At 34.5% G+C, this 72,089-nt stretch overlaps 1 protein-coding gene and 1 pseudogene across 2 annotated transcripts; both read left to right on the top strand.

The window, feature by feature from the left end:
• Positions 1-47,346: 47,346 nt before the first annotated feature.
• Positions 47,347-53,629, top strand: LOC127073472 (probable anion transporter 6, chloroplastic). 2 transcript variants are annotated; one of them, XM_051014626.1, is made up of 15 exons: positions 47,347-48,125; positions 48,252-48,397; positions 49,584-49,683; positions 50,103-50,155; positions 50,806-50,880; positions 50,974-51,054; positions 51,145-51,206; positions 51,560-51,621; positions 51,729-51,844; positions 52,013-52,049; positions 52,191-52,286; positions 52,677-52,818; positions 52,925-52,977; positions 53,100-53,186; positions 53,275-53,629. In XM_051014626.1, the coding sequence occupies exons 1-15, from the start codon at positions 47,754-47,756 to the stop codon at positions 53,374-53,376; spliced, it is 1,584 nt and encodes a 527-aa protein (XP_050870583.1). In that variant the 5' UTR covers positions 47,347-47,753; the 3' UTR covers positions 53,377-53,629. The 2 variants fall into 2 exon arrangements, with proteins under 2 accessions (XP_050870583.1, XP_050870582.1); XM_051014625.1 differs by having other exon boundaries at positions 51,557-51,621.
• An 8,339-nt stretch (positions 53,630-61,968) lies between these two features.
• LOC127073471 (ESCRT-related protein CHMP1B-like) lies at positions 61,969-63,183 on the top strand (annotated as a pseudogene).
• The last annotated feature ends 8,906 nt before the right edge of the window (positions 63,184-72,089 follow it).

Genomic DNA, 72,089 nt, shown 5'->3' with positions numbered 1-72,089 from the left:
GAGGAGAAAAGTGACGCAACATCTCTTCCGGAGCACGTATTGTGGAAGACTGCTCGGGTTGGGAAGGATGGGGTTGTCGTTGAAGCGGTTCAAAATGTTTATGACGAATGTGTAAGCATATAATTCATTTTTAATCTCCTCTAATAATATTTCAGGAGACTTTATCCCAAACCTTACCTTCAACCGAGGTCCAGGATTGCAGGAGCCTACTTAGTCGAGTACTAAATGTTCCTGAGTATTCCGGTCGTGTGAGGGGTAAGGGTTTTGGTGTGACTCCGTCGTCATTTTATAAAAAACCAAAAACAAAAAATCCTACCAACAAAGAGGTGATGGAGACCTTGGCGGAGTTAAGGGCACAAGTACTCGAACTACAAAAGGAGAATGCAAGGTATAGAGAGGAAAGGCGCGGTTCCGAGGCAAAAGATACTAGTGACCGAGCTAGTATCAATTGTCAACCGAAATTTCCCGAGGTAATTATATATGTTATTATGAAATTAAAATAGCACTTTTTTACTTGACACATATACACGTTAACAATAACATATTTATTATTGGTTTAGGGCATTACACCTTGTCAGCTGTATCTATCGTCACCAACTTATCACATAGTTGGCAAGGGAAAAGTGCACAACACTTCGGGTGAATTACTTCACCATAATCCCCTCCCGGTGGGATATATGAAAGTTTCGGTTGACCTTGTATTAGATACGGACGCGCTTCTACCATTACCTGACGTTGTTTCAGAGACAACGTTGATGCGAGATGCAGTCGGATCCTTTGTTGGATGGCCGTCAGATCTAATTTTCTCAGATGCCGAGGTATATATGTTCTAAATGATTATGAATATTTAGTATTCACATTTCAATTCAGCTACAATTATGATATTTAATCAATCCTTATTACATGGTAATGTTAGACTCCTACAAGACCCACACATAAAGCTGGTAAAGGGATTTCAAGACGCATCGAGTCGGTTGCATCTCAAAAAGAGGTACAAATATATATACCCATTGAATTATATACGCAACGATTCTGTTGCATCACAAAAAGTCATGATTTAATTTATATGAATTTTTAGGTTCCCGGTTGAATGTTGAAAAAAGCTGGTAAGGATATTCCAACGAAGTCCGGGACAAAAACAAATCCTAAATCTCAAAAAGAGGTACAAATATATATACCCATTGAATTATATACACAACGATTCTGTTGCATCACAAAAAGTCATGATTTAATTTATATGAATTTTTAGGTTCCCGGTCGAATGTTGAAAAAAGCTGGTAAGGATATTCCAACGAAGTCCGGGACAAAAACAAATCCTAAATCTCAAAAAGAGGTACAAATATATATACCCATTGAATTATATACACAATGATTCTGTTGCATCACAAAAAGTCATGATTTAATTTATATTTTTAGGTTCCCGGTCAAATGTTGGACAAAGCTAGTAAGGAAATTCCAACGACGTCCGGGACAAAATCTCAAATTATGATGCGTCTTGAGAAAATGGTGGAAGAGTCAGATATTATACACGGCGCCATCCGTAGTGTAGATATGGATGAAGGTGTTTTCAGAATTGCTCATTCCGAATTAATTGCAAAGGAGGACATGCAACAACTTTTTGAACACGAAGAATTGGGCATCGCTGTCATTCATACATACATATGGTACTCCGATCAATCTATTATTTACTTAGTTGAACAATTTATTTACACATTTCAATGAGTAGTCTAATGTTTATTATGTTTCTATTTAAGGTATATGTATGACACATTGATGCGGGGAACTGAATTGTGTAACCGATTCAATTTTATTGCTGCTTCCCGTATCAACACAACGTTTATAACGAAAAATCCAACATCCGTAATGAATGAACTAGTCGATAGATTCATGGTGGCCGGCGATAATACTACACCCAGTTTGTATTTTTTACCGTTTAATTCTGGCAACGGGTTAGATTTTCTTTCTAATAATTTCATTCTAATCTATGTATATCTTTTACGTAGAAAATTTTCATGCATCTAAATTTTTGTTTTATTTTACAGTGGTCACTGGGTGTTGGTTGCTATGGATCTTTCGAGACTAATGGTGTATTATCTCGATTCGTTACCGGGTAATTGGAGTAAATATCTGAGTATGAAGAAGACGGTTGACGCGTAAGTGAAATTCCCCTAAATATTCGTGTGTATTTGTATATTTAATTATGTCTGTCAGATTGATCTCAATATACGTTTTTATTTTGTTAGGGCAATACTAAAATTTAGATCGAAAAAGAATTATCGTAATAGGAAGGACATTACCTGGGTCAGAGTTCAGGTATATATTAAGTTTCTTATTTTTGCTTATAATAGTATTTGTTTTTTGCTTATAATAGTGTTTGTAAGAAATTAACTATATATATATATATATATATATATATATATATATATATATATATATATATATATATATATATATATATATATATATATATTGTTTGTTTGTTTTTCTGTGTAGTGTCCTCAGCAAAACAATTCGATCGATTGCGGATTTTTTGTATTGAGATTTATGAGAGATATCATTGCGTTGAATCTTATAGACATCCCAAAAATGGTATGGAATAATAACTTAGGGTTTATTTTAATATTATCGGATATTTCATCTAATTTGTTACTAAATCATGAATATGTTTTATTCTCTTAATTGTAGTACTTTGACGAATACAAATCTTACTCAAGAGCTCATTTGGATGAAATGAATGATGAATTGTGTCAATTCATTATTGATCATAGAATCATATAGGTTGTAGTTGTTGTACATATATGTATGGAATGTTGTTGTACATGCATGAATATCAATATATTAATGTTGTATATATGGAGGATTAATGTTGTATATAAATGGATTCATGTTGTATATATCAATGGATTAATGGTGTATAACATTGGATTAAAGGATGAAATCAATATGAATTTTACACTTTTGCAGCATGCGAACAGGTTCCCAATTAAATACCCACTGTTTTTCAAACAATTTTTTTTAAAATAACTAACACTTTAGAGGGCGCTTTCTGCAGGAAGCGCCCTCTAAACACTTTACATTGACAACTTTAGAGGGTGCTTTGTCCAGAAAGCGCCCTCTAAGGTGGCCCTTTATGGACCACTCCAGAGGGCGCTTTTTTCTGAAAGCGCACTATAATGTGGCCCTTAAAGGGCCACTTTAGAGAGCGCTTTCTCCAGGAAAACAAAGCGATGTCTTTACCTATGCCAGCGCCACTTTAGAGGGCGCTTAAAAGCGCTGTTATAGGCCAAAATAAGCGCCCTCTTTTCCCTTATTTGGCGTAGTGTTTTTAAATATTTAAGAGAGAAAAAAGATTTAATTAATTAGGCCCATAAGCTTAATCGATTGGGTGGCATAAAGTTTTAATTTCAGTTGCGCCTAGTTGATTAGATATTTATGGATAATTGATTATATAGCCCTTTTAAATTATGTTCCTCAGGGGATAGATGTCCAATGCGATCTCCAAGACAAGTGGTTCAACAAGACAACCCAGAATCACTATAATTAACACAGATTCAATTATACAAGATGATGGAGTAGAAAAGCAATAAAAAACAAAACAATTGATAACCTAGTTCGATGCAACAACACCTACGCCTGTAGGATTGGCTTCCAACCCAAGAAAGTAAATTCGGTATTAGTAGTTTAGTACAATTAGTCTTATATGAACCAGCAAACCCTATGTTGTTCAATGTCTCTTCCTAACACTACCCGATTACTTTCAATTTAGGACCCCTCCCCCCTCCAAAATATGACACCCCCTCTCACTTTCTCTCAATCACTAAACTCTAGTGATCAACTTTAATTCATAATGTTGAATGTTGATTTACAACTCATCTAAACAAACATAAGACTAACCCAAGTTACTGAAGCATAATATGGTGTACATATAACAATAACAAGGACTCAAATAAACCCTAACACTCTAAAATCTCCAATGTATTGATTGCTTTCCAATTTAGGTTTTGAGATCCTTATATAGCAAAAGTATTATAGGTTATTCTCCTTGGATCTTTGATTTAATTTCGTCTAAAAGCTTTGCACAATTTGTTGGATAAGATTTGTTCCATAAATATCTCTAACGGAAATATATGACTTGGTTTGTTTTAAATTCAAATGTAAATCACATTTAAATCCGATTTGATCTTCACAGTTGTTAAGCAAATCATATAATCATATTGCTAAATAAAAGCAATAAAATCTAGCTGAATCTTCAATAGAAAATTCATCCCAAAACACAACAACCTGACTTGTTAAGCAAGACCCATATATCGTACCCACGTGTTGTGATATTGTGTCCAATATATGGCCTATCTGCACCAGAAAATCATCTTGAAGTAGCTGAGAAAACTTGAACACTTCTCCATGTTGTTGTTTTGCAATATGCAGCCAATCTAAAAGGAACAAAACCCTTTTTGAGCTTCCTTGGTCTTTTGAGCCTTGGATGACATTGGGCTTTATTTCTTATTTTTTGTGCACCCCTTTCTCACAAATATTTCACCCATTTTCTAAATTTCTCATTTTGACTTAGCAACCTTGCTAAATATATTAAATTTATCTCAAACAAAAAATGTTAGTGATAATAAAATAAAGGCTTAAATAGTCTTTTGGTCCTGTAAGTTGGCGTATTTTAATTTTTGTCCCTGTATTTTTTTTAAATAATATTTGGATGTTAAAATCATTTTGGTTTTAGTTCCTAAAGTTAAAATCCGCAGAAAAATTTAAGGAAAATCCGGGAAGCCTGCGGATTTTCCTGCAAATTTTAAGTTTAAGGACTAAAACAAAATGAAATTTAACATGTAAGGACTTTATCCCAAAATAAAGATACGGGGATGAAAAACAAAAGCATGTCAACTTACAATGACCAAAAGGATATTTAAGCCTAAAATAAATTCACTAAGTATATAAAAGACCACCTGCTAAAGGATTTAATCAAAGTTTTCTGATATAATATCTACCTAGTGTTTTACCTCAAATTTTCTCAAGATATTTTGAAAAACTCCTCCCATTCAAGGGAACTATATCACACGATCGGATTGTGAGAGTTGGTTTGAACTTATCAAAGGTGATAAGACAATCAAACAATCTTTCACCTCAAACTTCCAAGAAGTTCAAGACTCTCAAGCTCATCAGAGCCATTAAAATGTTTATATTGATCAAAGACCATCACGACTAGAACATATCCTCTTGATCAACCATCATCAAGTTCGTCTTTCTTTGGTATACTCAAGGTATACTCATGCTTTGCACAACTTCTCTAAATTTGCAATCATCCATTCAAAGTTGTAAAGCATTCCGGGAAAACAAATTAATTTTTCACGTTTGGTACCCAAATATTTTTGAGTCCTGGTGTGTTAGTGACTTTAAGAGGTCAAGAATTATTTTATTTAGACCATCTTAATTCATTTAATTTTGCATAATAGTAAGGTTACAAATGACCGATCTTATTACATAAATCAAATTTAAAAGCAAGACAATTAGATTTCTTCCTAGCATGATATATTTTACTAAATGATTTATTAGGTTTATAACATAAGCCCTTTTTATTGTACGAAACTTTTTTATTAGATAGTGTTTTATGCAAACTGGTTACTTTATTTTTCAACAATCCACATGTTTCACGATTATCTAATTTTAAAGATTGATTTCTAATATTAGCTATTTTTTCACCAAAACTTTTATTGCTATTTTCAAGAAATTCAATATACCCTTCTAAGTACTTAATGCTCTTTTCTATCTTGTTATTCTATTTACTAAGATTAATACTTAATTTAAATATTTGATCATACGTTAGAGATATTACCTCAATGTCATCTTCTTTATTGATAGATTTAAAGCAACCATATTCTTCTTTTGTTGTTTTTCTGCAAGATGCTTTATGCAAATCTTCACATGAACTGTCAAATATATTGTTGAAGAAATTTTTGCACGAGTCTCTTGAGATTATATCAAAGATTATTCTTGATGAATCTTCTTCATCATTTTCTCTCTCACAGATTTTACTGGATGAAACTTCTTCAAATATTCTACTGGATGAGGCTTCTTCATTTATTCTCACAGATTTTACTAGACGAGACTTCTTCATTTCTTCATCATTTCTAGTATATGATGACTCTTCAGATGATCATTCATTTATTGTGATTATTCTTTAAAAATAGACCTCTAGTGTTGATCCTTCAATGACTTCTTTTAATGATGAATATGATGACTCTTCTAATGTTCTTCAATATATTCCTTCAGGGATTTTTCCTGAAACCCAACAAACACACTTCTATCTTTTAAATCAAGGATTGGATAAAATATCTATCCCAATTATTGAATCTTTTAGGTATAAAGTTTTTAACACAACCCCCAAGGATTCGAATGTTTGAGCATTATCTACGAAGATAACTAGGCCTTTATATTCATTTGGTGTTTCATCTTCATGGATATGTTTTTTTATTCCCTCTTGTTCTATCTTATAAAAATATACATGGATCATTTCAAGAGTTTATCATACGTCTTTTTCCGAAATGCAATTAAAAACAAAAAGGTATCGTCTGATGCTTAGAGAACTTATCATCAAGTACTTATCTTTAAAACTGAGTGGATTTTTCTTTTATCTTCTTCGATCTATAGAAAATCAGGTTTATTTACTAATTTATTATCAATAAAATAAGTAGTAGTAAATGGACCATTGATAATAAAATCCCACATTTCAAAATCATTTGCTTCAACAAAAAGTTTTATTCTTGATTTTCATAATTCAAACCTCTACCCATCAAACGGTGGAGGTGTAGTCATGAAAAGACATTTATTAAAAATAGATGTGTTTGTAGTCATCATTCTTCCTTCTAATAAGATTAGTCTTACAACATGAGTTAGGGTCTGATGCCACTTATTAGACAAGTGACTCCAAACACAAGAAAAAGGGAGTGAATTGTGTGGGTTTAAAAAATGATGTCCAATAAAAATTTCTTTGATAAATAAAATTGTTTAAACAATTTTGTAAAATATACAAAATATGTGGAGGAATAGATAAATAATTAGAAATTAGAGTAAATAGAGGAAATATAAAGAGACGGGTATTGAGAGGATTGCACCAAAATTTATATAGGTTTGGCAAAACCACTTGGTCTATTCATGTCCCCAAGAAATTATTCTTAAGAGTTTCAAATATATTACAATCTCACTTACTAGAATTCTATGCCTTGAGGGTCAAATTTAGCTTTATGTTAAGCAATCGTAATTGGACTTATGTAGAAGTCACAACTATCTGAGGTCGGGCAATAAAAATATAGGTGTTAATAAAAATATAGGTATATTTTAACGGACAATCTCACAAACAAAACAAGAGATTTTACCCCAGGCTAAGTTCATGAAACAAACGTAGATTTTGACAGGATAATCTCATAAAATAAACATGAGCTTTTATTGGATTAGCTCACGAACTAAACATCAACTTCTCATAAGATATTTTACAAAAGGTACAAAGTTCTATTGAGTAAATTAGAACAATAACCCCAACATCAAACAAGCAAAAACCCCACTTGATATTTTTCACTCTCAGAGTGCTAAGACAATTTAGTGAAAAAGAAAGAAATGAAATGGCGAGAGAATAGAAACTGATAAAGTATGTAGAAATATATTTTATGGTGTTTTGAAAGTGAGGAGATGCCCTCTATTTATAGGAGAAAATTTTGGCTTAAAAAGGAAAAATATCCATGGGCCTTTAACTCCTATAATCGATTATACCATATGATTAGTTGATTATGAGATTCAAAATATGGAAACCCTACTTTCTAAAAAGAAACTCATACAACAACTAGCATATGAGTATATTAGGAGTGTTCTCAACATGTAAGAAGCTTTATGCTATTCTCTAATCGGTTGGTTAAGGTCCATAATTGATTAGGCAGTGCATACAGGCTTCCTAACTGATTATGACCACTCTTGATGAATCCCACAAGCACCTTGGTGGGTCCTCTATAGGATTTCAGGTGTTTCAGAAAAATTTAAAGAGGTTTAAGACATTTTCAATTGAGTGTGTGTATTGCCTTAGTAATTTAACAATAACTATAATATCTTTTACAATACTATGATCACTTAGACATGGACTAAGCAAGCTTTCACAATTAATTTTTTTCATAATATTTGAAGCTTCAAGATACCTTTCTAGATTCATCCTTGACTCAACACTTCATCTGGGACTAGAATTCTCACAATTGACGAGACTTGATAGAGTTTCTTGATAGATATAATCATCCGAGATTGGTTGATAAAGATCATCAGGGTTCCACTGAATACCGCTTGACATTAGGTGTTAACCCTTGGATATTGGATTTGATATCTTGTTCTCATAAGTAGAAAATCCTTATCATCATCATTAGTACTTCATATGAAGACTTCACACCATAGTGATGTCATCATCAAAACCTTTGATACCATCTAACTGTTGTAGATATTGTACCTACAAGCAAATTGATCCACATTAATCCATGAAGTTCTCTTACTGTGCTATGAAAATAAATAGGGGGTTTTAGATACAATTGCAAGAATAAATTATGAAATAAAATTTGTAGGAAAATATGATATTGAGAAAGTGACCAAGTTTCATTTTGAGTCTAGTGATTATCACTGCTGGTAACTGTATTTTTTTCTCAAAGTGATTTTCTAGAATTACTATAAATTAACATAATCGTTATACCCAATTCTTTGGTGAAAAAACACTCTTTTTATAAATAAAAAATCCCTAATCCCTTAGGTGAATTCGAAGTAAAAATAGGCAAAAACACTCGTTAATTTCTCAATCACAAACTTATAATTATTAATCCTAAATCAATTACTAAGTTGAACAATAGTGTTATTTCAAGTTCAAACCGTTATGGTCACTAATCGCTATGAACCTAAGTTCAATTCACATGCTCATCAATATACAAAAATAATGAAGATCATGAATAGTTTAATTATAACTAGAATATCAAATCAAGAAAAATAGTAGAAAGCCAGTCACATAGTTCAACAAATTAAACCAGCTTCGTCGAACAAAACCTAATCAAGAGTAAATTATCTACTCATAGTAATAGAAGTCAATACCATGAGTTTATAAGAAAAGTACATGAAACTCAAAGAAGAATAAGGTCTCCAATGATTGAAAACTCCAATTCCTACGCTCCATAATTGTCTTGCCATCACTTTCTCTCTCCAAAATTCGTAACTCTAAAAAATATCACTTTTTTCCTTTTAAACAACTCCAAAACGTGTCAGAAAAGCTTCTAATCATGGTCACGATCCAACCAATTATACCCATGATGTGCTAGAAAAGCAATATCACAGCCACAATGCTTTCTATCACGCCATGATGAGACCATTTCTTAGCCACGGTGGCGCTACTAAAATTCCATAGATGATTTGTTTGTTTTCCTTGTTTTTTTCTAAGTCCCGTAATTCTCCTTTTTCTTTCTCTTTTTCTCTTCTTCATATTTCTTCTTCAATTTAACTCATATTGACTCGAAAACAAGTCGAATTAATAAAAATTGCTCATAAAAATTATGCAATGACAGAGTGTCATCACAACCCCGAATTTACTTTATTGCTTGTCCTCAAGGAACTCTTTCATGCCTGCGATCTTCCTCGGAACTTTGTACTTACCAAACCATTGACAAACACCGATGATAGTAGAGTTAATCACTTATACTCCTCGTATCAATTCAACATACTTCAAAAAGTTTTTCTTCGACTTTCGTTGTACTCAATCTTCTCTTTATCTCACTGTTCATCCGTATTGAAATATCATGATAAACTCTCATTCACGTACAATTAATATCAAACATACAAACTTATAAAGCTTCTAAAAATTTGTTACATTCTATTTGAAAACAGGCTTTTGAGGTCTTTTGTCAGTTGTAACTTGGCTTATGTCAGAGTGGGATATGTATTTGGCCAGTAGATTTAAGTCCTTGGAGTGAAGTACCTACTACCCTCTTATTTGTGACCCATCTACTAAAGTTCTTCATTTGTTTTCACTTATGGATACTAGAAGTTTCACATTATAATTTTTTCAATATTTCTCTAGAAGCTCTAAAGTTTTAACATCATAATGATTTACTAGTTTCTATTTATCATTTTCATTCATTTTTTCTGATTCTGCTAGTACCCCAACTCCAAACTTAAATCGTTGCTAGTTCCAGAAGCAACCATAAACTAAGAGTTTTGTGTATCTAAAAATAATGCATAGAGAATTACCATTTACCTAACTCCAAGGGGAGGTTGGAAAGATTTCTCTTTCAAGTCAATCATATAAATTTGTAGATAAGTCACCGAAATAAATGACTCAGGCTCAAAGGGTTTAACAATAGATAAATAATTTCTTTACAGGTTTTGCCTATGAAAGGGTCCAACTTTAAACAATTGTTTACCTCGACGTGTAATCAAATATATAGACAATTATTCAGTAGTAATGCAAGTCCTAGCAGATAAAAAATTGTACAAACACTCATACAAGAAGATGGTAAATAGTTGAAGCATAACTCAAAAAAATATCACTTTCTGCCTTTTAAATAGTTCAAAAACGTGTCATAGAAGCTTCTAATTATGGCCATAATCTAATCAATCGTGCCCATGATGCACTGCCAAAAGCAATATCGTGGCCATAATTCTTTCCATCGGGCCACGATAAGACCATTTTGTGGCCACGATGGTGCCACGAAAATTCTAGGGATGATTTGCTTGTTTTCCTTGTTTTTTTCTTATAAGTCCCACAATTCTCATTTTTTTCTCTTATTCTATTGTCCATATTTCTTCTTCAATTTAACCCAGATTGACTTGAAAACAACTCGAATCAATCGAAAATACTCATAAAAATTATGCAATGATTGAGGGTCATCAGTAACCTGTGCCTTAGGCGTGTTAGGTTGAATCGGGTGGCCCATGACCCGCCAACTCACGCCCGCCTGAATTATTCTGTGATCCTTTATTATGCATTTTGGGCTAATTAAATTATGAGTTTTCTTATTTTATGGCCCAATTAAAGTTATCCCAGTCCAACTCCATAGAACTTCAACTTTGTTGTTGATTATTCCAACTAATCTCTTATGCAATACCTTCCATCACATCATCCTTAACTTTGCACATTTATATCAAACACATAAATTCTAACAATTAGGAGAAATTAATGTTCTTGATCTGAACTAACACTAAATTTATAATCATTTAACCAAAATCAAACTAGTTACGTAATTACTAGATAAAAACTCAAGTAAAAGAGATTATATAAATCTATTTTCTAAGATTTATCGATATGTGAGGGTCTTACTTGAATTTTCACATTATGCTTCACTCACACGTGTGAGCTATCCCCTTTGCATATGTGAGGAACACTCAAATTAGTTTATTGATGTAGGTTAGACATAACATAGTATAATCAATGATCATTGCACCACCAATCATTTTGGATTAAATTTCCTAAAACACAATCAAACTCATATACATCTGATCATATATGTGTTAAATAAGAACTTCAGTGTTACATCCCAAATATTAAACTTCCTTCCCAAATTACTAGTATCTATTTCTAACAAATAAAAACTATATCTCACTTTGACAACATATGCTTTATTTAAATATATTCTCATTTTCTCTTATTTGTTGAGCAATGAGTGACTCGATCAACGAACTGAGATATTTTCACATCAAAGTAATCTTCAAACCACCTTTTGTTCTTTGGGCGAGCTTTGGTTTGCCAAAATTGTTTTCCCTGTTTTGCAAGGAGTGATTTCTACATGGATTTGGCTTATCAGTCCAAATTTGTCCATTGAGTTAAGTCTGGCTCTTAGTCTCATACGCTCTTCAAGCTTTGGCTCCCTTGATCCATATTCATGAAATTTTATCCTTTTCCCTTTTCTTTCTACTTATCATATCTATTATGTTCAAATAATGATAAATTAGGATTAAGTCACAAATAAAAAAAACAGTTTTAACATCTAGTTGATCTATAGCCAAATCATGAATATTAGCAAGCAAAATTAGTACCCTAATAAATGATATTCTTGTGTTTATACAAAATATGTAAAAAGAAAAACATATATATTCACTTTTGGCCTAAAACCTTTGCCTGCACGGTGAGGTTTGTATTTATCAATAGTTCCATTGAATTTAATTTCTGTTTTTAAATTTATTTACAACCTATCATTTTGGAACCAGGGTAAAGACTACTAAACATCATGTGTTGTTAGGCTCCAGATAATCTATCTTATCATTTATAGACTATTAACACAAATCTACATCCATGGAAGACAAGGATTCTTAGAGGTTTTCAAGATCTTTCTAAAATGTTTATATTATTTAACTAGGTCCATAATCTCTAATAATTGCTATTTTACCTTTTTTAGGTTGTGTTTCATTTTGTTTGATGGTTTTACTGCTCCAGATTGTAACACCCTAAATTCGATTAAATTATTTAATTGAATTATTTAGAATTTTTATTTATTTAATTGGTGTTTAGTGTGCCTTTAAATAAAATTATATGTTATTGGGGTGTAGTGGCAATGGTAGAGTGCTGTGAGAATCTAATAGCTTAGAAGAATAATTAGAAAAATAATTAGAATAATTAACATTTTAATTATTACTAGAAATAAAATGAGAAAACTAGTAAAAATAACGAATTTGGCCAATTGGGTGAATTGAGGAAAAATGAGGTGAAAGGAGTGAAATTGAAAAATGATGGGCATAAATAATGATTAGGCAAAAGTAGTGAGATTACTATGTATTCTAAAACTTGGGAGAAACTACGTTTTGAGGAAACTTTTACGGTACGTGAAAACAATATGCTAGTGAAACAAGAGAAATTGGAAGGAAAGTTAGAGTTTTGAAGAGGGAATCCATAAAAGTTGTTTGATTCACTATCGTTGCTAGAAATATAAGGTAAGGGGGAGAAAGGGCTATCAATATGTGTGTATTGCATGATGGGGTAGAGAAGAGAGGTCCTTACTCTCACTATAGTTCCATGATTTGCTTTGATGAATTGTTGTGTGATAGAAATTTGGAATTTGTTGGTTGATTATGTGTCTACATGTGTTTCTATAATTGAATTTATGTTTGATTATCATGAATATGCATGTATAAAATTATGCCATTGATGAATATTTGAATGCTTGAGTTGCGTTCATGATTGTTGATAAAATTATTGTTGAATTGCTATGGATCATGATGTAAATAGGTGTTGTAACATGTTCATAGTCGTGATAATTTGACTCAATGTTAAATTCGTGTTTTAGGTCCTTTGATTTTGGAGAAATTGATTGGGGTCATGCATGGAGGATTAGAGGGGAAGGAGATGATGAACATATGAAGAAAATTAGTTTTCTTGAAAATTTAGTAATGATAATCGATTGTCATTATACTGCAATCAATTGCACTAGTTGAAATTATGAAAAAAATTAACATTACAATCGATTGCAGGGTGGGTATAATTGATTAATTTCTTGTTTTTGGAAGTCAGTAGCGAAATTCTTTTGGTGGCAATTGATTGTCGCCCTATGACAATCGATTACCATAGGCCAATTTATGAAAAAAATTGTTTTACCCATTGTTGCATTGTCCGACGATATTGGTCGTAACGTTCATTCTGTAAGTCCAAATGAGACATTGTTCGAAGCATTGGAAAGCTAGCGCGCAGAGCTACCTCTTGGTTGTGCTTGGTGAAATAATTGAGTTGTGGTAATTTTTATACTATAGGGATGTATGTGATGACATGTATGATCGATTAGCGAATCATTGTGTTTGCATAATGAATTCGTTGATGTTATAATGAATTAACATGATTGAATACTTCTGAATATGCATTTAATGAGTTTCTACTATTTGGTTTTGTTTGTTAAATTTCATAACATTGATTAATTGTTGCGTATGGTGAATGATGTTGTGCATAAATGATGAAATATGCATGTTGGTTATTTTTGTGAACCTTTAATGCATGTTGTTGAGAGTCATGCATCATGGTGTATGGACTTCGGTCCCGTTTTGGTGTGATCTGATTCTATGGTGGGGATTCAGGAGCGAGTAGCTGGTTCTAGATGGGAATCGGTGTAGAGTTACATATGGTGATGGTAGCAATTTGGTGTGCTCTAGTTCTATGGTGGGGATTCAGGAGCGAGATGAACCTGAGTATTCATAAATGGTATTGCATGCATAATGAGTCAGTTGTGGAGTATATTGCATACATGTTTGTATATGTAGTTGATTGTTCATGATGTTTGTACATCCTAGAAAATTAGTTGACCAATTGAGGTATGAGATCGACGAAGCCTATTTTGGACACATAAGTTCTTTGAGGCCGAGTTGGCATGATAGTCGAGTATGGTAGGGTTAGTAGATTGGATAGTCGGGATGCAATCTACTAATCAGAATATAGTTAGGCTATTCGAGTAAGCAGGGTAAAACCGACTTCCCATAAGTTGATGATAATTCAACTAGTACAAATCGGATCTGATGTCAGGACTAGGATGCCATCTGAAGGGTCATAAGATAAAGGTTACAAGATAATGCATCATGGCAACAGAGTTATATTTAGTGAAAGGGAGGATATTACATGGCAATTATAAGGAAGTGGACGTTACTGCCAAAAATATTTATGAAGAACATGTAGAGTCAAGTGAGGGAAAAAAAGGAAGGAGATGGAGACTGTAAGACCCCAATTTTGACCCTAAGATCCCTCATGGCATCATGACATTGCATTTGCATTGCCTCAAGGATCATAAGCATCTTGGTTCCCCTTACCTTGGGTGGGACCTCTTGTGAGTGGTTTGAGATCACCAAGCATGTTTGAATTGTATATTATTGCTTTTCTTATTTTGTTTACTAACCAAAAGCACAAAAATATATCACTAACATTTCTTGTTTGTAGCTTGAGCAATCACAAGGTCAAAAGCTTCAAGGAGATCATAAGTACAAAGATATGGCCAAGAGGAGAGGAAAGCAAGCATGGTAATGGTTCCTAAAGCTCTCATCCATCAAATATGCCTCCCTAGCATCTCAATTCATCATTTTTTATCAAAGCAAGTCAAAGGGTTTGAGGTTTGTTCCCCAAGGAAACCCTAATTCATCTGTGTACCACAATGCCTTTCTCTTAAAGAAACCCCAGCCCATGATCAAATACAATCAAGTTAAGTTATCTCATTCATCATTTCATGCATATTTGAACTTATTTGAGTGTCCTCAATCATCAATTCATCAAGATATGAGTCATGGACTTGAGAAGTTGATCAGTCAATTCATCTGACTATTTTGAAATGCACTGAGACCTAACTTGTTATGTGTTGGTCAAATGGAGATGATCCCAAAAGAAAAAATGTTATTAAGGACAATATGAACAACTTTAATGTTCATCAAAAATTGATTTGAAGCTTGGAAGGTCATCTCCCATTCCAAGACCTTATAGGTCATTTTGACTGAAACCCTAATTTTGGGTCAACTTCCCAAGAACATAACTCATTCATTTTTTATGATTTTGAGGTGGGATCAAATGCATTGGAAATATTAAGATGTCTAATTCAAATGTTATGTTGAACAAAATTTCAAAATCTCAAAATAAATACATGTGATAATGCAAAACATTATAGGTCACTTTGAACCAAATGCATTGAAAGGCAAAAAAGTCCAACTTCAAGTGCCCATAACTCTTTCATCAAAAATACAAATGATTCAAAATGTAAGTCCATTTTGATTGTCTTAGAAAGATATACAACTTTGATGTTGGAGGGTTTTTCATTTGGGGTTGGCATCATCGAAACAGAGGGGCTTGAACATTGTCCAAATTTGGAAACCTCGCCTTTACATGTTTTGCACCTTACACTTTAAACTCAAAATACACTAATTTCCACACTTCAAATGGATTTTTGCCCAACATAACTTTTGTTCCTTACATCAAGACCTTTCCAACCATTACTCACATGCTCATGTTTGGATTTGGAAAATGGTATTTTCGAAGAGGAGAAGTTTTAGGCATGATTATGCATAACATGTTGAAATTCATCACACAAGCCAATTCACTCCAAACTACACGTCCAAACCATCTCACATTCATTTCAGCTTGCATTTGCACCAAGTTTTGGGCCTCACATGCATCTGTACAGGCCCATGCATGGAGGACCCAATTCACATGCACACAAGTTTGATCATGCATTGCATCAGCTCTTGCTATAAATACACTTGCTTGCTTCACTTGAAATCCAACCTAATGGCGCCTGAGATGCTGCACAACTGAATCCATAACCATTACCAAAGGAACTATTTCACTTTTCTTCAATTTTTTCAGATCTGAAATTCAACTAAATCTGGTTGAATCTTTGGATCTAAAGTTCCTAGACCTCTCTCTCATAGTCCATTGTACTTATGTTTTGCAAAAGGAAGCAAAGAAATCAGCTCAAATCCTCTCAATTCAAAGGTATGGTCCAACTAATTTTTGCTTCGAATCTCCTTGTTCCATGATCTATTTTCCTGGCTATTGTGTTGTCTGAAGTCCTCTCCCTAGAGGCATCATTACTGTGTATTCAATTTTCAAAATCTAACAAGTTCATGATGAACACCATCAAGTTTTAACCTCTGATTTCTCTCACTATGGAGATCTAGAGTAGAAATGGATGGTACAGGGGTGATGTACATCGCCCCAGCTTTAATTTGGTACCTAGATCGTGGATTTTGGTTGAGTTTGGAGGACCTGCAACTCTGGCCAGAGCTTGAGTGCTCGCTGGAGAAGACGGTGGCGCTGGCCACCGTCCACCATGCCAGATTCAATCTGGATCATTGGATGTACATCCCACGTTTTAATCTCAACCACGCGTTTGGATTACTTGATTTAATGTCATGTGTTTCGCTGCTGACTTTGGCCTACCATAGAAGCGCGCATGTGGAGCGTCTGATCAACCACGTCAATTAATGAGGCTTGATCAGACGCTCCTGTTTTTTTTATTTTTCTATTTTTTGATTTAATTTCTTTTATTTCTTTTATTTTCAAAAATTCATATCTTCTTCATTTTAAATCCAAAAAATATGGGACCAATTGCATTCTTCTCCAAATAAATTCTAGTTTCTAATTTTGATTTTTAATATTTTTTATTTTGTCATTTGATATTTTTTGTGAATTTTCTCTTTTCTGGTTATTTTTAATTCATTTTAAATAGTTTTTGATATTCAAAAAATGCAAAAATATTTTCCTAACCTATTTGAATGATGATGGATCTATGAAAAATATTCTCATCAATTTTTTAATTGATTTGAGATTTATTTGAGATTTTAGTTCAATTAGGTTATTTTTACTCATTTTTAATTGATTAAAAATAGTTTCTGACTTTTAAAAATGCTGAAATTTTTTGTCAAACCTTGTTTCACCTTGTTGATCTTGGGATAAATCACTTAGACCTTTCAAGGTTGATTTGAAGTGATTTTGAAGTTTGACCTTTCTTTTATTTTAATTCAAGTTTATTTTAATATTAAAAATGCCAAAAATATTTTGCTTATTATTTGACCTCCAATCTTCATCCCATTTCTGGTTTCTCATTGTTTGACTTTGACTTTCAATGTCATTTGGTCAACACACGTGGATTGGTACATTTTATTTCACCTTATACACTTTATTCTTTCCATTTCCTTTTCCATTATTCATCTCTTTCTTCTTCTTCTTCTTTTTCTTTTTGATCAATGAGTTGAAGGTTGATAAGTTAGCATTGATTAGGGAGACTTAATCTTCCTTGATTCAAATCTAATTCATCTTGGTCAATTGATCAAGTGAATGGCTTTGCATTAAGGATAGGTTGTTTCCTAAACATGCAAAAGGCTTAAACCAATACAAGATCAATTCTCTTTTTCTTTTTTGGCATGACAAGTTGTTGGAACTTGGTTCTCTAATCAAGACTTCTAACTTGTGTTGTTGCCTACATTATTATTGACCGGCCTCAGATAGTTGTGACTTCTACATAAGTCCAATTACGATTGCTTAACATAGCGCTAAATTTGCCTTATGGCACACTAATTACTAACACTAACTATTAACCATTAACATTTACTTTTGCTCTTTACTTTTATGCAATTTACTATTCTTGCACATATTATCCATTTGCTTTTTCCTTTGCTCACTTGAGCACATGTTTATGTTAATGCAATTCGCCTTTTGCTCACTTGAGCACATACTTGTGTATATACTATTGTGTTTGTGTTTTGTTTGATTGTTGTGAACCAAATGCAAAAAATGGACAAAAGGACTTAGACTTTAGGATCTTCCCTATGCAAAATGGAGTCAAAGAGCAACTAGGCCTCATGCCTTTAGAGTGCTATAAATGTCAAAAAGCAACTAGGCCTCATGCCTTTAGAATGCTTAAAGCTTGAAGATGAACATTGAAAGGACCATATTCTAAACTCCCTCTTCTCCATTCTTTGATTTGTAAATAGAACCTTTTGATGTGTGTGTTTCTTTGTGCTAGGGATTCCATCTTGATCCAAATTGAGGAACCATTACCATGAGCTCCTAAGAGAGAGATTCAAGATACATTGAGGAACCTTCCAAGAGTTCATTTGATTGTTGGTTGCTTGAGTTTTGCTTTGTGTGATTGCTTATTCCAAAGGATGGGAGCTACTTGGATCATTCATATGATCTCAAGAGAGGAACTCCTTTTTGTGGTTTTGTTTCTTATCCCTCACCTTTTGCATTGCTTAGGATCTTAGCCATTCTTTTTCTTCCCTCCATTCTAACCCAAGCCAAAACCTTTTTGTGCAAACATTTAACAATTGTTTTCAACATTAGAAACCTAAGCCTTATGCTTTTGATTTTCAAACTTTCCTTTTCTTAATACTTATTTTGAATTGAACTTCTAAGTCAACTTTGACCATTTTGTAAATACTTTTCATTGGTAAATATAACCCATTCAAATGTCTTTTGTGGTTTCAATGGCCACTCTCTTAGTCAAAACTTTTTCATAACCTTTAGCTATTAGGTTCGAGTTATCCTTGTGGTAGATGTAATACTCACCTATATCCTTAGTGATGGACAATGAGTCTTCCTTGCTTATTATAGGGTTAACCCCTCACTAGCATGTTGAAGTTATCCTCACATGGTGTATTTGTGGTTTTAGGTTGAGTTTTCTCCCTTGGATAACAAAAGACCTTAAGGTTTTTGGACCAATAAATTCACCAACTCATTTTGAAATTTTTACCCCGAACTACGAGGTTTTGATCCTACTTTTTTAAGATGGTACGTAGGCAATGGGTTTATCCATACAAACACAAATGTAAATAAACTTGTATATTCTCTTCTCATCTCTTCAATCATGTTTGCACAAACAAATTTTTTTTCACAAAAAAAACAACAACCTTACAACAAGCATGAAAAGGGCTCCCTAGGAGTACCTAGGATGTTTTGGGTGCCTAACACCTTCCCATTGCATAACCAACCCCCTTACCCAGATCTCTGACTCTCTTTTACTAGTTTTTGATTCGATAAAACTTTTAGGTTTTTGTTCGCTTTTTAACCATTCCTTTGGATAAATAGAAGTGCGGTGGCGACTCGACTTGTATGATTTACCTTGGATTTAGTCAATATCTCTAATGGTAACGAATACCCCGCTACAGAGACCTATAAATAAGAGGATGTTATGAGGGTAAAGGACAATAAAAAATGAGACTAGCCTACATAACAAACACCTCAACCATTCGTTTTAGGCTTTCCTTAACTTAGAACAAGGAAGTCAACCTTTTAGTGTTTTTTAGCAAGAACACTTGGCATCCACCGTGGGCCTCGGTAAAACTTGCCTAGGCCATACAAAACTATCATAAAAAATGTTAACATTTCAGATGACCTATGTCGGGATCGTCTTCCAATCGAAGCGGTTTGTCCCTGCCACCAAGATAGTGTCCAAGTCTTGCAAACATAAAGTCTTCAGGAAGGGGATACAAAGGAGGAGCCTCTGGACTCTCAACTTTTATCTAAATCCATATGGGATGATCAATCCCCAAATAAATTCAAGTCGTATAGTACTTCAACTGACAAAGGGAAGCAGAGAGCTTCAGATGAGTAAAAGCCAAGTAGGGGAGAGACTCCCGCTTTTGTCAAGTGATTCAAGTGTGGAGAGTTGGGTAAACATGCTAACGAGTGCAAGAATAATGTTTTAAGGTGCTTCAAATGTGGAAAGACTGGTCACCATATTGCAGATTGCAAGAGTGTTGGGCAGACTTGTCATAACTGTGGTGAACAGGGACACATAAGTTCCAATTATAAAAAAGTGAAGAAAGCATAGTCTGGAGAAAAGGTTTTTGTTTTGACTGGGATAGAGACTACTAGTGCTAACTGATTGATTCGAGATACATGTTTTAGAAATAGTATTCCATTGATTGCTATTATTGACACGGGTGCAACATATTCATTTATTTCGCTTGATTCTGCTGAGAGGTTGGGTTTGAAATTGTCTTATATGGATGGGAGTATGATTGTTGATACCCCAACTTTAGGACCGATAACCACTTTGTGGGTTTGTTTGAATTGTCCACTTACTATTTATGGTAATAATTTTTTGATGGATTTAGTATGTCTACCTTTGAGAAATCTTGATGTTATCCTTGAAACAAACTGGTTGGAGTTTAGCCATGTTCATATCAACTATTTTGACAAGACATTGTCATTTCCAGAATTTAATGCAAGTGATGAGTTGCTCGTGTCTGCTAAGCAAATAGATTATTAATGAAGTATGATACTACAATGTTTATTATATTAACTTCTCTGAAGGATGAAATCAAAGATGTGATTGGTGAGTTTCCAGTGGTATGTGATTTTCTAGAAGTGTTTCCAAATGATATCAGTGATTTGCCGCCATAGCGTGAAGTAGATTTTGTTATAGACTTAGTACACGGTACTAGTCTGGTGTCGATGTCTCCTTATGGAATGTATGCTTCAGAGTTGAGTGAATTGAAGAAGCAGTTGGAAGATCTGCTTGAGAAGAAGTTTGTACGACTGAGTGTTTTGCCGTAGAGTGCTCCGGTGTTGCTAGTCAAGAAGAAAGATAGTAGTATGAGACCATGTGTTGACTATCGATGGCTGAATAAGGTGACTATCAAGAACAAACATCCACTTTAGAGGATTGATGATTTGATGGATCAGTTGGTAGGCGCTTATGTGTTTAGCAAGATCAATTTGATTTCGGGTTATCATCAGATTCGTGTGAAGCCATAAGATATTTTGAAGATTGCTTTTAGAACAAGGTATGGTCACTATGAGTACTCAGTAATGTTGCTTGGAGTGTCTAATGTGCATGTAGTGTTCATGGAGTACATGAATTCAATATTCTATCTGTACTTAGATTAGTTTGTGGTTGTGTTCGTCGATGACATCTTGATATATTTGAAGTTCGATGAGGAGTATGTGGAGCATCTGAGAGTTATGTTGTAGACTTTGAAAGAGAAGAAGTTGTATGCGAAGTTGTCTAAGTGTGAAGTTGAAGTAAGTGAGTTTTCTTGGTCATGTAATTTTGAGTCATGGTATTGTTGTTGATATGTCAAAGATAGATGTGGTGTTGCAATGGGAGACTCCGAAATCTGTTACTGAAATTAGAAGTTTTCTTGGATTGGCTAGTTACTACAAGAAGTTTATCGAAGGATTTTAGAAGTTGGAATTGCCTTTTAAATCAGTTGAATTGAAAGGGTCAACCCTATGTTTGGGATGGGCACTTCGAAGAGAGTTTTCAAGAACTCAAGAAGAAGTTGGCGTCTTCTCCAATTTTGATTTTGCCATATCCAAGTGAGCCATTTGTTGTGTATTGTGATGCTTAGAATATGGGTCTAGGTAGTGTGTTTATGTAGAATGGTCGGGTTGTGGCTTACGATTCTAGAAATTTGAGGGTTCATAAGAGGAATCATCCTACGCATGATCTTGTGTTAGCAGATGTGGTGTTCGTGTTGAAGATTTGGAGACATTATTTGTTTGGCTTCAGATTTGAGGTGTTCAGTGGTCACAAGAGTTTGAAGTAGTTATTTGATCAGAAGGAATTGAATATGAGGAAAAGGGCATGACTCGAGTTTATGAAGGATTATGATTTTGGCTTGAGTTACCATCTGGGCAAAGCCAATGTTGTAGCTTATGTGTTGAGTAAGAAGTCGTTGCATATGTCAATGTTAATGGTTTGAGAGTTGGAATTGATCGATAAATTCAGAGACATGAGTTTGGTATGTGAAGATACTCCTACTGGTGTGAAGTTGGGTATTTGGAACCTGACTAGTGGTTTCCTTGAAAAGATCATAGAAGGTAAGAAGATTGATGTGGGATTGGTTGATCGACTAGTGTTAATCAACTAATGTAAGGAAGGTGATTTCATAATTAACGAGAATGGTGTGATGAGGTTCAGAGACAAGGTTTGTGTACTAGATGTACCTGAGGTTAAGAAGAGTATTCTTGAGGAAGGTCATAGAAGTGGTATGAGTATTCATCCCAATACCATTAATATGTATCAACACTTGAAGGAATTTTTTTGGTGGCCATGAATGAAGAATGAGGTAGATAAGTTCGTCTATGCTTGTTTGACTTGTCATAAGTCAAAGGTTGAACATCAGAAGTTGTTGGGCCTGGTGCAACCATTGAGTATTCCTGAGTTGGTATGGGATAATATTTTCATGGATTTCATGACAAGTTTGCTGAAGAAGACAAAATGATGTTATTCCATTTGGGTTATTATTGATAGGTTGACTAAATCGGCTAATTTCATTATGATTAAGATCAGTTACTCATTATAGAAGTTGGTTGAGTTGTGCATTAAGAGAATTGTTAGCCTGCATGGTATTTCGTCGAGCATCGTGTCAGATAGCGATCTGAGGTTTACATCTAGGTTTTGGTAGAGTTTGCAAGAAGTGTTGGGTACCAAGCCGAAGTTGGGTTCTGCTTATCATCCACATACGGACGGTTAGACGGAGATGACTATTTAATCCTTTGAGGATCTATTAAGGGCTTGTGTTTTAGAACAAGGAGGTGTTGGGATGGCTAATTTCCGCTGATTGTGTTCACTTACAATAACAATTTCCATTCGAGTATTGGAATGGCCCCGTTTGAGGCGTTATATGGTAAGAGGTGTAGGATACCTCTATATTGGTACAAATCAGGTGAGAGTGTGGTGATTGGAACTGAGATTGTGCAAAAAACTTCTGAGAAGATCAAGATGATCCAAGAGAAGATGAAAGCTTCACATAGTCTCTAGAAGAGTTACCATGATAAGAGAAGGAAAGCACTTGAGTTCCAAGATGGAGACCATGTGTTTTTTAGAGTTACTTCAGTAACCAATGTTAGTCGAGCTTTGAAATCTCTAAAGCTCACGCCAGGTTTTTTTGGTCCATACCAGATCTTACAGAGGATAGGAGAGGTGGCCTATCAGATTACTTTACCACTGTCGCTTACTAATATTCATGATGTGTTTCATGTGTCTCAATTGAGGAGATACATTCTGAATCTGTCTCATGTGATCCAAGTGGAAGATATATGGGTGAGAGGAAACCTGACTATTTAGGCATCACCCATGCGAATAGAGGATCAGGAAGTGAAGAAGTTACATGATAAGGAGGTTGTCTTAGTGTAGTGAATGTAGTGTGGGGAGGACCAGTTGGTGGAAGCATAACTTGGGAGCTCGATAGACAAATGAGAGAGTCGTATTTGACTCTGCTTTCTTAAGGTAATTCTCGAGGGAAAAAATTCTATAAGTGATGAAGAGTTGTAACACCTCAAATTCAATTAAATTATTTAATTGAATTAACTAGAATTTCTATTTAATTAATTGGTGTTTTGTGTGCGTTTAAAAAATTATATGTTGTTAGGGTGTAGTGGCAATTGTAGGATGTGGAGAGAATGTAGTAGCTTGATAGAATAATTATAAAAATAATTAGAATAAATAGCATTTTAATTATTATTAGAAATAAAATGAGAAAATTGGTAAAAATAAGGATTTGGGCCAATTGGGTGGATTGAGGAAAGAACGAGGTGAAAGGAGTGAAATTGAAAAATTGATGGGCAAAAATAATAATTAGGTAAAAGTAATGAGATTACTATATATTCTAAAAGTTGGGAGAAACTAGGTTTTGAGAAAACTTTTATAATACGTGAAAACAAGAGGCTGGTGAACAAGAGCAATTGGAAGGAAAGCTAGGGCCTTAAAGAGGAAATCCATAGAAGTTGTTTGATTCACTATCATTGTTGGAAATCTAAGGTGAGAGGGAGAAATGTCTATCAATATGTGTGTATTACATGATGGGATAGAGAAAAGAGGTCCTTACTCTCACTAGGGTTCCATGATTTGCTTTGATGAATTGTTGTGTGATAGAAATATGGAATTTGTTGGTTGATTATGTATCTACATGTGTTTCTATGACTGAATTTATGTTTGAAATATCATGAATATTCATATATAAAACTTTGACATTAATGAATACTTGAATGCCTGAGTTGTGTTCATGATTGTTGATGAAATTGTTATTGAATTGCTATGGATCATGATGAAAATAGGTGTTGTAACATGTTGATGGTTGTGATAATATGATTCAATGTTAAATTCATGTCTTGGGTCTTTTAATTTTAGAGAAATTGATCGGGTTCATATATGGAGGATTAGAGGGGAAGGAGATGATGAACGTATGAACAAAATTTATTTTTCTAGAAAATTTAGTAATGACAATAGATTGTCATTACAATGCAATCGATTACACTAGTTGAAATTGTAAAAAAATAAGGGTGTCAATTGATTGCACTATGTAGTCAATCAATTGCATGCTTTCAATTTTTGAAAAAAAACTAACATTACAATCAATTGAAGGGGGTATATTCGATTAATTTCCTATTTTTGGAAGTCAGTAGCAAAATTATTTTGGTGACAATCGATTGTCATAGGCCAATTTGTGAAAAAAATTGTTTTACCCTTTGTTGCATTGTTCGACGATTTTGGCTGTACCTTTCATTTTGTAAGTCCAAATGAGATGTTGTTCAAATCGTTAGAAAAATAACGGGTAGAGCTACCTCATTGTAGTTCTTGGTGAAATAATTGGGTTGTGAATATTTTTCTACTATAGAGATGTATGTGATGATATGTATGATCGATTAATGAATTATTGTGTTTGCCTAATGATTTCGTTGATGTTATAATGAGTTAACATGATTGAATGCTCGTGATTATGAATTTATTGAGTTGCTACTGTTGATGTTATAATGAATTAACATGATTGAATGCTCGTGATTCATGTCTTGGGTCTTTTAATTTTAGAGAAATTGATCGGGTTCATATATGGAGGATTAGAGGGGAAGGAGATGATGAACGTATGAACAAAATTTATTTTTCTAGAAAATTTAGTAATGACAATAGATTGTCATTACAATGCAATCGATTACACTAGTTGAAATTGTAAAAAAATAAGGGTGTCAATTGATTGCACTATGTAGTCAATCAATTGCATGCTTTCAATTTTTGAAAAAAAACTAACATTACAATCAATTGAAGGGGGTATATTCGATTAATTTCCTATTTTTGGAAGTCAGTAGCAAAATTATTTTGGTGACAATCGATTGTCATAGGCCAATTTGTGAAAAAAATTGTTTTACCCTTTGTTGCATTGTTCGACGATTTTGGCTGTACCTTTCATTTTGTAAGTCCAAATGAGATGTTGTTCAAATCGTTAGAAAAATAACGGGTAGAGCTACCTCATTGTAGTTCTTGGTGAAATAATTGGGTTGTGAATATTTTTCTACTATAGAGATGTATGTGATGATATGTATGATCGATTAATGAATTATTGTGTTTGTCTAATGATTTCGTTGATGTTATAATGAGTTAACATGATTGAATGCTCGTGATTATGAATTTATTGAGTTGCTACTGTTGATGTTATAATGAATTAACATGATTGAATGCTCGTGATTCATGTCTTGGGTCTTTTAATTTTAGAGAAATTGATCGGGTTCATGTATGGAGGATTAGAGGGGAAGGAGATGATGAACGTATGAACAAAATTTATTTTTCTAGAAAATTTAGTAATGACAATAGATTGTCATTACAATGCAATCGATTACACTAGTTGAAATTGTGAAAAAATAAGGGTGTCAATTGATTGCACTATGTAGTCAATCAATTGCATGCTTTCAATTTTTGAAAAAAAACTAACATTACAATCAATTGAAGGGGGTATATTCGATTAATTTCCTATTTTTGGAAGTCAGTAGCAAAATTATTTTGGTGACAATCGATTGTCATAGGCCAATTTGTGAAAAAAATTGTTTTACCCTTTGTTGCATTGTTCGACGATTTTGGCTGTACCTTTCATTTTGTAAGTCCAAATGAGATGTTGTTCAAATCGTTAGAAAAATAACGGGTAGAGCTACCTCATTGTAGTTCTTGGTGAAATAATTGGGTTGTGAATATTTTTCTACTATAGAGATGTATGTGATGATATGTATGATCGATTAATGAATTATTGTGTTTGCCTAATGATTTCGTTGATGTTATAATGAGTTAACATGATTGAATGCTCGTGATTATGAATTTATTGAGTTGCTACTGTTGATGTTATAATGAATTAACATGATTGAATGCTCGTGATTCATGTCTTGGGTCTTTTAATTTTAGAGAAATTGATCGGGTTCATATATGGAGGATTAGAGGGGAAGGAGATGATGAACGTATGAACAAAATTTATTTTTCTAGAAAATTTAGTAATGACAATAGATTGTCATTACAATGCAATCGATTACACTAGTTGAAATTGTAAAAAAATAAGGGTGTCAATTGATTGCACTATGTAGTCAATCAATTGCATGCTTTCAATTTTTGAAAAAAAACTAACATTACAATCAATTGAAGGGGGTATATTCGATTAATTTCCTATTTTTGGAAGTCAGTAGCAAAATTATTTTGGTGACAATCGATTGTCATAGGCCAATTTGTGAAAAAAATTGTTTTACCCTTTGTTGCATTGTTCGACGATTTTGGCTGTACCTTTCATTTTGTAAGTCCAAATGAGATGTTGTTCAAATCGTTAGAAAAATAACGGGTAGAGCTACCTCATTGTAGTTCTTGGTGAAATAATTGGGTTGTGAATATTTTTCTACTATAGAGATGTATGTGATGATATGTATGATCGATTAATGAATTATTGTGTTTGTCTAATGATTTCGTTGATGTTATAATGAGTTAACATGATTGAATGCTCGTGATTATGAATTTATTGAGTTGCTACTGTTGATGTTATAATGAATTAACATGATTGAATGCTCGTGATTCATGTCTTGGATCTTTTAATTTTAGAGAAATTGATCGGGTTCATGTATGGAGGATTAGAGGGGAAGGAGATGATGAACGTATGAACAAAATTTATTTTTCTAGAAAATTTAGTAATGACAATAGATTGTCATTACAATGCAATCGATTACACTAGTTGAAATTGTGAAAAAATAAGGGTGTCAATTGATTGCACTATGTAGTCAATCAATTGCATGCTTTCAATTTTTGAAAAAAAACTAACATTACAATCAATTGAAGGGGGTATATTCGATTAAGTTCCTATTTTTGGAAGTCAGTAGCAAAATTATTTTGGTGACAATCGATTGTCATAGGCCAATTTGTGAAAAAAATTGTTTTACCCTTTGTTGCATTGTTCGACGATTTTGGCTGTAACTTTCATTTTATAAGTCCAAATGAGATGTTGTTCAAATCGTTAGAAAAATAACGGGTAGAGCTACCTCATTGTAGTTCTTGGTGAAATAATTGAGTTATGGATATTTTTCTACTATAGAGATGTATGTGATGATATGTATGATCGATTAATGAATTATTGTGTTTGCCTAATGATTTCGTTGATGTTATAATGAATTAACATGATTGAATGCTCGTGATTATGAATTTATTGAGTTGCTACTGTTTTGTGTTATTTGTTGAATGCCATAACATTGATTAGTTATTGCATATGGTGAATGATGTTGTGCATAAACGGTGAAATATGCATGGTGATTTGCTTTGGTGAACCTTTTGGTGATAATTTATGTTGTTAAGAATCATGCATCATGGTGTACGAACTTCAGTCCCATTTTGGTGTGTTCTGGTCCTATGATGGGGATTCAGGAGCGAGTAGCTAGTTCATGATGGGAATTAATGGAGCATTACCTATGGTGATAATAACGATTTGGTGTGTTATGGTCCTATGATGGGTATTCAGGATGCAGATGAACCTGATTGTTCATAAATGGTACCACATGCATAATGAGTATGTTATGGAGTACATTGCATATGTAGTTGATTGTTCATGATGTTGTTAATTGGTTGTAAATATGTGTATGTTATTACGAATGAGAGTGAGACCATGTTGTTGTTGATTATGTAATGAATGTTTGCTTGTTGTATATTCTCTACCTTATCATTATTTATACTATTTATATTGAATGTTGTTTTTCACCCTTTTTGCTTCATGTTGTCCACCATGGGCATCTTGCAGATACTCAGAAGTGATCATTGTTATTGTGTGTTGGAATGTGACTTGTTGGAGATACTCTTCGCTTTTATTCTATTCGCTTTATAATACATTAGTGGTTTACTGCTCTGATTGTGTAATATCAAGGACAAAAGTTATTATGTTTTCAAACTTGTTGTTGTTTGTTTGGTATTTTGGAGCTTATAACTTATTTATGAATTTGTGTTGAATTTTTTTCCCACTGTGTAATTTGAAATGATTTGATGTGTTTTTGGAAGGTTTGTCGTTGGTGACACCTTAAATTATCGTATAATATTTTATTTATAAGTTTCGGGATTTAAGGTGTTACACATATCACATGAATGTGACTAATTGAGCCACCTTATCTATTTCTAAATTTGAAGTGGAATCCATTTTAATGAAAGTATAAATTTTTTCACTACATGATCATTTTACCTTTTAGGTCATAATATTGTGACACTTTGATGTTTACTGCATAGCTAATGAATACACATTCATAAGCTCTATTTGAAAGTTAAGTTTTCTTGGGGTACAAGATCAAAACATAGGCTGTGAACCTTATGCTAGAAGATAATATAAATTAGATTTTAATTTCTTTAAGATATCACAAGGAGAAAATATGCGCTTAGATTTCAGAACCTTATTCATCACATAGAAAAAAAGTCAATTAAATTTCCCCCACCAATGAGATGCAACACCATAATTAAGCATAATATAAATAACCTATTCAATAAAATTTATATATTTTCTTTCAAATTTATAATTCATTTTAGAAGGATATGATAGAGTTGTTTCATGTTTAATTCCATGAACTTTATAAAAGTTATTGAACATATAAGAATCATACTTTGTTCCTTTATCATTACAAAGTCTCTTAATATTCCTATTGACTTGATTTTTAAATTTGTTACAAAATCTTAAACATGCCAAGTGATTCAATTTTACTTTTCATAAGATATAGTAAAAAAAATCATCAATAGAAGTGATAAAATATATTTTTTCTATTTTAGGTCAATGTTCCATCAAATTCACATATATCATAGTGTATCAAATCTCGAAGTTTAAATTCTCTAACTACTTATTCATGTGACCTTTTACTTATTTTAGCTTGATAAAGATCACATTTTTCAAAGACATTAATGCATAACTTAGGAATTAAGCCTAAGCTACTCATATTTGAAATCACATGCTTGTTGACATGACCGAAGCCTAACATTCAAAATATTAAAATCACACAACATGTAATATAAATGATACATTTGATTCATTTTAACGTTCAACTTAAACATGTCATCCCATAAGTGGTGTACCATTTCTCATCCAAAATACCTTTTTTTATTAATGGTGTAATAGTAAATCATTATATTTTGAGTGCACCCAACTTTATTTAGGAAAAATCAAAAACTAAATCCTTCCTTATCATTAAAACGTGCATCACGGCTATTAGAGTCAATGTCTTTCTAAAATTAAAAATTAAAACGTAAATATACATTTTTAGTTCCAACAATATTAGTGATGTGAGAATCCCAAATAACTCTTTTTTTTAGCATTTATGTGTGTTTTAAACATATCAAGATCGAAGAAAACATGAAGAGATGACTGAGTGTCAATCCACCACCCATTTGATCGACTAGTAAGGTTGATCTTAGAAATCATAGCTACACATAAATTTTTAGTCATGTTAACTTGCGGAGAAGAACTTGGCCTATTTTTACACTTGTGAGCCATATGACCTGATTTGCCACAGGTGTATCACATGAATTATAACCAATATTCTTTCAAGAGGGTGATTTATGCCTCACATTTTGGACCTTTGGGGGATCCTTGTTGCCATTGAATTTGTAGTTGTTATTAATATTATAGTTCTAATTCTCGACAATTTTGTCATTTGACTTAAGAACTCCCACCCATGAATTTCTTTTTAGTGTTGTTATTTTAAACAAACAACACTCAATATTTATGGTCTTGCTACGAGGCTCTTCCTCTACACAAAGGCGAGCTATTAGACATTCTAGGAAAAATATTTGGTTTCATGCTTTAGAAGGTTTTTGAAGTCCTTTCATACAAAGGGCATCTTGTCTATAATATCATCTCCTCGAAATTACTTATCTAAGACCAATCCTTCAGTTAAGATTTCATGATCAATCTTCTGGATCTCATGGAATTTTTTCTTTAGAAATTTGTCATCAATCATATGGTATTTGAGGTATCGACTAACATCATAATTTCTAACTCCAACTTTCTCAATATTATACTTTTTTATTAGAACATCTCATACTTATTCGACAGACTTATAGGCATTATAATAATAATTATTATTATTCTATTGGGTTAATTTTATTAGTCATGTCATCTTTTTGCTTCTTGTTCAATTGTTTCGAGCATCCGTGAAAAATCATTTTTCAAAACAAAGGATTTTTTTCATAGATAAGAAAAGTATATTTTATTGTCATCTTTTGAAGTGACAGATTTAAAATTGAAGTGATTTATTGAAGTCAAAATTAGTTGAATCAAAACCACTAATAATATCTTTAGTACATATGACATAAATGAAATGTCTTAACATTATTATATATGGAAAAATTGTTTTGAAGATATTCTTGTTGCCGAATATACTACGGTATTGAATCACGTATTAAGGTCACTTTCTTTCTTTAAGATGTTTTTGTTAAGATAAAACAATCTAGTTAAAAATATATTGAAACTCTACTATTATCTTCTGTAGAATTACATCCTTAAATATGATAGAAAGTCCATTCTATAATTATGATACTAAGACCGCTCTATTATCATATGATCATAAAAAGAAAAATTGGTTAGTAAACACTTCAATTAGAAGAGAGCAAAGAGAAAGCTAAAAAACTGTGTTCTGCTTGATGTCGTCTTTTCAAAAAGTTAAGCTTTGTTTATAGAGTTTAAAGATATTTACCAAGTGATTGGTTACACGTTTGCAAACCTCAAATACATGTCTAGCTCAAAATGCAATTTTATAGGTTACATTCATGTTTGAATAAAGAGCAAACTTGAGTCTTCTTTACCCCAACACAATTTGATTTGAAGCTACAAGTCCAACCTTTTACTTTTTATGTTTGACAAAAATCAAAGTTTTGAATTTTCAAGGATATGTATACTTACCTAACTACCCATAACATTTTCTCCAATTTCTTACCCATAAAAATTTCATTATTGCTTCAAACTTCAATTTGTTCTTTTGTAGTTAACATCTCAAAGAAACAACCATAACAACTATATTTTTTATTTATGTACCTCTCTCCTGTAGGGTTTGAGAATGTTGAATTAGAAGATTCTCATGGTGATGATGATTGAATGCATGGAAGAGGCGTGGAAGAGAATAAAACTTTGATCGAGTAAAATATCTTTCTCATTACTTCAACGAAGCTTTTGGCTTTTATATTTATACATGCATGCATGAGTTATGAGTTAGTTACTTCAAGTGTAACAACCAAAACTAACTTCATAAATACTTTATATATTATCTAATTATGTATACTCTAAAATTCTCTCTCAAACTCATGATTGCTTGAGACAAGAAATTTTGAGTTTGTTCTGAAAATAAACAAAGAGATTCGAGGGTAACTGTTTCGTAAGGATGTATGCAATATGAGCTTGAGTTGGAACATGCTTGGTCTGAAGTTTGCTGGTTGCAACCCTTTCTCTTACAAAATGAATATTAAGCTCAATATGCTTCGTTCTAGCATGAAAAATTGAATTATGATATATCATTACGACATTGGGATTATCACAAAGATGCTTGGGTGGAAATGAGGCACTGAGAGTTCTTGAAGAAGTGACTCGATCCACAAGACTTTAGTTGTTGTATGCGTTAATGTATGATACTCCGCCTCTGTGATGGATTGGGCTACTAATGATTGTTTCTTGAAAATCCAAGCAACTACATTAGGTCAAAGGAACACACATGAACCTAAGATCGAGCACTTGTCATCAAGTTCACTTTTTCAATCTGAGTCACTATATGATCTCAGTGAGAGTCTATGCATGGAATAAGCAGGTGCCATAAGTAATTTATGCGGGATTGTAACACTAATATATCATAACATTCTTTTGACCACACTCCAATGTGATTCAAGTGGTGCAACCATGTATTTGTTTGCAAGTGTTTTTAGCAGACAATCACGAGTTTAGTTCACTTGTGAGATTAACTTGAAAAATCTCAGAAGCAATCTGTGCAAAACAAATATACAAGGAAAAGTGTTCGTTAATCGAATGTGAATGTCTGTACATAGACAAAATGGACACAAACTTTAATAACCATTAATCTTGAATCAATTTAATAAACAAAAAATGCAATAAATGAAATTAAACAGAAAATGCAGTAAATGACAATTAAAGAAAAATGTTTCAATTAAGGAAACATAAAAACAATGAAAGAGAATGACGCATACTTATATATGTTCCTCACAAACGGTTCTGCTCTTTGACTCAGGTACTCTAGTTCTATAGAGAAATATATGAATGTTGAGACCTTTATTATAATGTATAAGTCTGCTATTTATACAAAACTAAAGATAACCAACCGTCTCCGACAGTTTGTTCATAGAAAGTGAACACATATCAAAAAATGGCACTTCAGTCTTCTAAATACCTTCATGTTGTCAGAACTTGCAAACAACTTAAAACCATTATCGCACGTTCGTAACTGCTCCAAGCATATAACTTCCTTCTTGTTGAAGGTAGTTTATGAAAAACTCTAGTGCTGAGACAAATTCCTTCAAGTCTTTGAATTCCAAAATATCCTAAGTCTTTGGCGTCTGTCAAACACTTCAACTTCGACATGTTGTCGAAAAATCAACTAGATTTGTTCTTGAGATTCTTCCAAACCATGTTCATCATACTAGTCGGAATGCTCCATTCGATGTGTCTGTTCTTGTTGAAGCTTATCAATAAATACGAACACTTAGTATTTCCTCAACTTAGCATTCTTTGTTAAAATTTCTTCAACTAGAAATTCCAGGCTAACAATATTGACATGCTTTATTTACACATAAGGCAATGTCAAGTCGAGTTAAGGTTACATATTGCAATGCTTCAACCATGGATCTGTAAAGAAAGGGGTCAAGTAACTTGTCTTCTCCATGATTGTTATGTTTGCACATATTGAACATGGGAGTTGTCACACCCTTGGCCTTTGTCATGTTGACTTTACCAAGGAGGTCCCTAATATATTTTGTCAGAGTTAGAAGAATAGCACCACTGGGTTGGTGATGTACCTCGATTCCAAGAAAATACTGAGGAGTTCCTAGCTTATTTAATTCAAAAGTCGTCTGAAGTTTATCATTGAGTTAATGAGGAAGAGATGATTCAAATTCTGTGAGTAAAATATCATCTATATACCCTAATACATACATAATGATATTGTGATGATGGTAGATAAAGAGAGAGTGGTCATATTGGCTTCAGATAAAACCAAATTGTAGGATGGCTTTGTGGAGCTTTTCATACCATGCATGTGGCGCTTTTTTAAGAAATAGATAACTTTATTCAGTTGCACACAAAGGTAGCGTACGTGTCAAGAAAACATGGTGCTTGTTGCATGTAAACCTTTTTGTGCAGCTCCCCATTCAAGAAGGCGTTATTTATGTCCACTTGATGGCGAGTCCTATTGTGAGTATGATCCATATTGTGGTAGGTTTCACAACCAGAGAGAATGTCTGATGGTAGTTAAATACCATCTGTTTATGAAAACCTTTAGCAACACGTTATGCTTTACACTCATTGATGATTCCATCTGCATTTTCCTTGACTTTGTAAACCCATTTGCATCCACTTGGCTTCCTACCAGGTGGTAGAGTAGTCTGGACCCATGTATCATTCTTCATAAGTGACTCATATTTTGATTTCATTGCTTGAAACCACTTAGGTTATGCTAAGGCTTGCTTTGTTGTTGTTGGTTCAACATGAACTATAAAAGATTTTGGCTTGGATTTTCCAGTCTTGGATCTAATGAGCATCAGGTGATCATTAACCACAAGTGGGGCCTGAGGAATTTGAGTGTTAAACGAAGGTGAAATAGATTCTGACATGACTTGATAGTTATGTGATGGTTTTGTCCAACAGGTGTAATAGACACATTTGGTGACTACGAGGTGATAGGTGGAGAAGTGGGACTAGTTGGAAATTGACAAGTCTCTAAAACAAGGGAAGAGTTACTTAGAAACTCTTTAGGTTATATTGGATTGTGTTCAAAGGTAGATAGGTGATCCTATGTATGAGGTGGAGCATTGGGTTTGATAGGCGAGCTAGAGTTGTCTATAGTATTATGAAGTGTTTGGATAGTTGGAGAAACATGAGTGGGTAAGGTTTGATTGGATAAGATTTGATGTAAGTGAAGAGCAGGGTTGGGCTTAGGTATAAGCACGTCGAGTTTGTAATCTTAGATGAATGGCTTGGTAGAAGTTGTGAACTACCATCTTCTTTGAGATAACTTGTTTTACAAGGAAACTCTGTTTCATTGAAAACAACATCTTTTGATATGAAGATACTACCTTCCAGACTGAGACATTTATGACCTTTATGTGTTGGTGAAACACCTAGATATGTGCATTAATCACTTATGAATTGGAGCTTGTTCTTGTTGTAAGGCCTTAGTAGAGGATATCAAACACAACCAAATGTTTTGATTGTGCCATATTCAGGTTGTCTATTGAATAAGACATGAAAAGGTGTGTTGTAATCAAATAAGGAATTAGTAGGGAGCCTATTGATCAACTACATTGCAGTGGTGAAACTATGATCCTAAAGACTAATTGACATGGTTGCATGTGAAAGCACGGTGAGCCCCATTTCTACTATTTGTATATGTTTTCTTTCCACCACTCCATTTTAATGTGAGGTGTGTGGATAAGTTAACATATGGATTATTCCTTGTTCAGTAAGTAACTTTGTGATAAGCCTGAATTCACCCCAAAAGTCTAATTGTATAGCCTTGATATTTGCATTGAACTGAGTTAACATATAACTTTAAAATAGTTTGAATGCAGTTAACGCATCACTCTTGTGCTTGAGTAAGTAAATACAAGTGTACCTGGAACAAGCATCCACAAAGGTAATATAATATGAGTATCTGCTGCTTGAAGGAGCAGGTCATGGTACCCATAAAACAGTGTGCACAAGTTTAAATAAGTTACAATTATGTTTATCAGTAGTAAAAGAATTTTGGGAAACTACTACATTATTACCTATTGGTTCTACATCAAATGTCTTATGCTACAAGTTACCCCTTGAGGATTCCACCTTCAGAGTGTTGAAACAATATAGGCCACTTGCCTTAAGGAATCCTTCAATCAGGACTTGGATAGATTTATGAGATTTCACAAAGCATTTGTTAGGATGAAACTCAAAATAAACTTTGTTATCTTTGAAATTTTTTGAAACTAAAATTATATTTCTAGTTATCTTAGGCACATGTAAAAGAACAACTAACTGTAGGCTAGTGTTAAACACAAGACAATAATGAAAGTTAATATTTCCTATAGGTTGAAATTCTAAGCTATGTCCATTTCCAATAACTAATTTGTTTGGGCAAACACATGATTTAATATATTGCAAATTGGAAGTGTTAGAGCTCACATGGTGAGAGGCACTTGAGTCTGCAAACCATGTATGAGATTCCAATCCTTGAGGTAATTGCAGTTGATCTTGATGATCTAGATATGCATTAGCAGAATTAGTTGAGTCTTGATTCTTGTTTCCTTCTTGAGATTGATTGTTGTTGGTGGATGTAGATCTTTGAGTTTGAGCCTTATGTGGTGTAGGTTCAAAATGTTCATCAAACTTGTGACAACAATCCACCACTGTATCTTTATACTTGTTGTAAAGTTGACAAGTTGGTTAATTTCCAGTTGTGAAATTGGAGTTAGATATGCCTCGACCTCTTTCTCTAACAAGTTTTCCTTTACCACGTGAGTAATGTGAATGAACTATCCTCTTAGATATATTTTGAATGATGTCAAAACTAGGACACTTAGTATTTGTGTATATTGGATCTTGTTGTCTATGTCTAGATGTGCATTATCATATTTGGACCTTTAAAATCATATTAGATAGGTCGTTACAAGTCAAACTTATGATTTTTCATGAAAAACATGCCAATGGGTCGATACGTTCTTGATATGTATCGATACATACTGAATGGGTCGATACAAATTAAAAAACATGCCAATGGGTCGAGTCCAATTGAAAATTTATTTTTAAGAAAATAGGTTGACTTCAATGTATCGATACATTGTTGTTATGGGTTGATACATAACAGGCATGAGTCGTCTCTCCCGTTTTTGGAGTCAACTCCTATTGAATAAATTTTTCAAATAAACTTCCCTTCCCTCAATGTATCAATACTGAAATTCTGGTGTAGTCAGAGTTCAGATGTTCTACTCCAAGTCATGACATCTGATCCAACATTGTTACTAATACAGCAAGACATTTACACAAATTAAAACCCAGTACTGATATGCACACATTCACAGATGTCACGACATCTGCTACTATATCACCATAGTATGGAAGAACACCCAGTTATGTTCATCTGGTACAAAGACACAGCAGAGATCAACCATAGCACTTACTTCTGTTGAGCCTGCACAGTTATCAGCATGATGTCTCAACATTGATTTGAACATCACCTGTTTCAGCATTACAGGTTTACCTTATTTTATAACAGACAAAATTATAACATGCAGAAGGTAAAAACACAAGTAATTGTTAACCCAGTTCGGTGCAACATCACCTACTCTGGGGGCATACCAAGCCAGGAAGAAGATCCACTATCAGCAGTATTAATTCAGAGTTAAACTCCCCCATTTACAACTCTTCACTTAATCCCTACCCAATGCAATCTATACCTAGGAACTCCTAGATAGAAACCTCCATTTTCCATTCCTATCACTATAAATACATTGTAATGCTAAACAACTTGAACTTGCTTCACAGCTTCGTTCAAGACCATAACAAACTCTTACCTACAGGCTTTGAGTTACAAATAATCTCATGCCTTCGAGCACTGAGAAACACATGGTAACCTTCCCACAGGTTGGGAGGTTTACCTCACACACACCCCTAATTTTACATTATTTGAGGCTTACCAAACCTAGGTTACAATCTGCTATTTATAACCTAAACACCCAACTGGATTTGGGCCTTCAGAAATCGTAGCAAACTTCTCCTTTGCTGTTACAAAGCCAGCAGAAAACTTCTGCTACAATCAAGGTCTTCAATCTTTTACTTCCTAAAATATCTCCATATTTAGAAACTGTATATTCACCAAATATTCTGATTGAGTCTTCAAGACCTCCACAAATAACGTCACATAGGATTCTAACTAATCCTAGGATATTGAATCAGTTAACACATAACAGAATTAACTAATTCAGTTTTACACACATGCGTGATGTCACAGTCACGATGTTATGACATCTTACATGACATGTTGGTCCAGATGTTGAACTTCTTCAACCCAACATATTAAAACAACAGAGGTGATTACATTATTTGTTTTACAAAATTAATGTCAATCCTAAGGTACTAACAATCTCCCCCTTTGGCAAATTTTAGCTAAAATAAATAAACATTACACTAGACACCACATCCTAATATGGGTCTGCACTTCCTCTTTGTCATTGTCAGCACCATCACCAACACCAACTTTGGTGTACATGAAGAAGAAGCTGTACAGGAATCAGTTGCATCACAACCCTTCCCCTCAACACTAGAGCTTCCTGAAGAATATGTAATGCTGAGTACATAGATAATGTAACTCAGATCACAAGACATAACTGTCTTCTTAACTCAGATCACAAGTCACAAGTGATATACCCAGTTAGTGACTTTTGTGCCTGAAACCAACTTCTGCTTGCTACCACATTCGCTTGCTTCTGGTACATCCTCAGGATAATGTTTCTCTCCCCCTTTTTAGCTAAACATTTATAAATGAAACCTTCACAAAACCAGATCCAGGCGCAGTATGCCCAAATCTTAACAAACCCCATGGTTTAGAGGGAATGGAATGTCGCTCTTGTGAGAATGCTGATACATCCTTTAAATAGGCCAGACCATGCTTAGGAATTAACGGTAGGAGTAAATACTTGGTCAAGACCCATAAATATTTGCTGAGAATCAGTCAGAGAATCACCACCAATATCCCAAACTATCTTTGAATACCTTTTATAACTCTTGACTGTTTCTTTTCAGAAACAACAGTTCCAATGCTTGTAGACTATTCCATAAATGCTGTCAGACACGTTGCAAGCGATGTCTTAACATTCGACACTGCTTTTGTCTGCATTCTTCATGTATTCTCCCTATCACCATTTCCTAAAACCACTTTCTCACCTCCAGTGGTAGCTTGACATCTAGCACCACACATCCATATTTCCTTATATAACTTCCAGCAGGTACATATGATATCTTATGTTAAGACATCACATATGACATCTTGTGAACACGCTGTCCTTTTTGTTCACAAGGAAAACTACCAGCAGTTAAACAACATAACAGAAGTTTAATCAGCAGCAGAAGCAAAACAATTACTAGCTATGGCTACTAGTAATACACACATGCACAAGGGTACTTCTCCTCCCCCTAAATATGTGCAACAAACAACATAATTACTAGTTATGGATGCAACTAGTAAGACACACATATTGTCCAAGGCAATGTCATAACATCCGGTCAGACATTCTTCTACTCACTCAGCCTTGACACATACCACATCATCCCACTATCTACCAAGGTACCATACCTTGTTATCTGAGAACACATAGACCACAAGCTTGATGATTACTTGCAGCGCAAAGACAGAACTCCCCCTGTCATGAACAACCAACTCTCCTCTTGAAACTTGGAGATCACACATGAACATATCCAACACCCCAACGTTGGACCTTCACATACTTCCTGATTCAAAGAGAACCCAAACCACTTGATGAATGGAAAACATAAGACACATCTTCATGTCTTCAAGAGCACTCCCTCTGTTCAACCCTCTTGGCTGAACACATCCACCCTCTGTGTCAATCTATCTTCTAACCAGAACAGAAAATCACTTCACCAACTGTTCTAACATAAGTTAGGACATCCTTCACAACATAACAAAGAACACCATCTGATAATCTTCAGATAACACTGAGTCACCAGCTTGATCCAAAAGAACCCAGGCATAAATTGGGACATATACATTCTTATCCCATTACAAGAGATAATCTTCCATAGATAGCTCAAAACTCCTACCACAAGCTCCAAGAGATGAATAGAAAACACCTCCTTTTGTCTTCAACTTGCTACTTTTCTGCTCAAAAGTAATTTGTTTCAGACTTTCCTCAAGAATAATCAGCTCCCATATGTTGATTATCTTGATTCTTCGAACTCACTTCTGGGATAGACCAATTGCCACTGGTTGGTTTCCTCCTTCATGAATCCTCACATGAAAAAGATCACATGCCACTTTTTGACTTCTCCACGTTTATCAGACTTCTCCCAAAGATATTCTGACCTTCCAAGTGAGACTTGATCTTCACGCTGCATAGGTCCCATTAAGTCCATGTGCAACAGTTCCAGAGTTTTGAATGTTATAGGATGTCCCAGCTTAGGATGTGACATCTTGGTTTGCTTGCCAACCTGGCATTCTCCACAGACTCTGCCTTCATCAATAAGCAACTTTGGAATTCCTCTAACTGCTTCCTTGGATATGATCTTTTTCATTCCCCTTAAATGAAGATGACCAAGACGTTTATGCCACAGCTTCACCTCCTGTTCTTCCTTGGCTGAGGGGCAAACTGAGGAGTAGTTTGAGACGTTAGGTTCCCATAGATAGCAGTTATCTTTGGACCTGGATCCTCTCATAACCTCCTGATTATCTCCATTAGTCACAACACATAATTCCTTAGTGAACTGAACATAGAAACCTTGATCACACAACTGGCTTATGCTGATGAGATTAGCAGATAGTCCTTTTACTAACAACACATTATTCAGTTCTGGAACTCCAGAGTTGTCCAACTTACCAACACCGTTGATTTTTCCTTTAGCACCATCACCAAAGGTCACATAACTGGTAGTGTGAGGTTGTAGATCCACCAATAAATTCTCCATACCAGTCATATGTCTTGAGCAGCCACTATCAAAGTATCAGTCTTCTCTGGTAAACGCCCTTAGAGCTGTGTGCGCTAACCTAGCAACCCATTGTCGTTTCTTGATGGGGGCATTATGCTTAGATGCCTTATGCTTAGGTCTGTCATGAGGGGTTTGGTTAGGATAACCATGCAACCTGTAGCAGAAGGCTTTTATATGACCAAATCTACCACAGTAGTGACATCTCCATCTAGCACCTCCAAAGAACTGAAATGAGAACGATCTTTTCGAAGTACCCAATCTACAACTCTGTAGACCCTTCTATCTTAAGTTGATGTCCCATTTCACCTACTAAGATTCTGATGTTGAACCAAATGTCACAACATTGTGTTTTAACATCTAGCTGTTGAATTCAGCTCCTTCTTCTGCCACTTGAAAGAACTTCCTTCCTTCATAGAACCAGAGTTCAACGCTCTCATAGACTTGATTGTGGAACCAAGTTTGAGTAAACAACCTCCATCCTGCAGGTTTGCAGTTAAGTCATCCAAGCTCACACCTTGATGAATCCCTGCTTCTTCTCCAAAGACATCAGACACTCTGATGCATGAGTCTTCAGAAGGACCAGTTAGACACTAACCCTTCAGCTATACCAAGGATTCCACTTCCTAAAGCAAGGTTGTTTCCATGATGTCAAGAATGCTGCCACTTGTTCTTAACTCCACAGGGTGCATTAGCCAATGCACTTCCTTACCTAGATCAGAAATGAACTGATCCAAGTAACCACCATCAAGACTATGATGTCTTCTTCATCGTGTACACACCAAGGCTGAACATGTTCCTTGCCAGGAAACCTTTTCAGAGATCATATGCTTTTGCTGTCACCAAAGAGATAGATCATAAACCAATGTACTATCCTTCCTGTGATTCTGCACAGGGTCTTGAAGAAGGGATGTTCCAACATCTTTAAGAACATCAGTTATCTTGAGATCCAAGGATAATCAATTCAATACTTGTTCTTGGCATAAGTAGACATTGATTTTAAATCCTTTCCCAATTATCCTTTCAGATACTTCCACCATAAGAATACTTCGAGAATACTCTTCTTGTGTCAACATCTTCTGCTTGCAAGCACCTCAACAGATTTGAGAATCTTTCCAGATTAGATTCACCCTTGGGAATGAGAGAGATGAATCCTTCCTTGCAAATGTGTCACACAACAATCAGAACCCATGTGACACAGGTCAACAGCCAACCAGACCCTAGGCTGACCAACCGTGAGGAGGTTAACCAAAACTCCCCCTCAAATTAACAATCATGGAAACTCCACACCAATATCCATGCATTGTACACAAATGTCTCAACATGACATACACCATCCCTACCAGTGGCAACTAACTCTATGAGTTATACCTCAACTAACCTCTGAATCTTCATATTCTCACTCCTTGAAAGAACTGCCACTTCTGAGCGTGGTGTTTGAATTTCAAGATTCATGGTCCCAATCCTCTTAAATGGAATAGCAATCAGGTTACCCCATTATTGACTTCTAACATCCAGGGGACTTGTCTTCCAACACTACATGGTACTTCAGGGAACAACTATCCAACCCTGATCAATCTATAGGAATAAGACAAACAGTAGGAGATTGAACAATGTCACATCTCAACCAGCTCCACTTCTAGAGACCAGACTTCTAAAAGTGACCTTCTTGAGCACACACACAGTTGACCCTACCCTTGTCAACTTAGAACACACAGATGTCTCCTCTTCCAGGTCAGGAGTAGGTTCCAAACAAAAGTATCCCTTTGTTTGACACCTAAAAGCATCTGCTCTTCAACCAGTAGCTGCATACTTGTTGAACAACATGTTCTAACATCACATAGAACATTAATTCCACCTCCTTGGAACAAACCCTCCTTGAAAGTCTTCAAGGTCTTCATATACACTACCCAAGAGAGTAAAAGAATCAGTGATCAGGTGATCCTTACCATCCTAAAGTGAGAACATCATGATGAGTGGACTTGAGGAGACTCAAGTATCTTTGACATCTTCAGTAGGTTATGATGAAATCTTGAATACAGCAGCCTTTCATCCACATGAGGGGAAACTCCATCAGAGTTTGAGTTTTTCCAGGTATTATGCAGCGGAAATCATAATATAACTCAACCTATGAACACACACTTCACCAGATCAGCCTCCAAGAACATACCAAGTTTGAATATGATTCAATACTAGCACAACTGTCCCACACAAAGGCCAATTGCCAACCTCCAGAGACAGGTACACACAGTTCCTGTCATGAATAGTCCATCCACCTACTTCAAGGGACCATTCATGGAAATCACAGAACCTTCCATAGGTTCCAACATCAGTACTAACATAACTCCTTGCGAGATACCAGAAAGTATCACCCATGGATCTCATCCAGAACCAGAACAGGATGCCTTCTCTGATACCAATTGAAATTCTGGTGTAGTCAGAGTTCAGATGTTCTACTCCAAGTCATGACATCTGATCCAACATTGTTACTAATACAGCAAGACATTTACACAAATTAAAACCCAGTACTGATATGCACACATTCACAGATGTCACGAAATCTGCTACTATATCACCATAGTATGGAAGAACACCCAGTTCTGTCCATCTGGTACAAAGACAAAATAGAGATCAACCATAGCACTTACTTCTATTGAGCCTGCACAGTTATCAGCATGATGTCTCAACATTGATTTGAACATCACCTGTTACAGCATTACAAGTTTACCTTATTTTATAACAGACAAAATTATAACATGTAGAAGGTAAAAACACAAGTAATTGTTAACCCAGTTTGGTGCAACATCACCTACTCTGGGGGCATACCAAGCCAGGAAGAAGATCCACTATCAACAGTATTAATTCAGAGTTAAACTCCCCCGTTTACAACTCTTCACTTAATCCCTACCCAATGCAATCTATACCTAGGAACTCCTAGATAGAAACCTCCAGTTTCCATTCCTATCACTACAAATACACTGTAATGCTAAACAACTTGAACTTGCTTCACAGCTTCGTTCAAGACCATAACAAACTCTTACCTACAGGCTTTGCGTTACAAATAATCTCATGCCTTCGAGCACCGAGAAACACATGGTAACCTTCCCACAGGTTGGGAGGTTTACCTCACACACACCCCTAATTTTACATTATTTGAGGCTTACCAAACCTAGGTTACAATCTGCAGTTACCAAACCTAGTTTCAGAAATTGCAGCAAACTTCTCCTTTGCTGTTACAAAGCCAGCAGAAAACTTCTCCTACAATCAAGGTCTTCAATATTTTACTTCCTAAAATATCTCCATATTTAGAAACTGTATATTCACCAAATATTTTGATTGAGTCTTCAAGACCTCCACAAATAACGCCACATAGGATTCTAACTAATCCCAGGATATTGAATCAGTTAACACATAACAGAATTAACTAATTCAGTTTTACACACAGGCGTGATGTCACAGTCACGATGTTATGACATCTTACATGACATGTTGGTCCAGATGTTGAACTTCTTCAACCCAACATATTAAAACAACAGAGGTGATTACATTATTTGTTTTACAAAATTAATGCCAATCCTAAGGTACTAACAAATACATTGAGTGAATGTATCACCTCCTAGGCCTTATGTATTAACTCATTAAAATTTAGAGTCAATACATTCAATTCTATTTTTTCAACTTGTAATTTTTGACTAAAAATCTATTTTGTTTTTTATTTATTTTCATACACACATACATATAAATATGCATTCATGAATCATTGCTCACAACCCAAACCAAGAACACACTTATAATTTTCTTTTCATCTTCAATCTTTTTCTTCATACATTCAATAATTACATATAATCATTTTTGTTAATTGTCATCTAAAATATATTGATAAGCTCCAATTTAGGATTGTTGTAATCATAATTGGGTTGAGTATTATTTGGGGGTTTCTTTGATAAAACTGGTTAGAGTTTTTCCTCCAAGATCAAGGATTAATTTGGGGGGTTTACATAAGGTTTTGCAATGAGGATTCAATCGAGTGAAACATTTGAAGAACAAGGGTTTTGTCAAAGGAGTAGTGGTAACCATAAGATCAAGTTGGAATCCTTGGGTCATTTTATCTTGATTAAGATTAAGGGAAAAGAAGAAGTTATGATCAACATCAAACATAGGGTTTGAGGGGTTGGATTTCTACTTCTTCTCTTGTAAACTATACTTGCAAAATTTAATTACACATATCTCAATTCTATTTGGAATTAGGGGTAGACTTACCCATAATGAGGACAATTAGGGAACTACTTAAACAAATATTGGTGCTCTCTCTCTCTCTCTCTCTCTCTCTCTCTCTCTCTCTCTCTCTCTCTCTCTCTCTCTCTCTCTCTCTCTCTCTCTCTCTCTCTCTCTCTCTCTCTCTCTCTCTCTCTCTCTCTCTCTCTCTCTCTCTCTCTCTCTCTCTCTCTCTCTCTATATATATATATATATATATATATATATATATATATATATATATATATATATATATATATATATATATATATATATATTGATAATAAATTTAGTGTGCGATTTGTATAGTTGAAATTTTTTGGTTATGTTGAAGTTTCTAAGACCTTTTTTGTAAGACAATTGTAATCTCAACAATTGCAATTAGATTTTCATACTATCAACACAAAGGGAAATAAACTTGGTGTTTATTGCACAACAAGTGTTTGATAAATTTTTTTCACACTAAGTGTTCGTTAAATTGACTTTATCAATTTTCATTTTCTATTTCATAGGAATTGATTATCATTGTGTGATTTAGTTCAAACGTATTTTGTAAAACATATTGATTCACTTTCTAATCATTAGTATATGTTTCATTACGGTTTAAATGCATATCCGATTCTTCCGATAACGGTTCGAGATAGACGAGTGTCGATACTGAATTTCTTCCGTTTGTCATAGTAAATATTTTCAAAACAGAATTTTTAATCACATAAAATTTTATTGTGATCTATTCACCTCCTCTAGATCGTTGTCTCGTCTAACAAGGAATAACTTGAAGCTCCTGAGTTAGGTGAATTGTTGGCCCGAGTATTCACACCTGCTTGAACAATATTGACTGATGCATTTGATGCTGCAAATTCTTGATGATATTTGTCAAGTTGAGCCTCTTGAAAATACAACAAACCTTATACTCCATAGATGTCCATCAGATCAGTCTTTCTATACATCATCATGATGAATGGATTGTACTCTTTAGGGAGGCCTTGGAGAATGAAATCAATTTGATCACGTTCAGAGATTGGATATCCAATTGCCATGAGTGAATATGCTATAGCTTTGATTCTAAGAACAAACTCAGAGATAGTTTTGGTACCTTTCTTGCTCATCTTGAGCTCTACACGTAGTTGATGAACTCGTGCCTCCATATGAGCATTATAGTGTTTGTGCACCTTGTCCCACATCTCATAAGCATGTTTGCAAGAAAGAATCGAGGAAGTACATATTATGAGATTATTGATAATAACCAAGTGAGCAAAGCTTGATCTTGCACAATCCAGTCCTCATAGGCTTTATACATAATATTTTCAATTCAATCATGATCAATTTTGAATATTGGTGGAATGTGAGGGTTTACCACAATCTTGTGTAGTTTGTATGGAAAAATACACCTTTAACTTGTTGATTCCATAGTAGAAAATTTATTTCTTGAAGCTTAATCAAGAGTTTTGGAGCAAAAGTGTTAGCTGAACCTGTGAATGCCATGATTCTTGACATAACTTGTGAGTTTTTCACTTTAGATTGTCCATTTTGTGGTGAAGTGTCAAGGTTCTCCATTGTTGCTTCTTGGGAATCAATGTAGATTCAGATTGAACTTTGTGAGATATTGCTTCTTTGAAGCTTTGATCGATGCTGCTATAGTAATAATCTTTATCAGCAACTGGAACTTTAATTTCTCTGAAAAGGAAGACACTCTGATGAAGAAATAACACACGGTCTTGCTTTCACTTCTGCAAATCAGTTTCTCTGAAACAGAAGGATCTTGACAAGCATGACAAAGACGACGATTAAAGTTTCTCTAAAACTGAAATCTACGAACAAATCAAGAGGAAGAAGATGGTGATGCAAGAACGTGAAGAATGCCGTGGAAAAACTAGTACGGCCCCTTTAGGCGTATGATACCATGTTGAATGAAAAAATTCTCACAGTGATGATAATGATGAATGCATGGAAGATGTGTAGAAGAGAATTAAGATTTGCTTGAATACAATATCTTTCTCATTACTTCAATAAAGCCTATGACTTCTACATTTATACATGCATGAATGAATTAGGAGTTAGTTACTTCAAGTGTAACAACCATAATTAACTTCCTAATTACTTTCTATCTTATCTAACTATGCATATTCTAAATGAGAAGATACGGTGATTGAGCTATTGGGTTGAGGTCCCTTCATTTTTTTATCATGTATTTTCTAATGTATTGTACAACACATTTTTTAATCGGTAAGTGTTTTAGATTGGTCCAACGACTCAATAAGACTAACTCGACTCAAGTGTGTCTTTAAAGTGGAAGTCGAACATGTAGATCCTGACCATATAGTCACACATCAAATCCGATCTGTTTGTCCATCATTAACTGTCAGATTCAATCGAACCGTCTCTCACACCTCACGAGGCCAAGCAGAAGAGATATTTAACCTCTTATTCATTTACATCTAAAAGAACTACATCTCTTTATCCTTAATGTCTTTCATGGTAGAGTGTTAATCCTAAAGATACAGATCTGCTCCACTGCATCCATATACTAATACCGTATTCTAAACCAAAATAGTAAACAAGATTAAAAACGATTTATTGAAAACTATCTAGTACTTTTTGAAGTCACACACACCCGATGACAATACTTCAAGTTTCAAGCATTATCAAACAAAAGAACAAATTGTGTTGTCGTGTGTAGTTCAAAATCTCCCATTCGATTTGAGCCACAAGCGCTATCTCCTCCGTGGCTACCTCGCAGTAGCATACTTTGCTTTTCCCTCCCTTCTCTGATGTCATATCATATCATGCTATGGCACTGCCCAATCTTCTAAAAACAACCACAATTTCGTTCCTCTTTTTCTCTCTCAAAACTCATCAAAATGACCATAATCACTCCCAAACCACATAATAAACCATGCTTTTTCCCTCAAACTCAAATTCTCAGAACAAATTCACACAACCCTTTCATCAAAACCCCATTTCAACGCTTCCATTTCACACCTTCCAAACTCATCCACAGACACAGAATAGTACTAGTATCATGTAACAACACTCAACAAAAAGATACCAAAGAAAGCCACAATAAAGTGACCAAAGCCAAGTCCAATGCTCTCACCGACCTTGACAATGATGTGGACCAACAACATCTAGACGGTTTTTCTGGGAATTGGCCACCATGGAAGAATCTTCCCCTAAGATACAAACTCATAGGCACTACTTCACTTGCCTTCGTTATATGCAACATGGATAAGGTTCTAATTAGTTACTTTATTCTTCTTTTTCATTATTATTACAAACCCTGAAATCAAAATTGTTTTTTTTATCATTATGAGTTTGAAGGGCAGTGTTAGAATTCTATTGTGTTTAATTGGGTACAGGTGAATTTGAGTATTGCAATAATTCCGTTGTCGCATCAATTTGGATGGAGCTCATCAACAGCAGGGTTGGTTCAGTCTTCATTCTTTTGGGGTTATGCATTGAGTCAGTTGCCTGGTGGTTGGTTGGCCAAGATTTTTGGTGGCAGGTTAGTTACTTCTATGTTCTATCCTTGTCCAAAGTTGCTGTTTTGGTACTCAAAGATTTCTCTAATTTAGGTCTAGACTATAGAAATTTAAAGGGGATAGGGCTCATTTACAAACATTTCCAAATGTATCAACATGATATGGCATAGTTGACAGACAGGTCTTTTGAGCATGTGGTTGTGAGTTTGATCTCTTAAGGTGTGTATGGAAGAGCACGTATTGGGAGAGGTTGGCCCCTTAAATAACTACGTACCTCGAAGGATTAGTCTTAAGCTTCCGGGTGAGGGTAACATTTCCAAATGTAGTTATTATTGTATAAATAAAGGTGTAACTCCATGTGCATTATGGTGTGTGAACTTGACTTGAGGGCTTTGAATGGCTTATTGAATTATTTGGAAAGTTAGTGTGGAGTTTAAGAGAACAAACCATAACTGATCTGGCATAGGATTGGTAAAAGAATATCGCACTTATTTCTGGTCTACGTTTAATTTATATTCTACAAGAAACAGAGAAATTGAAATTTGAAACCAAAATTTGGCATATATTCACTGCATTTAAACTTTTCCATTTTGATCCACCTAATTGACAATTGTCTCCACTCCATAAGTTTCTTCATGCTAATGAAAATGTTGCATACATGTTAATTGTAAAAGGCTAGAGGATCATTGAAATTTGGCTGTCTGGCTATATTTGGTTCAGAGTTTTTATGAACCAAGGATATTGATGTATTTTGAAGTTATGTTTTCCTTTAAGAGGATTAGCATAAGAATCATGTTCAGATCGGGGAGGGGGTCATTTAGTAAGTTAACTTGTAACCATTTTCTGCTCAGGAATGTAGTGTAGTTCCTTCCATATTTGTTCCTTCCCACAGTTTAAGTTAAAATTTGAAAAATTGAAATGCCTTTCTAAACACCAACTATATAATCTTTAAGTAACTTCAAGCTTTTATTGTTGAGTACCTTTTCTTTTTAAAATCTGTCATCTTTGTTCTTTAAGGATTCACATTATACTTTCGTTTGATGCACTTTTCATCACATTTAGCTACCTGCATCTTACCTACGAAATCATTAGCAAAATATTGTCCAAACAAACTCTTTTATTGACAATTATCTCGTTCAGAGCTGGTACTAAATATTTCTGTTTGCCTTTTGGGTTTATTGATGTTACACTGTTGTCATTATGTTTCAGAAAAGTTCTTGAGGTTGGAGTACTGGTATGGTCACTGGCTACAGCTCTTGTTCCTTTTCTTGCTGGATATTTGCCCGGTTTACTATTGACAAGGATTTTGGTCAGTAATTTCGTTTTAACTTTTCTCCCCTTTAATGTATACTTTTTTCTAACTTTGCAGTTCCGTTATCTGCTTATGTAGTCGATAATCAATCTATCCTGTCATATTAAAATTTCACATGGTCTTGTCATGTAAAACTATTATATCTATCTCTCGCTTCATAAATATTCCCTCACCTATTTCTTGTTTGTGAATAGATAGACACAAATTTTACGTGATAAAGTCCAGTGAAATTGTAGTTTTCAATTTATGCATGAGTTTTTGACTGATCTCACAGAATAACTTGGTTTGACAGCATTTATCTTTCCACTGGAAGTTCTACTTATATCTGCTACTGTTACTGCTGTTTAACATAAACCCTGATTGCATTGGATATATTATTCAATGCTATTATGTTGATCACTTTCCTGCCATTGTAGGTTGGGATAGGCGAAGGTGTTTCGCCATCTGCTGCTACTGATCTCATTGCCAGGCATGTAACCATCCAAATTCATATTTGGCTCACTCTGATGTGTTGTTAGTTTGTATTATTCTTTTATAATTTGATATTTTTAGTTATCTTATTATTCTAGTCGGTGTGCTCACTTTAGATTATTCTTAATTGATCCATAATAATTTAACATGATTAGTTTCTCGCCGAAGTGTTTTGGGAGAAACAGGAAACTCTAACTTGAAGATAATAATCTAAAGCATAATAAAGATGCCAGACACTAGGATTTTTTTTGAAGCTGGAAAAAATGTTTTAACCATTTCACACTCTATCCATCCATTTTCCTCCAAAATGGACAAGGGTATCTTGCTTTAGGAATGTAGGGTGAGTTCCTAGGCCAGCACACTGATCTATTTTTAATTGAAATCAAGTCTTTACGCTAACAGTGACTATGAGTGGAGAGAATTAATATTTTTGGTAAAATCCAACTTCTAAGTAAAATTGTTGGCTCCTGCCTCAGCCCTCAGCCAACAGTTTATTGAGACGAGTTACACTTAAGATTGCGTACTTGTGTATATATTCAATTCTAGGATTGTAAGCTAAAAGAGTATTTTGACAAATACCATGTGTTTGATCTATCGATTATATTATTCTTCACCATTTTGATTGATAATGTTGATCACCATGTGCAGGTCAATACCATTGGAAGAACGCTCACGGGCAGTAGCATTTGTATTTGGTGGCTTGAGTGTTGGAAGTGTTCTGGGGTATGCAATTTCTACCATATAGTAGAATCATACGGGATTGTAATTTATTTTTTTCTATTATCTAACCTCAATTTCCACACTAATATTTGTCAGGCTTCTTTTCGCGCCTCCCATCATCCAAAATCTTGGTTGGGAATCAGTGTTCTATTTATTCGGTCTCTTGGGGGTTGCTTGGTAAGTAGAAATGGCAAATATCCAGTAAGCATCTTAGGTTGCAAATCCGGTAATTTGATTATGACTTGTGTTATGCAATAAACTTTGAAGGTTTTTGGGGTTTCAATTTCTCGAAGATGGCGAAACACAGTTACCTGCCAAATCTTTTTCATGTAAGCACTTGTTTTAATGTTTAAAGTTTTATTAGTTTGAGCAAAATAACCCGATTAATATTGAATGAATGGTAGTAAATAATATCTTTCTCATTTGAAATATTTTTTCAACATATAAGTGGACTGGCTCTCATGATCTGTGCTTTTGTTTACGAATTGATAAATTATAAACGAAGAAAGTGTCTATGACTATGCCATTCTTTATATGTTATGCGTTGAATGTTTCCTACATGTTGTTTATACATGAGTTGCCCATGCTGTTCGGTTCCAAGCTTTTTTCTTTTGTTTACTCTTTTTGAGGATTGTGGTTTAATTGATTGTTTCCCACTTTTGACCTTGGTTATCCACAGCAGCACAGGGTAACACAACACAATCATGGCAAACTTCTCTAACAGAAATGAATAGCTCTTTGAAGGTATTGGTAAATTATGTTATGATTTACACTCATTAGATCCTTTTTCTGATTGAATACTTACAATATATGCCGTGGACCTTTGTTTTGTGTTTTTTCTTAAAATATAGGATGTACCATGGAAGGCCTTTTTCCGAAGTCGTGCTGTATGGGCAATGATATATGCTCATTTCTGTGGTAGCTGGGGTCACTATACTTGTCTCTCATGGCTTCCCACGTATTTTAGGTAATCACTGAGCTACTTGACCTGTTTCTACACTTTGCTATATTTCAGGGTTTACATGTTCACCCGAGTATATTTTTTAAAATAAACTTTATTAAACATTTTGCTCTAGTATTATTTACAGTTTTTACTTGATGGAGAATCTAATCCTTCAATTCATATGATGTGTAGTCAGGAGCTGGACCTAAATCTGACAGAAGCCGCATGGGTAAGATTAATAGTTTTTTTTCTTCTTCATGCCTAGGGGACTGAGTTAATTGTTTTCAGTATTTGTTTGAGTTCGACGGTAAGGGTGTGCAATAAGCCAACTACATACATACTAAGAATTGTGAGTTCTTAAGCATTTCAGGTGTCTATTCTCCCGCCACTGGCTTCAATATTTGTGACAAGTATAGCGTCACAGTTGGCTGATAGCTTGATTTCAAAAGGAGTTGAAACCACTACGGTATGAGAGGCATTGAAACATCCTTAAATAAGTTATTTGTTGCTTATTATATGAATACTTACTGCGTACTATATCAAATACGTTTCCTTACGGTATACTCCCTCTTTTCCTTTCTAACTGCTGTTTTTTTAGAAAAAAATTGTTCCTATTTGTTTGTCATTTTTAAAGTTAAATACAACATAAACTGTTGTTTTGTCAATAATACCATTATCTATTTATTACAGAGGGAAATAGGTGCAATATAATAATAAATAGTTAGGAGTATCATAGGAAAAAGACGATTAATTTCATAAAAAAACACAACAAAATATATTGATTTCCTTGATTTGTGTAATAATTGTTGAGGTTTATTCTTAATTTCTTTGTCGCCGGACTTTCTCTTAAATATAGGTTCGAAAGATCTGCCAATCAATTGCATTTTTATCTCCTGCAGTCTGTATGACTCTTTCATCGCTGGATCTAGGATTACCGCCTTGGGAGATTGTGGGCCTTCTCACAGGTGGTTTAGCCCTTTCAAGCTTTGCCTTGTCAGGTACTAAATAAACCCAGTAATTATAATTTACCTGATTTTATTATAATAATTATTCAAAATCATATTCTTTTTTTGCCTTAACTTTTGTATTTATTTGCTTCTGCAGGACTTTATTGTACCCATCAAGACATCTCACCAGAATATGCAAGTATACTTCTGGTACGCGTGCTCGAACTTATATCACTTATATCATAAGAAGAAACATGCGTAGCTTCATATACTTGTTTTTAATTGTATCTGATAATTCTGAACTTTTTTTTTTATTTTCTTTTGTCTCTTAGGGTATTACTAATACCGTGGGGGCTGTACCTGGAATCGTAGGTGTAGCCCTCACCGGTTACCTTCTTGATACAACTCATTCCTGGAGTGTAAGTTGTTTCTTTCTAGTGATAGATCTTTTCTCACAATATGCGTATCGTTCGTAGTTAATTTGAAATTCATTTTTATACCATGTAGATATCACTATATGCACCATCGATCTTCTTCTATTTGAGTGGGACTGTCGTATGGTTGGTGTTCGCCAGCAGTAAGCCTCAAAGTTTTTCTGAGGAAAACTGATCGTTGGTTCAATCATTTGAAGAAACCATATGATAAACAGATTTTTGACCGAGGGAGTGTATATCTGTTTGATCTACAAGTCAAGATTAGTTATTTATGTACAAAGAAACGATAGCATAGCTTCATAGGTAAGTTACTGTTTGTTTATAGGTGTATATTTTTAATTGATGATGCTGGTTGGTCACCGAAAAATACGTAGCGACATCTGTAATCTTTGAAAATTCAATACCTATGGCAACGAAATTGAATATCACTTTCAATTTATTATTATAAAATTTTCGATTTTCAGAATGAACTGAATAGTACATTGTGAATATGCAAAACCCTATCAAATACCAAAGGAAACCAATTTTTGGTTTCGCCTAATTGCAAACTATAGTAATAACATCTGGTATATGAGCAAATAAAATAGAGAGAGGACAAACTGTTACTGGCTTTGAAGGATCAACATATATAGGATTCAACCGAGGAATATCACCGGCTGAGTTTACGCCGTTTAGAAACATTTTCTTAGGACAGAAAAGAATGTATACCAGATTGAGCAGAGAAGCATGATCCAAAGTCACATTTCTCAGGTGGCCACCAGTCCAGAGTTGCACAAACAAAATCGTTATCAATCCTTCCAATAACAGCTCTGCCATGAATCACAACAACTCCTTTCTCAGCCGAACTACCTCCAATGAAGCTGACGCATACCAAGTCAATCCATAAACACATTTTCGGAAGCATTTTTTGTTAACCTGTTTTCTGATTCATTCAAATGTTTTTGTTATTGCAGAAGCAGATTTTTTGTTTTCTTAATGATACCAATTTAGGAAGTTGTGTCTGTACAATAATAGCTTGCTTCAATGTCTTTCTGAACACCAGTTATGTACTCTTCTCCATGTTCCACCAAGGTTTATAAATAAAATTTGTTATCATGTTTGGCCAAACTATTAAAATATTTTAATGAGATTTCTCGGCGGATCAAGATGATCCCATGTTTAAACATTTATTCCGGACATTAGAGTTAGGTTGTAATGGAATTTTAAATTAGTTATAAAAATATATGATTGATCTTTTTTATGTGCTGTTGATTTGTAATTTTTTTTATGTCGAAACAGGTTTGTTTGACAGAGAGAGCCAAGGAAATGTCGAGATGACGAAACATGTTATAAAGATTTTGGCTTATTTTTATATTTTAGCTGAATTGAGTTAATTGAAATTTTGCTTAGGAAGCCAGCAAAATAAACCTATAAATAGGGTGTAACCTCAATTGTTGAAAAGAAGAGAGAATATGGTTGCATATTTGAATAAAACTTCAATCTGAAGTGCAAAGAAAACTCTGCAGAAATATTCATCATCTTCCCCTTTTATTCAAAATCCTAATTCCCTTTCTTTCCAATTTCAATTTTTGTTTCTTTTTCATTATCAATTGTGCAGTGAAATTCTCCATAGGTTTTGGTGAATTTCCAACATCTGCTATCTAGAGTATTGACTATGCGATTCGTGGGAAGCAAAGCACGTTGGCAATGAATCATCCAAATGGATATTTGGATATTTTCCGCGAGTCTCCCAATTTTAAAGAGTTAGGATTATGAGAATTGGTATAAATAGATGAAAGTTATTTTCTATTGTCAAGATCATGATTTTAAATTGCGGACCGCATCACCTGATGTAGCCGCAATATTGCGGTTTCGGTAGTGTCCGCATCTGCATCAGGCCGTAATTGCGGTGTGATTGTAAATCACACTAAAAGTCGCATCATAATGCCGTAACGACCGCATCATAACACTGCAACGACCTTATTTGCCCGCACCAGACCTCATCAGCCTGCGACGAATTACACATTGCTTGAAAAAATTAATGGGTCTACCTTCCTTCCAATTTATATCATAGATTAAATGTATGTTTTAAAAGGGTGAGAAAAATTAAAAGTGATGGCGAATTGTTAATGAGATATATATATAAATTTAGAGAGGAAATGGAAGACACATGAAACCTAATATAAATAATAAAGTATACTATTTTATGTTGATAAAAATAAATTCACGCCGCAACGATCATAACCCGCATCACAACAACCACAATAGCCACAACCGCATCCGCAATTTAAAACCATGGTCAAGATCTTTGGGATCTTGTGAAGGAGGGAGTGACACTGCTTGTAGAAAACACAATGTATGAAGAAAATACTGTACATAAAGAATTGAAGAAGAAAAATTATAAAGCCCTTTTATAATTCATCAATGTCCTGATTATGATAATTTTGAAAAATTAAATGATGTTGATTCAAGAAAGAAGCATGGGAAATTCTAAAAAAATCGTTTGGAGGCGCTGAGAATGTGAAAGAAGTGAGCTTACAAACTCACAAAAGAATGTATGAATTGCTTCAGATGGAAGACAATGAAAACATAATTATTTTTTTCACCAGGGTTACAAAACTGGTGAATCAAATCAAGATATATGGAGAAATGTTGACATCAAAATCAATTGTTGCAAAGATCTTGAGGTCATTGGCTCCAAAGATCGGCCACTCGGTAGTAGCCATAAAAGAGTTGAAAGATTTGTCAACATTAACAAAGGATGAGCTTCAAGGGACGCTTGAATCTCATGAACAAATGATGACTGAAAGATCTGCAAGCAAGTCAAAAAGTGATAGTGATGTGGCTGCGTAATCAGCAAGAGAAAAGAAAGGCAAAGGGAAGTGGTTTGGAAAAAAAATTAGAGGAGGCTACAACAATTCGATTGGTCGAAATCAGCAAGAAAAAGGTTGGTCGAATAAGAGAAATTCCTCATGCCAAAGCAACTAAAGAGGGGTGGTGTGGGTAAAGGAATAAGAGGTGGTCGAAAACCTGACAAAAGTCACATTCAGTGTTTCAACTGTCCGAAGTATGGTCACTACTCTAGTGATTGTCCTGAAAAATAAAAGAATCAAGAAAATGATGCAAAGTTTGCAAATCATGAATAGGAAGAGATATTGATAATGACCACAACAAGAGAGGAAGAAAGATTCAAGGATCGATGATACTTGGACTCGGGATGCTCATCAAACATGAATGGTAGGAAAGATTGGTTTGTTAACATAAAACCCTCGGTGAAGAACATGGTAAAATTTGCAAATGACAAAACTCTAGCAGTTGAAGGTATTAGTGATGTTCTGATTATGAGGAAAGATGGAAAAAGGTCAGTAATTTCCAATGTACTGTACATACCAGGCATGAAAAGCAATTTTCTCAACATAGAGAAGTTGGTCGAAAAGAACTACAAAGTGTCGATCAAAGACAAGATGATGAGAGTTCTAGACTCAGGTGGAAGGTTAATCTTGAAGACTCCAATGTCTCATAATATAACCTTCAAGATTGAACTTAATGTGATGGAGCACAAGTGTCTTGCAACTGCATCTAGCAGGGATGAAAGGATATGACACTATAAACTTGGTCATCTCAATTTCAAAGATATCATAGATCTGAAAAGAAGAAATATGGTTCTAGGGTTACTAGAAATCGATATTCCAAATGAAGTGTTTCAGGAATGTGTGCAGGTGAAGCAACACAAGAATAACTTCAACAAGGATGCATGAAGCAAGTCACAATACTTGAAGTCATATACTCTGATGTGTGTGGCCTATCCAGATGGATTAGATTGGAGGTAATATATACTTTGTCACTTTCATAGATGATTTCAGTCAAAAACTGTGGACTTAACTGATCAAGAAGAAAAGTGAAGTGATCGAGGTATTTGTCAAGTTTAAATATATGGTCGAAAGACAAACTGGTAGAAAACTCAAGATTTTCAGGACTGATGGTGGTAGAGAATATGTGTCGAAAGACTTGGGCACATTATGTGAGAAAGAATGGATTGTGCATGAGGTGGTGCCACCCTACACTCTACAACAGAATGAAACTGCAGAAAGGAAGAATAGAACCATCATAAATATGGTGAGAAATATGTTGAAAGGAAAGCATCTACCCAAATTATTATGGGGAGAAGCTGTATGGACTGCAACATATATTTGAACAAATGTCCCATGAAAAGACTAGGAGGAATCACACCAGAGGAATGTTGGTCTGGTGTCAAGCCTAGCTTGAGTCATCTGAAACTATTTGGATTTATAACACATAGACATGTGCCAGGTCAGTTGAAGAGAAACCTTGATGATAAATCGAGTCAAATGATTCCAATAGGATATCATTCGACTGAAGGTTACAAGTTGTTCGACCCAGTGAATAAGCAAGTAGTGATCAGCAGGGACATGATCATATATGAGTTTAAGGAATGGGATTAGACTGAAAATGTCAAGAAAGATTCAGTGAGAATCTTATGTAAAGAATCAACAAGTGAAGTCGAAAGAGAAGTTCGACAAGAAGAAGTCAGAGGTCAAGCAAGCACAAGAAGACCTCAAAGAACAAGACAAATTCCTGCAAGGTTGCAAGAATGTGTGATTACATCAGATGATGTGGTCGTGATGAAGGTGGGCTGGTACATTATGATTTTTACGCAGATGTCAAACTAGTCAATGCAGCTGAAGCATTGAAGGATTCGAAGTGGATGAAAGCAATAAATGAGGAACTGAAGTCCATCAAAGTTAATAACACTTGGTCACTTGTCGAATTTCCTCAAGGCAATAAGGAAATCGATATGAAGTGGGTATACAAGGTGAAGTTGAATCCCAAAGGTGAAGTAACTTGGCACAAGGCAATACTTGTGGCGAAAGGATTTCTTCATAAATAAAGAATCAACTTCAACCAAGTTTTTGCACCTAATGCAGGATCGAAACAATCAAGTTGGTCGTTGGTCTAGCAAACATGAACAACTGGCATGTCAGATGAATGTGAAATGTGAATTCCTGAATGACCCCTTAGATGAAGAAGTTTATGTTGCACAATCAACTGGGTTTGTGAAGCAAGGAGAATAAAGTAAGGTATACAGGTTGCATAAAGCCCTGTATGGACTTAAGCAAGCTCCGAGAGTTTGGAATAAGAAGATAGACAATGTTCTAAGGGAGAAGGAATTTGTGAAGTGCATAACTAAGCATGAAGTATATCTAAGAAGAAGAAATAGTGAATTGCTTATACTATGTCTTTATGTCGATGACCAATTGAGAACAGGAAGTTGCAAGAAGGAGAGTGAAGACTTCAAACATGACCTAAGTGAGGAGTTTGAAATGTCATACTTGGGAAATGTCTCATACTTTCTTGGTATCGTATTCTACAAGAGTAGTAGAGGCTTGATGATGTATCAAAGAAGATACACGAGCTAAACACTCAAGAGATTTGATATGCAATATTGCAATCCAAAGACTCTAGTTGAGGCTAGATTGCAACTGTCAAAAGACACAAATGAAGATGATGTCGATCCAACGTAATACAGAAGACTAATTGGATCACTTTGATACCTTTGTTACACAAGGCCTGATCTAGCATATAGTGTAAGTATGGTGAGTAGATTCATGCAAAAGCCAAAGGTATCACATCTAGCAGTGGCGAAGAGGATACTAAGGCATCTCAAAGGAACTCTCCAATATGATATTTTTTCCTACAACTTATGAAGGAAAATAATGCAAGCTAGTGGATTACACCGACTCAAGTTGGTGTAGTGATGTTGAGGATTGAAAATCCACAACTGGTTATGTGTTTATGCTAGGTGGTGTGCAAGTTTCCTGGAGTTCAAGAAAGGAACCAGTAGTGGCACTATTGTCATGTGAAGCAAAATACATAGTTGCTTCTGTATGTGCATGTCAAGCAACGTGGATGGTGAATTTGGTCGAAGAGATTACAGAGAAGAATCATGGAGCAATTTTCCATGAAGATCGACATCATGTCTGCTATCAATCTGGCAAAGAATCCGATATCGCATGGATGAAGCAAGCACATCAAAATGAGGTTCCATTATCTTCAAGAATAAGTTGCAAAAGGGAAGTTGAACCTGGAATACTGCAGAACTGAGAATCAGATTACAGACATCATGACAGAAGAAGTACAGGTTGAACGAAGTGTTCAATAAGTTAAGATATATGATGAATGTAGATATCTTAGACACAATGAATTAGGTGGTGTGTTGATTTGTAATTCCTTTTGTCGAAGCAAGTTGCTCGACAAAGACAAGGAAATATCGAGATATCGAAGCATGTCGCTTGACAGATATTTCGACTTAGACTTATTTTTGTAATTTTAGTTGAATTAGGTTAATTGTAGTTTTGCTTAGGGAGAAAGCAAACTCAACCTATAAATAGGAAGTAACCCCTATTTTTAAAAAGAAGAGAGAATGCAATTGCATATTTGAATAAAACTTCAGTTTGAAGTGCAGAGAGAAACTGTGCAGAAATATTCATTCTCTTCCCCTTTTATTCAAAACCTTAATTCACTTTCTTCCCAATTTCAATTTTTGTTTTTTTTTATTATCAATTACGCAGTAAAATTCTCCATAGATTCGGTGAAATTTCAACATGTGCTAGTGCTAATTTAATTAGATGTCATGGTTCAATTCCTATTTAAAAAAGTTTGAATGATTTTTAGTATCTATAAAAAAATTATTTCTATAGAAAAAATTATTTTTCGATAAAATTTTAAATTGTTAAATTAATTTTTTCATATAGAAATAATAAAATTTTCAATAAAATTCAAAAAAAAAGTTTTTTTTAAAACTCTGTAGGAAATTCTATAGAACTAAATATAAAAGTTTTAAAGATACAAGTTTAAAATTAAACATAAAAAATTTATTTTGAAAATTGTACCTTTGACTTTATTAAAAATTTAGAATTGACTTTTGTTAATTCTTTTCAACACAATTTTTATTTGTGGTGTTATTTATCATGTAACCTTAAGGTTAAGGATATAAGTTAATATGACTCAAAATAATGTATATCCAAAAATTTGATATTAAAATTTTCTAAGTAAGAATTTCAAAAAACTTAATATGAATTGTTTTGTAAAATATAAGACTTTGAAAAATACCTCAAAAAATTTCTTTGAAGTTTTCAAAACCTTGTTCATTGAAAATTTTAAATATTTAAAAGTTTGTGTAGAGTGAATTTTTTTTATATCTGAACAAGTGAAAGGAAAGATGAAAACATGAATGTGCAAAAACTACAATAAAAAAGAATAAAAATAGTATTTTTTAATTATGCAAGGATGAGGTATATATGTGGAGGTATAGAGTAAATTGTTTTCAAAACAGTAATTATTTTACTAGGCCCAACATACATAATTTATAAGTGGTTGTTTATTATAATTTAAGTATTGTGATTATTTTCACATCTTTAATGGTACTCTCACGTAATTTTGTGAAAAATATAAAATATTCATATAAATTGAAAATATATTTTCGAATGTTCCTCATTTCACATTCTTTCTATTCGTAAGTGGGTCACACCCTTATTTTGTCAAAAATTAATACGAAAAAATATTTTTAGAAATCATAAAAAATAAATTGGAAATTTTATTTCCGAAAAATGATGTGTTTGTCAAACCAGAAACATATGCAAAAATATAACATAAATTAATATCAATAATTGTTATGACATACATTAAAAACATAATATTACATAAATATCGTTAACGTAAATCTAACATTACATTTCATCATCAAGTGATGGTTGAAGGAAGTTTCAACATCTTTAAAATATCTTCAGTCGATCTCTGATGCAGGCGGCAAGTGCACGACAGTGCGAAGTAGTATTATAGATATCGAACCATACAAAGATGCATTTGATTACTGATTTTTACTCTGACAGAATAAAAAGCAAGACACGGTGTCATACCCCAATTTTGTCTGGGCATATTTAAATTTTTGTAAAATCGATTTCATTTTTAATTTGCATCATATGCACAACATGACATGCATTCCATCATGAATAATAACTAAAATATCAGTCAGAATAAATTTATTGAAAATACAGACAAATCGGTTGAATCATTTCCTTAAGTACGGACAAAATCAGCGGGTAAAAAGTTTCAAAATTAAAATTACAGACACCAGTATTATTAATCTACGGTTCACGTAGTTTAACCTGGTGTGCTCGTTATATTTTTCAGCGACTGTTTCGGTTGCATTTTGACCCGCCTGAGCCTTTTCACCGGTGAAAATTTATTTCAGCATTTGAAGAAACGTTGTATTTTTTCAATAAGTATATTTTGCACTGATCATTTTCATGCATCCGATTTAATTTTTCGAGTAAATTTTTGCCCGACTTTTATTCATTTTTAGTCGTTTTAATTTTGTTCTTTCGTCAAAATAGTCGGATTGAATAAATAAAATTTTCCATGTTATTATTTTAATTTTATCATGATTATTCAAAAGTTGTGAATTTTATTTGATTTAGTTGATTAAAATTGTTTTAAATTGATTAAGTTATCTAAAAACAACATTATAGACATTTTAATTTATTTAAATAGTGTGTGCTTCTTGGTGTGTTTCTTTGATTCGATCCAGGCCATCAATTCGAATTAATCAGTGGCTATTATTAGCAATCCACATTTATCTCATTTATCCAATCAAAAATTAGGATTTAATGAATACTACTATTTAAGAAAATATGAAAATAAATAAAATTAAAAAAAAACTCTCTCTCTCTAGTACATTGCCTCCAACGGATATAAAAATAATAATAAAAAAAGGAACGGTGACAGGAGTCATCACCAACGTCTCTCTGCTTAAATTCACATACACCACTCACTCTCTCCATTCATTAAAAAAAGAAAAAAGGAAAAGAGAAAAACTGTACAGCTTTTCCACCCCCACCTTCCTTCCTTCTTCGCAACCTAAGATACCACCACACACCGACCCAACCGTCGCCGGCGAACCCTCCTTCCATCGCCGCGATAACGTTTCGCCGGTAATCTTCAAATCCACCCCTAAATCTCCTTCCAATCTCACCCACCGGCCGCGATACGCTTCCGCCGCCCTTCTCCACCATAACCGCATTTCACTACCCACCACAAAAACACCATACCACCATTAACACTGTCCATGACCTCCACTAACGATCTCTTTGAGAAAATGAAAAAAGAAAAAGGAAACGTGGTCGGTGCACGGATCTACGCCGAAAGCGCCATCAGGAAACGAACGGAGCAGATGAACTACCTCCTACTACCCCCCGATTGGACGTGGTTAGTGCTCGTCTCGATGCACAAGCAAAGATGTCGACGCTCAGCAAATCGATGGGAAACATCGTGAAATCGTTGGAATATCGTCTCGCAACTGGAAACCTACCGGAGATGTCGGAGACGATGGATCAGTTCGAGAAACAGTTTGTGAACATGGAGGTGCAAGTGGAGTTTATGGAAAGTGCTATGGCTGGATCAACCACGCTTTTCACACCAGAAGCTTCCATGCTGTTCCGCTTAAGGAGAAGGATGCTGAGAAGGTTGATGAGGATGATTTGTCGAGGCGTCTCGTGGAGCTTAAAGCTAGAGTTACAACCGAGGAATCCTTGCAGGAGCCACCGTCGTGCTCGACACACTCAGTGGTAGCTATTTTCCAACTTTGAGAATCTTAAAAAAGGTGAAGCTCATATACTTTATATTCATGTCTATTTTGTTTGACCCTGATTTTTAGTATTTAGTAAAACTTATAGTATTAATTTGAAGTTATAATGAATAAATTAAAGATTACCTAATTGAAGCTTTATCTATGTTGATCTAATACTCCTTCTGGTTATATGCTTTAATTGATTTCCATTTTTTGATTTGATAATAACAAATTATGATTGGAATCTTGTACTTCTCTGGATGCGGCAAAAAAAAACTATGTAGTTCACTGTGATATTGTATACATTGCAAATGGTATTGCTGTGTTTATTTTAATTTACCATTTACTTTATGGATATTATTAATGCTAGTATATACTAATTATGCAACATATTTGTTTCCATGTCAAGTTGGTTTTTATCATTATAATATAGTGTAATAAGAACTTCACATTTCGTGTAGTAGTTTAATGAGAATTCCATGTCATGATTTCTATCTTGCTTTTAGTTAGTTTTTAAGTCATCCTACATTTAGTAAATAATTTTGTATTGTTGTAAATAATGTTGTGGCTGTTTTAGTTTCATTAAGATAAATCGAACTTCGATCCGTGGATTCGGCAATTTTATGCCGATATGCCACCAAAAATCCAATACATCAAAAGAATACTTTCACCGTGTTATGATATTGCGAGTGACATTAATCATGTTGTCATTTCGTGCAAACCGGTTTTGAGCACATTATCGTTTTTTTTAAATCAACATTTGGTACTTATGCCGTTTTCACTCTAACCAAATTATTTAATTAATTAAATTTTGTTTAGTTAGTTAATTTGGATTAATTAATTTTAATTAACCTGATTATTTGATCTAATTAAATAATTTTGATAATTAATTTTAATTATCTTAATTAATCGATTTAATCAAATTTTAATAAATTAATAATTAAGTATTGATTGATTTCTTCCACTATCATTTCATAATACACACTCGATTTCATTCAATTTCATCATCAATCCGAAACCACAAATAAATCGCACAATTCTCGATTCAAAGTTGAGCTCATTTACAAACACCTTTGTAAGTCTATCGCTTTTAAGCATCGCCATCAACCTCACATAGCTTACTCTTGGGCTTTCTTACAATGAGACCTATTCGATTTTAATTAATCGAGTAGATGATTGATTCACTAAAAATAATTCCATTTGTTCACAATCACAAATCCAAGCCTCGATCCAATGTCGAGTATTTTATTCAAAATTAATTAAAACACCTAACCACAATCAAATATCATTTCATTTAGAAATGAAAAGGGGGATGGTTTTGAGTTTTCAACTCCTTTCCTCGATTATTTGAATACGAGTTCTCTTACTCGGTTAGTCAAGCAATCGTCATTTCTAACCCACCTAAGCACAAATAAATAGAATCATCTTATAATAAGAAACGAAAAGGGAGATGACTTTGAGTCTTCAATTTTTCTCCTCGATTATTTGAATACAAGTTCTCTTACTTGGTTAGTCAAATGATTGTCGTTCCTCTACAAACTTCCAAACCCCTATTGAATCAAAACACTTTCATAATAATAAAATGAAAAAGGCGATGACTTTGAGTCTTCAACTTTTCTCCTCAATAGGTTGAATACGAGTTCTCTTACTCGGTCAGTCGAACCATTGTCATTTTCTCACAAACATATACCTTAATCAAATCATTTTCATAACAAACTGTACGAAAAAGGAGATGGTTTTGAGCTTTCAACTCCTCTTCTCAAATGCTTGGATATGAGTCGTCTTACTCAACCTTTCAAGTACTTATCGTTCATTCTAAAATACGTCAACCATATACAACCTTATTTTCATCAATATTCAGATGAAACAGAAAGCGGTCTAGAGTCTTCTATTCCTCTTCCCGATTATTAGGATACGAGTTCTCTTACTCGATTATCCGCGTATTCGTCATCCATTCAAAACACCCTAACTATTATCAAATCCTTTCTATAATTAAGGATGAAAAAGAAAGTGGTCTAGAGTCTTCTACTCCCCTTCCCGACTGTTAGGATACGAGTTGTCTTACTCGACTATCCGAGTAATCGTCATCCAACCAAAAATATCTCAACCAATCAGAACATCCAACATATTAATCCAACTTGTCACCCCCGTGTGACCAAAACTCTGTTCAGAAAGAACACTGTTTAATCCTTTCTAATACGCACAACAAACTAATGCTTAAGCCTCCGCCGAGAGTAGACAAGCCAACGTTTAGCCTTTAGAACGCGATCTAAATAGATGTTCGATAAAAGACACCAACCAACCGTAGTTCCCCGACCTACGAATGCTCTGATTTCCTTATTATACCATAAGGATACGTAGGCAGGAGATTCCTGTATCTTCGCGAGCACACTAATAAAAAACCTCCCCTTTCCCATTTTGAGGTTCTCATCCATTTCTATTTTTTAAATAATTTTATAACCCAAAGATAACAAACAAACATAAATTAACACACGAAACGTACATTAGAACTAAAAGGTTCCCGTTGAGTACAACGGACGTAAGGGGTGCTAATACCTTCCCCTTACGTAATCTACTCCCGAACCCGAATATGGTTGCGACGGCCATTATTCCATTTCCTTAAGGTTTTATCGATATTTTCCTATCCCTTCATTGGGATAAATAAAGTTCGGTGGCGACTCTGTTCGAACACTAAATATTTTCCGTAACCATCGCGAGGAATCATATTTTTCGAGATGTGACACACGGGGTAGGTGATTATCTATCCCGACACACCCAATTGACTCTCTACAATCGAATATGAGAAAATAGAGCTAGTTGTAGAATTCTAGATAAATTTTTACTTGACCCACATTCATAGCATGCGTACTATACGTGTTTTTAGCACAACTAATCGACTTTCTAAATCGAGATCAACTCACCTTATCAGTGGCTCCTCGAACTCGATTGTTTAGAAATTTACGCTCGGATACCAATTTGTAGCCTTTCAATTGTTGATCGGTATCTGGGTTGCCTTTGCCTTTAATGCAAATGAAATAAAATTTAATTGAATAAAAATCAGGACACGGGTTACATGGTTTTCATCCCGAGACACCCAATTGACTCTCTGAAATCGAATATAAGAAAATAGAGCTAAAGTAGATAAAATTGTACTACACTCACTTTCGTAGTGTGCATGCTAGATGTGTTTTTAGAACAACTAGGACACTTTCTCAACTGAGATCAAGACACCTTGTCACTAGCTCCTCGAACCCGGTTGTTTAGCAATCTGCGCTCAGATACCGGTTTGTAGCCTTTTATCTCCCGGTCGGTATCTAGGTTGCCTTTTCTTTCGCAACTGACACAAATATTTTTAAGTGGTCAGATTCTTAAATAACATTGCTCTTATTTTCTCATTGTTCTTATATGGAAGATTCAATCAGGGGTCGTCATGAGATAGATCTTATGATCCCTTGTCCCAAATGAACTACTCACTCATAGTGAGATTGATCGCAAATAAACAAAGTAAAGACATAACATGCATAACAAATAAAGTAAAAGTAATTGCAAGGTAAATAATAAAACTAGACCTGAATGAAGACAATACTTGAATAAAGAAAAATCCAGAAATACGACAAGAGTTGCAAAGAAATACAATGGAGAGCTTGGAGCAAAAACTAAAATTGAAAGTGAAAAATATAGTGATATGTCTCTACCTAATCTCAAGCTAATGATCACTACTTGTACAAAGATTTTTATTTAATCACCCTAAATTCGTGCCAATACAATATTGGACCACTAAACATTGAATTGAGTCAGTTTTAAGCTTCCAAAGGTCACAAAATGCTCCATAAATACAAACGTCATAGCTAACACTGGGCATAACACGGGCAGTGTTAGGAAACATGACCTACCTGTGTTATTCTCTGATGAAATGTATGGGAGGAGTCTAGGAACAACACGTCCCGTCTCATGGAACACGACCATCCCGTGTTGTCCCCAAGTTTGATGTATGGGAGAGGCGATTCAGGCCAACACGACCTGTGTCAACTGACACGACCCATCCATGTTAGCCTTAAGTTTTGTGTACGGGAGGACTTTCTTTTTGTACGATTCTTGATCTTTTCCACTTTAGCTTAGTTTGACACTCCCTTATTACCTGAAAATATTAAAAACATTCCAAAAGTGCATAAAAGCGTAATAAAGTAAGGAAATAAGAAAAATTAATACACATAATAAGCGGTATAAATACTACTTATCAAACTCCCCTAAACTTGAATCATTGCTTGTCCTCAAACAACTTAACTCACAAACAAAAAAAGAAGACAAGGTAATGAAACTTGTAAAGTTTATGAAATTGAAAGGAATAATACTCATACATGAAATTAATTCTGATTGGCTTTTGATCAAATTCCTTTATACTCCATCAACACCATATGCATTCTAAGGACACGAACCATGTAAACACGAACCATAGGAATTGTAAGGACACGAACCATGTAAATAGTGACTATGGTTTTATACTTAAGTCTCACTTATCAATTTTCTTCTCTTTTCATTCTTTTAACAATCAAACTAACGCAATAAAATATAGATAATCATCACAAATTATACAAAGCTAATTGAGGATTTTTTTGTTATGGACGAGTTAGCTTTTGGGAGGGGTGGCCTTTCCACATTAAGCCTAACTTACTCAAACTAACTTTTATTTATTGAATATAATTTTTTTCGACATTAGGAATCAACCACCGTTGGGTTGAATAATTGGGTAAGGGTTACCCAACTTAATAGGTACAATTGTCTTTTACTACCATTTTATCATTTTTCTCTTCTTATTTTTTTTCCTCAAATAACTAAATATAGTTTGCGAATGTATAATATTCCAATCTTCTTTTAAAGAACTAATCAGAAAATACTTCTCATAATTTGGAGGCTATGGCACAAACTGAGTCAATTTGATATCCTTTTTGGAAACAGTCAGGTGTTTGAACAATACCTATTTTATCAACTTTTCCTAGGGTCCTAAATCATAGCCTTTCACCCCTAAATCTCTATATAATTTCTTACTCAATCAAATCAAAACTTTACAAAAAAAAAATAAACGACTCAAAATTTGGGAGAATCTTCAAAGTAGTGTATATACAGCTAGAAAAAGAAAAAAAAAACAACTCTAATAAACACATATAATGCAATAAAAATAAAATAAATGAAATACCCCCCTCATACTGATCGCGACTTTATGAGTCGAATGGGGTACTAACTGCAAGTGCACAGTTCTATCGCGTAGTTTTAAAAGATATCGATCCCACAGGGACTTATGAATCGATATACCGTTTTCTAAGATTACTTCGTAAAGCTAAGGCGGATGATACTTTGATTGTTCGGGGGAAAAGTAAAACTAAAACTAGATCTAAAATTAAATCTCAATTAAGCGGATATCGGTATGTAGTTCGTCGTAATTAGGGAGTCGAATCTTCGTTGGTTTCTTGGTTTTAAAATAAATCTTTTCAGTAGACACTATTGATTAAAAGCCTTTTCTCAAACTCTCGCTCTGTTGAATAGACCATGACTTTATATTAACGTAGCTGTCACTTATTAGTTAAGTCCAAAATCACCTTTTTTGAAAACAATGGAATCTATAGAAACTCTTTTTATTAAAATAATAACCGTTTAAACACCCTCGTCTCAAACTCTCGCTCTGTTGACTTAGATTATATAATTAAACTTAAATGCTTAACTCTCGTCCTCACATTTAACCTTTAAAAATACTTTTTGAAAAAGATTAGAATTTAATTAACTCTAAAAATTGCTTTCGCCCTGATTTAGAATTAATGTCCAATTTACACTGTCCAGTTAAAAACTCAAACTTTCGCTCTATTGCTTTTAACTTCTTTATGTCTTTTACTCTCGTACAAAAACTTTGGGATTAATGTTGTAAATTGAGGCCATAAAAAGAGTGACTTTATTTTTAAATGAAATTAAACCAACTTAGTTTCGATTCCTTCATTCCGCTTACTTTACATACCGATATCTAAATTAATTAGCCGGACATGCCAAACAGGTCTAAACAACTATCATGCTTAAATAAAACCATATCAGGCAAACAATATAAATAAACAGTAATGCAGGGAATATATAAATTAAAACAATAAATTAAAGAACCTGAGTAATTAATAGCAATCTTGAACACTCCACCACAGACCGGTTGAATTTGTTCTTGAATTCTTCAATCGGACAGGAAAATAAAAGCGAAGGAATAAAATTCTAGGATCTAACGTAAGGTTAGATCTAGTAAAAGATACACAATAGTTTTCGGTGTAGAAACTATTGTGTGAAAAATTAATTTAGTGCTTAAAAGATTTATTGGAAAAGAAAATAAAAATTGCAAATAAAGTAGAAAGTTGCAGAAAAGTGATGCTGTAAAATATGTTTGCACGGCGGAAAGAGACGGAGAGCTTCAGGGTTGGCTAAGAGCAACTATTTATATTAGTATACTTCGTAACGGTTTCCAAAAGTCCTTTCCGTAAAATGGTCTTCACGTTCCAAGGGTCAAGCGTAACAATAGGCTTCAACGTGCCTCTGTTGCGCTTCTGGAGCCTAAAATATAGGAGAGGGGTGTTACAGGCGTCACATCATGTGTTACGCTCGTAACACAAGGTAGTAAGGCGTGACGCTCGTCACACCTTGTGTGGCGGTCGTCACAGGTTCAGCGCTCCTGACTTGTAATTGTGGGTTGGGCTTTTGTGGATTTTGCTTTTCATTACCTTTTTGCACCCCTTTTCTTCCTTTTTTCACTTTTGCTTCAAATAAATTACCTGAGATAAATAGAAGGAAAAATACCAAGTAATCTCGAATAAAATGAAATAAATCCAAACAAATAATAATATAATTTAATTAAATCGAGTCCAAAAATGTGATATTATTTCATGTTATCAAATTCCCCCATACTTAGACCTTTGCTTGTCCTCAAGCAAGATACAGTATAGAAATCGTTTTAAAAATTTAGCCAGATGAAATTTCAAAACACACATCAATTCGTACTAGGTTGCAAGTAAACATTGTTTAGAAGTAAACTGGGTTTAATCTTGACATCAACAACTACCGTTACAACCTCAGATAACCTCACATTATGCAAACCAGTTCGAGTCATGCTATTATAACTAGCCTAGTTCCTTTACTCTTATTTCACCTGTTTTCATTCTAGCGAAATCACATTAAGCCCTTTATCGTTTCGCGCACATAGTGGAGTGACCGGTTAGTGATTCTGATCCCCTTTTTAGCTTGAAGCTCTGATACATAAGTTGGATAACTTCGTTATTTAGTCCATTGCAAATTGCGGGGGATCGGACTGTAGTCCGCCCTACCAAGTTCAGCACCAGATACCTGCTGAACCAACTCATAATGGATCTTTCGTATCATGCTTTTGTATGATCTGCAACCTTTAGATTAAATGATCGGGTAAGGAACACCTAACTTAATTAGTGCATTTCCTGATATATATTTTTTTGTAATTTTGGGAATCATTCACTTATATTCATCGGCCCTCCACGTAGTTTGCTATTAAGATGGTGCTGACTTCTTGTATAAACTACTCGGGGTTACTATAAAACTAAAAGTTCAAGGGATTGGTATAATAGGTACTTTTCTGATCTAACATGTTGAGGTTTGTTTAGAGCGTTGGTATGGTAATAATTTGTCTTGATTTCACTCAAGTTTTGTAAAATAAGCAACCTTTATATTTATTGATTGTGTTAAATTTTTGTTATGGCTCAAGAAAATTTAGGGGAATAGATAATGGAAATTTTTCACACTAGGGACTTAACTTAAAATAAATATATATTATAATAACTAAATTATTATTATTTTTTATATATATAATAAGGAAGGGAAATAACAATGAAAGGGAAAATAACATACTTGAAAAGGGAAGGTTGAAAGAACAAGGTTTTCCCCCCCACACTTAAATGAAACATTGTCCCCAATGTTTCAAAGAAAACAAAAGAAATAGAAAAAAAGAAAAAAGAAACTAAAATCAATGCTGCCTGCCGCCTCTTGTTCTTGGACCTGGTGATTGCTGACGTACTTCTACGTCGTTAAACCTGCTTAGCAACTCAGTGAACCGCGGGTCGGTTATGGCATTTCTTGCTTCCTGTTGTTGTTGCATCTGGCGCATCATTTGCATCACTTCGAGATTCTGCGCTTGCATACCATCGATAGCATCCATGATGTCATCATTGGTTGTTGGCCTTCTTCGTCGACGACGTCGTGAGGATGGACCAGCTGCGTTATCGGAAGGGTTGAGCGGGACTGATTGTTGTGCAGGAACCTGATCGCCTTGCTTCATTTCTTCAAACTCGTCTGGGGACGGGTTTGCGTGTGAGGGCTTGGTAGCTTCGGGAGCATTAAGGTCGTAGATGAAACGGTTGGGGTTGGTGACATCTGTGAGGGCGATGTTGGGTAAAACAACGCTTGGAACTTCGTGGTTACTCACCATAAGATAATACCTTCCGCCTACCCTGTTTTTGATTAGGCGGCTGGACCGACAATAGCTTATATCCATAAATAGGGGTGGGAGAGCTTGTAAGTTTTGAAGTCGGTCCCCTAGATTTAAGCCAAGTGCTATTGTGGTTATTAATCCTTCAATGACAAAAGGTTGGCGGCCTCTAGCACATAGGGTGCGGATATGATGAAATAAGAAAGAAGCAGCGTTTACCTTTGTATCCATTTCAAAGACGCAGTGGAGGAAGAATAATTCCTTGGCGTTGACTTTGCTGTTGTTCGGTCTTCCAAAAACTGTGTTTTGCAGGATGCAGATAAAGTACCGGATGGTTGGGTTATGTATATGGGAAGCAAGTAGTGCATCCCAATTATCGGTTTCCACACCGGATATTTTCCTAAAGAGGTCGAAGGCGTTTATTTGCCACTGGGATTTCGGAGGGATTCTTGGGTGGACTCGGTCTCCGACAGGGAACTGTAGCATGGCACTCAGCTGATCCTGGGACAGTGAGTATTCGGTATTGAACATGCGGAAGGTTGCGGTACCGGTTAAGTACTCGTCTTCACCGGTGGGAGTGTTGTAAGAATAAGAACTTAAAAATTCTAAGGTGAGAGCGGGGTAGGTAGGTTGATTATGAGTGCATAGAAAGGTTAAATCAGCAAGGCGGAGCATCCATTGGATACCTTGAAGTAATCCTAATTCTTGTAAACAATTTAAATCAGGATACCTGGTAGATAGGACGCCTCGCTGTTGGAAACGCTCGAACTGCTCCCTTTGATAATTTTCA

This window comes from Lathyrus oleraceus, chromosome 4, assembly GCF_024323335.1.
Source record: "Lathyrus oleraceus cultivar Zhongwan6 chromosome 4, CAAS_Psat_ZW6_1.0, whole genome shotgun sequence".
Taxonomy (NCBI): domain Eukaryota; kingdom Viridiplantae; phylum Streptophyta; class Magnoliopsida; order Fabales; family Fabaceae; genus Lathyrus; species Lathyrus oleraceus.
Note: the sequence above shows the minus strand (reverse complement) of the source record. Positions and strands in the feature narration are given on the sequence as shown.

Excerpts from the sequence above, each read along its gene's own strand:
- LOC127073472 (XM_051014625.1), top strand. The coding sequence starts at position 47,754 with ATGACCATAATCACTCCCAAACCACATAATAAACCATGCTTTTTCCCT. Across the intron at positions 48,126-48,251 it reads TTATATGCAACATGGATAAG|GTGAATTTGAGTATTGCAAT; the intron begins GTTCTAATTAGT and ends AATTGGGTACAG. Across the intron at positions 51,845-52,012 it reads TGGCTTCCCACGTATTTTAG|TCAGGAGCTGGACCTAAATC; the intron begins GTAATCACTGAG and ends TATGATGTGTAG.